General features: G+C 31.7%; 3 protein-coding genes across 4 annotated transcripts; all 3 read right to left on the reverse strand.

Moving 5' to 3' along the window:
- Positions 1 to 7,086: 7,086 nt before the first annotated feature.
- Positions 7,087 to 14,188, reverse strand: LOC111715308 (uncharacterized). Of its 2 annotated transcripts, XM_023490620.1 has the most exons (12): positions 14,060 to 14,188; positions 13,898 to 13,970; positions 13,727 to 13,817; positions 12,809 to 12,968; positions 11,988 to 12,112; positions 10,467 to 10,521; positions 10,071 to 10,141; positions 9,685 to 9,778; positions 8,703 to 8,774; positions 8,535 to 8,613; positions 7,685 to 7,751; positions 7,087 to 7,281 (listed from the first exon to the last, which is right to left on the reverse strand). In XM_023490620.1, the coding sequence occupies exons 1-12, from the start codon at positions 14,129 to 14,131 to the stop codon at positions 7,158 to 7,160; spliced, it is 1,083 nt and encodes a 360-aa protein (XP_023346388.1). In that variant the 5' UTR covers positions 14,132 to 14,188; the 3' UTR covers positions 7,087 to 7,157. The 2 variants fall into 2 exon arrangements, with proteins under 2 accessions (XP_023346388.1, XP_023346397.1); XM_023490629.1 differs by lacking the exon at positions 8,703 to 8,774.
- An 11,914-nt stretch (positions 14,189 to 26,102) lies between these two features.
- LOC111715165 (26S proteasome non-ATPase regulatory subunit 13) lies at positions 26,103 to 34,952 on the reverse strand. The gene is made up of 14 exons (XM_023490444.1): positions 34,850 to 34,952; positions 33,640 to 33,716; positions 33,457 to 33,512; positions 33,024 to 33,081; positions 32,179 to 32,286; positions 31,045 to 31,104; positions 30,161 to 30,249; positions 29,609 to 29,747; positions 29,148 to 29,233; positions 28,748 to 28,814; positions 28,260 to 28,340; positions 27,719 to 27,802; positions 27,092 to 27,154; positions 26,103 to 26,492 (listed from the first exon to the last, which is right to left on the reverse strand). The coding sequence occupies exons 1-14, from the start codon at positions 34,941 to 34,943 to the stop codon at positions 26,400 to 26,402; spliced, it is 1,155 nt and encodes a 384-aa protein (XP_023346212.1). The 5' UTR covers positions 34,944 to 34,952; the 3' UTR covers positions 26,103 to 26,399.
- Positions 34,953 to 35,439: 487 nt separating this feature from the next.
- LOC111715174 (thioredoxin-like protein 1) lies at positions 35,440 to 44,447 on the reverse strand. Its single transcript, XM_023490457.1, has 12 exons — positions 44,245 to 44,447; positions 43,443 to 43,521; positions 42,818 to 42,891; positions 41,717 to 41,774; positions 40,448 to 40,534; positions 40,044 to 40,104; positions 39,707 to 39,768; positions 38,722 to 38,778; positions 38,095 to 38,163; positions 37,205 to 37,300; positions 36,866 to 36,917; positions 35,440 to 35,894 (listed from the first exon to the last, which is right to left on the reverse strand). Exons 1-12 carry the CDS (start codon positions 44,337 to 44,339, stop codon positions 35,824 to 35,826), a joined length of 861 nt encoding a protein of 286 aa, XP_023346225.1. The 5' UTR covers positions 44,340 to 44,447; the 3' UTR covers positions 35,440 to 35,823.
- Positions 44,448 to 68,478: the final 24,031 nt, after the last annotated feature.

A 68,478-nucleotide genomic window follows, 5' to 3' on the forward strand; every position in this document is an offset into this window, starting at 1 on the left:
TATAAACTTTTCGGTTCAGAATATTTACTTAAAAGCCGTAGAATCTATAATTTTATAAATGTTACAATAACTATAATCCGAAAAGTCTCAAATATAAAAATTAAGAACTTGAACTATATATTGTCTCAAAAAACTGTTTTTTACCTTGTTTGCAAGAAATTATTTGTATTAATTTTGAATTGATTGATTTTACTAATTTAAATTATACATACAATTTAAACAATATTTTCTTTTAGATTAAATATTTAGATTGTTTGAAATAACAAAGATCTACACCATCAGGCTGAAAAGCGTTAGAATTTCAGAGTTTGAAGCAATTAATCAGTTTCTGAGACACAGTTTTTGCTTATGTACTTTATAAACCCTGAATTCATAAAGTGCTTTAAAACAAAATGATTTATTTTAAAATTTCTTCTTTCTTTTCAAATAGTTTTTAGAAAAGTCCAAAGTTTTCTCTCTCTAAAATTCTCTTGATGAATGTTTAATGTATTGCTGATGAACAATATACAATGCCCGTAATCCTTTAATGGAACTGTAATTGATATCCTTCCTTCAATTTAGACCCAATCAGACCATATTTACAGTTTATTTATTTATATGATATACTATGGTGTTTAGGGCGCTGCGTATCTTTGTTTCTTGAACCATTTTTTGCTTGTAACCGTTGATTTTAGTCGCGATTTTTTATCGTTAAAATGTTACCGGAATTTTTTATTGATTTTGTTGATTTGAAAAAATGTTACATTTTTTTCAGGCAAAATTTTTCATCAACATGCATTCAATAAGGTCTTAGAGTTGACACAAAATAATGTGGTCCCGATCCTTTCTGCCGTTTTGGCGTTAATTGTATACAAACACACAGACACCCCAGACAAACAAATTATAAATATAGATCACTATAGTTCAGCCCGTTCTGCGTCTGGTCCACCACATACTGGGTACACTCGACGGTTGGTTCGGTTCATGCAACTTTTGAACTTGGACAGAAGAAATAAGGTTTGTCTTACAATATCAGTATTTCCTATCTTTCTGTTCTAGAATTTGGATTTTCTATCAAAATTTAATTATATCCCATGAAAACGATATTTCTCTTGTTTATCTTTATTTTATTTTATCTTATTGTTTATTTTCTTGTGATTTTTAACATTTAAACATTTTTCTTATCGATTTTGATAATTATTATCGTTAGACCTGACGAGGGTCAACTCAGACCGAAATATATTTTCAATAAATGTAGAATTAACATCTACTTTTTTTACTCTACAGAGGTTTGGTCCATCACCATCACCGAATTTTAGATATTTCTCTTCTCAATCAGAGGGTAAATATATTTGTTCAATGTTCATATTTCTAGAATATGTTTTAGGCGTAATATATGTTAAAACCACTATTTGAAATTTAAAATATCATTATTTGCTAATTTTTAATAATAATAAATTTTCTGGTGTCTTTATATTTTTGGCAGAAGACAAGTTCTCAACTTTGGCAAACTCAAGAGGGAAGGGAACAGAAGTTTTAGTCAAACAAAATGTCGTCTTCAGCGATATTATCAGGTATCCTATACTCTCATTGACAAGTACCCCCCCCCCTCCCATGTAAGGGGAAATAGCCCAACATTCCATGAAGGAACCAAAGTCTGGTTTACTACAATAGGGTTATTCCATGGTAACATCCCCAGGTTGAATTCTATCTTCTAATGGTGGTGGTTACACTATAACAGATACAATTATGTTCTTCATAAAATCGTTAAAAATACATAATATTGCCTAAATTTCGTTTTCCTATTCCAAAATGTAAGACAATAAAAGGGTGAGTCAAAAAACGCAGATATATAGTTTTAAATCTATTTAAATGTCTATTGTCTGGCCCAGGAACTCAGCTTTGCCTGTAAAATAAACTTTCCTTGTAAACCATGTGCTTAGAATATTGGATCAAGTTCACCAAGTAAAGTTTGAGGCAAGTTGGTTCAAGGGTTCAGGAGTTATGATGGAACATACAAACACCTTAAACAGACAAACAGACATTACTTCTTTATATTGATCAATAGGTACCTATGGAACTATGTATAGACGATATTGATTCAACTGAAATGTTGAAATAAGAAACCCTGGAAAAGATTAGGTCCCAAGGTTAGAATTCGTTTCCCCGTGGACTTAGATAAGATAGGATTGTACAAAGAGTACCAATATATATATATTTTTTACATTTTATATTTTTTCATTTTGAACTTTATACATTGAATACAGTTGATACAGATTTCTTTCTTCTTCTTGTCATCGTGTTTAAATTTTTTCTTTCTTTTCGCCTGCTGTTAACTGTCCGTACCAACATATATATATATATACTAGCTAGAGTGCTCAGCATTGCCCAGGTTATTTATATAATTAATTATAGTCACAGTTTACCCGATTAAGTCATGATTTTATTTTAAGTGCTTGGCGTTGCACGTGAAATTTCAAAATAAATTTGAATATTCAAAGGATTAATTTGCAAAATACTATTCGATTTTTCAATGAGGTTTGCAGTGGGGGGCATATATCAATGAAAAGGGGATCCCACTTTTTAAAAATTTTTGACTCAATAAAATCAAAACAGTGCCAAAAATGGACGGACAAAAAGTAGACGGTTAATTAAGAACAGCTGTAGACGTGCAGGTGGAGAATGATGAAAAATAGAAACTTTGCCTCGTACCATACATTTTCTTAAAAATTATAAAAAGAAATTTTGAAAAAGAAATTGGACTGAATTTAACGCCAATTAATTTATGATCAACAGGGCTTTAATTTTTTTAAGCATCATCAAAGTAAATAGATCGTTTCCTAAAAAGCTGTTTAAATTTTTCTAAATTAAACTAAATTTCTTTAAGAAATTGAATGACTAATTATTAAAGTTAAGATTAGATGAAACTTTTCTTTTGAAATATTGTCGGAAAATAAGGAAAAAAATTTACATTTTACAGCAGGGACATTTTCTAGGATATTAGAATATTTCAAAATATGCTTTAAATCAAATCTCTCTCTCTCTCTCTCTCTCTCTCTCTCTCTCTCTCNCTCTCTCTCTCTCTCTCTCTCTCTCTCTCTCTCTCTCTCTCTCTCTCTCTCTCTCTCTCTCTCTCTCTCTCTCTCTCTCTCTCTCTCTCTCTTTCTCTTTTTTTGGTTAGTTCTTCTGAGGATAGCAATTTTTCATATTTTAATAAAAGCAACCTTCTAAAGAATACGTTTTAAAATGTTGGAGCCTTATTTTTATCATGTATTATAATACTCCTCTCTCAGATACCTAGCCAGTCACTCCCTTTAAGAGGTTGCAATTTTAATATGTTAACAAAGATTCATTACAAATTACAATTATAAGGTTGGAAAGTGAAGAAGTTTGACCGTTATAGTGCTATACTGTTATGGAGAAAAACTTATGACTTATGATGAAATCCCCCCCTCCCCCCTCCAATTAACTATGATTGGGTTAACTTATAACAACTTGTTTTTTTTCTAATTGCTAAAAGAGACTACTTCTATCGAATAAATTGAGAAATAAGCTATTTGATGTAAAAGACAATTTTCTTCTTGCGAAGTTGTTTGTTAGAAAAAGAAAGTTATTAAGTTGTATTTGTTCTCAATTAAAAACTATTTCTAAGTTTGAACAACTTCTAAAGCATAGATTAATAACAATGCAGATAGAACACTGGATGTCGTCTTTTAAAGATTCATGGGTTTCTAATTCAAAATAACTATGCGCATGCTCTCTCTGTCTTATCATTCAACGCGGCATGCGCGTAACTCCTTTGGAATTCCGACTCGGGGTTATTGTGAACGAAAAAACCCTAAATTTTGAAAAGACGGTATATACTGTTCTGTTATCTCTTAGTCTATGATCTAAAGTTAAAGCTAAAGAGAAACTCTATCCAACCGTTCCTTAGCATCTTACTTAGACACACAGAATGAAAGGGACTGTATATGATAATCAAAAAGAAAATATAGAATATTAAAACATTTTTTGTGATGACAAACGATCATTAGTTGTTAAGTTCACTGAAAACTTCAATTCAGTTGAAGTTTTAGGCAGCCTGAGGCCGAATTTAAAGAATTTGAGTCCCGGCTTAAATCCGCCAAAGCCCACTTAAAACTAAGCGCCAGCTTAAAGCTTGAAACATTTGATACAATTTTAAGTGAAACCAACCATAACTAAACCGCAGCTTAAATTTAAGCCACGGCTCGAATTCTTTAAATTCGGCCTCTGATCAACAACGGTGTTTGGTTGTTTCCCAAATACATATTCCCAAGGGTGACTTCCCTACCGACAATTTTACAAATGGCAACTTTCCAAATATGCAATATCCCACGCAGCAACTTCCCAACGGGTTATGTTAGGCCTTCTGAAACGCCACAGGCTGCAATGAGGAACGAGCGCTGCGGCTAGTATGGGTTAGGGGGCCGAGTGTTTTGGCTAGGACAGACAATTAGGAAGTTCCACTTGAGAAAATACCCTTGGGAAGTTGCCACTTGGGGAAAGCCTTTGGAAAAGTACCTTACATCATAATATACATTATACTCGCACTATAGTTTCAGTAGAAGTAAATATTTCCATTTACTTTTATCGCGCCGATATAAGAATTTATCTCTAATTGGATGATATAGATGTTACCGCCATGCAATTTCTATTGGTTCAGAATAGACACCAAACACATGGCTGAACCCTGATTGGATCAGGCGCTAATGGAATCGGCATACTAGAGTGCTCGGCAAAACGGCAGAGTACAGAAAATAAATCATCCACACGTGATAAGAATTTGGGTTTCAAAATATATTCATATTTCATGATTTTATAATACTCCCAAAAAGTTTGTAAAAATTCATTGGTTTTTATATTTCATTTTTAAATCCTGTTTATTTTTACTTTGTTTAGTGTTTTTTTGTTTTTATTTGGTTTCTGTTTTTTTTTTGCTGTTATTCTTATAATGTTCATCACGTATTTTAAACTAGATTTCTTGTTTTCTCTACAAAAGTAAATATTTTTTCGGAAGAAATTTAAATGCAAGGTTTGCAGCAAGAACAAATAAAAGTTTGCATTGTTTTTGCAGCTAAATAACGCTAAGGAGGTAAAGTATAAAGGAAACTAGATTTATAATATATCTTAAAATTAACCTTAAAGTTAATTTAAACTTTTTTTTAAAAACTTTTTTATTGATTTTTGTTTGTACAAGAGGTTTGTTTAATTAATCCTTTAAATATATATACTTGACATTAAAAGTTTTTTTTTTTATATTTTCACTGTTAAAAGTTCATAACATAGAACTGTAACGAAACAATTTTTAAATTAAAAAAGAAAAGGTTCGATATTTACAAATAGAATATGTTCGAAATTTAAAAAAATTATCGAGATTTTTTAAAAGTGTTTTTTCCTCTAAACTATGTTATTCTGAGGCTAAATTACTTCAGAAACTATAGTTCAGATTTTAGGACTGTATAATTTGTTTAATACTGCTTCTTAATATATCTGATACTAGCTGAAGAGCCCGCCGTTGCCCGTGGAAAAAAAATTTTAAAGTGTTATCAAAAATTTTTTTAAAAATGTTGAAATTTTTTTTTTATTTTTCAGCCTATAACACCCCCTGACCACCCATGAGTGTCCAGTGTCCACAAAAGTTTCAGCCCAATCGGTCCATCCGTTTGGCCGGCTAATCGCAACATAAATATATACGAATGTCTTGTTTTATTTTATAAATTATTCAATGTTAAAAAACTCTTCGGCAGCATATATGAAAATATGAGATGGATTAGAAGTGTCTGAGTGCAAGCTGTATACATCTTTCCTAAAAGTATAATTGCAAAGTTTCTAAGATACCATCTTGTGAAATATATTTGGTTCTTGTTGAAAAAAAATTGAAATAAAATCCAACCTGATAAACCTGAATCAGCTGTTTCTCCATTTTCAATCTAATATTTTCAGTAAATCAAACTGCAGTATAGATTGAAAGGAAGATTCTTTAGGGGAGTCGGATAAAAAGGTTTTTATTCATGTATTTTAAAGAATTTTCACATTTAGGGGGAAAAGAATTTTGTTCAATAATTTCCACTTCACAAATGATCGAGTAGAACTTTTGTTAATTTAAAATTGAAACTTAATTTGTTCAATGTTACTTTATGTCAACTTTTGTAATTATTCAATGAAAAGCTCAATTTCTTTGAAACCTCAAGGAAGGTTTATAAACAGTCAGAATTGAAATATTTAAGATTTATAAATGAAAACCAAAAAATCTACGAAATATATATTGAATTGTTATACCGTACATACGCCCTCCTATATTGTGGCTTTTTTTACCGGCCCCCTCCTAGAAATGTTTTTTTTCATTCTAGAAATCTGTTAGATATGTTTGATTAAAGGACTTGAGTCTTTGTCACAAACTCAAATTTTCTAATCCTTATATCTTAGCAACTTGATGGTGCAAACCTTTGATATTTCAAACTTAGATTATTTGATCTACCAGAATTCATAGTTTGAAATATCTAAGGTCTCCGGCATTGGGTTGCAAGGATATAGGAATTAGAAAATTTGAGTTTGTGGCAAAGACTCAAATCCTTTTAAGTTGTTCCTCAGTTTCAAAATGAGGATTTTCTTGGGGTGGGGGGGGGGGGCGGGGATGGTACGCCCCACAGAAGACTTGGTTTTGGACATTAACCCCCTTTCCCCCCTCCCTTTTATACACCCCTTAATTGTGGGCGTAAATCTGGATTCTGATATATTCTTTTCAATCTCTGATTTCAATAAAAGAGAAAAGATAAGATAAGAGTATCAGGAAATGAACGGAAATTGATTGGGCGCTTCATTCGTTTCAGTTTTATATAATAAATTCATTTTCTAGATATATAAATCTTACTTTTTATAAAACTTTAAAACAGGGTGTCTCTAAAAAAGTGTGTTTAAGCTTTTTGTTCTACTAAGAACCGTTTTTATGTACTAACAAATGTTCTCCTTGGTGGTATGAAGCTATGAATCAATAAAACATATTGTTCTAAAATGTAGTTTTAACCTTTAAAACAAGGCCTAATTTTAGATAATATGCTCTTTCTCTTTTACAGAGATTAAAAAAAATTCAAATATGAATTTATTTTTGTGTTTTTTACAACAGAAAAGTGGAAAATGCTTATATATATTTTTCTTAATTATTGTCTGATCTTGGTTATAACAGCAGGCCAGTATAGAATATTAAAAAGCAGAAATAGGAATAAATTGAGTAGTCCACAATAGAAGTTTACTCTTTTAGAGAGGATAGCATCAACTTTATACCTAGAATATAAACATATTAAATTATGAATAATATTAAGCAGATATGATATTAAACGGATATATTTCATCACACTGAAATATGTTTAACTCTTGTTTCTCATGATGAGGTCAGTGTTTTCTTTTCTATTAGAAGTATATTGCTTAGTTTCAGTTTTTCAAAACATGTACAATATTCAACTTGAATTTAATTTTGATAACAATTAGCCATGTGTTATGCACATTTATTGCAGTTCGTAAAAAAATATAAGAATAAAAACCTTTATCTTAATGCTTTGCCCCCTTTGCTTTCAAACTTTTCGCCCCCATTGCACCGGATATTTGGCTTTAGGGGGCTGCTATCACTCTACCCCCCCCCTCCCCTCCCCCTGTACACCCCGTTAATGCCGGATTAAAATGCTGTGACCTGAAAACTAAAACATTAAGACCCATACACAAACTGGAGTTTAATACACAGGCCATCAGGTAAACAGCTGAAAGTATTGATTAGCATTTAAAAATGTCAATATAATAATGGCTTGTATCTTTGTGCTTATCCTGTTAAAAGTCAAAATTATATACTTTCTCAATATATTTTTAAATCAATTTTTATTTTTTTCCATTTTCTGAATATTGTTACTACAAGGGATTAATTTAATGAAATCAAACTTATCAATTACAAATCTTGCATGTAATTATGATGATGATCTATTCTCAAGAAAAAAGCTCGTTCGTTCGGTTTTTTTCAGTTATTCAAAAAAAACAATTTATTTTTTCGTTTTCAGAATAATCGTCCATTTTCTTTCCATTTATTATATGAAAACTTTCGTTCAATTTAATCGTTCGTTCAGTAAGATTGTTCTTTCAATAAAATCGTTTTTTAAGTAAAAAACTATAGTTTTTTTTCAGAAATTCGATTGTTAAGTATAAAAAAGTTTTTTTCAAGTTCGTTCAAAAAACTTTTTGTTTATTAAAAATACGATAGTTTTTTCAAAAGTTTATCTAAATAATTTGTTCGTTCGAACGAACGATTTAGAAATTGTTCATTAACGGTCTGACTGATCATAAAATGGAAACGATCAATAATGATTTTAAATCGTTTATTTTTTTCGTTTGTTTAAAAATTCGTGGTTTTAAATCTCATTGAACGATCCAATTCATTCCTTCATCGTTCGTAAATTGTTCTGAAAGACCCCATTGTTGTAGACAAATTTTGTTTGTTTGCTTAAACGATGCGGCCATCTCTACCTTCTCCTACTCACAAAAAATATCCTCACCTGCAGCAGTTGGTCCTTTCCCTCCTTTAGGGGCAACTCTATTCAAACTGTTGAACTGGTTTAACAAACCAATTATGACCTTGAAAAAAACAAACCAATTATTACCTTGAAAATAACAAACCAATTATTACCTTGAAAATAACAGTACAGTTTAAGATGCATACTTACCAACATTACAAGAACAATCTTATAAGATGATCCTGACATAGGTATCACATAAGATAAGTAGCTTACAGAAACCTAAATTATTTTCCTGAATCATCTATCACGCAGAAATAACTCTTTATGTTTCTCCTATATATAATACTAGCTAAAGTGCCCGGCGTTGCCCGTGGAATTAAAAAAATAGAATTTTGAAGAAAAATATGAAAATGTTTTAGCTTCTGTTTCCCCAGGGTACAAATGGGTTCCCTTAAAAAAATCAGCCCATTTGGTCCAGCTGTTCGGACATCTACAGCTAAAATAAATAAATATATATATATATATATGTATATATATATATATACATGAGCGAAGAGCATTATTATATAGTCATACAACTAAAGAAAAATTCAACTTGAAAATTGGATATTAGCATTAATAAACCCTAAAAACTAAAACTGCTCTGAATAATTGCAATACAGTTAATAGTTATGTATCTTCTACTGTTGCACTGACCATGTTTGTCTCAAAAACTTTTTAATTGAAAAATCACAAAAATTACTAATTTCAATAATATTGGACGAGTCAGACCATACAGAAAACTTGTTCATCAAACATTAACAATAAGTGTCCATCCGACCTACAAAAAGTGTGTATCTGAAGGTCAAAAAGTGTGAATCTGACTTATTGTGCATGCGACCTACAAACTTTGAGGAACTGACCTACAAAAAGTGAGCATACGATCAACCTAAAAGGCCATTTGACACTTTGTAAAACTATATTTTATACAGGCTGCCCTTGATCTTAAAAATTAAGATGGAAGGCATACATTTAGCATGGTAGTCTTCAATAGTGGTCATTAACAGTACATTTACACATATCATGAAGAAAATACCGGATCAAGAGGTCACTGACCTCAACTTTGACATTAATTTCTTTCTTTTACTTTGTGTCCTAGAGGCTCTAGAACATACTCATGGACGGATAAAAGTTTATTTTAAAAAATTACCAAGAGAAAAGCTGGAAGATAATGAACTAGAAGAGCCTCTAGAGGACGATATTTAAGTCCAATTCTGAAACCAACCAGGGAATATGTTCTATCTCTAAATAAAACATGTTAATTATTGTTAATGTTAAGTGTTTAAACAACTAAAAAACATTTCATACAGTCTTCGTATGAAGACGACTTTAAATGTTGATTTATATAAAGCTGTTAAACAGCATGGATACACATAAACATACAAGTCAAGAGAAGCTGTCAATTAAAAAAGCGGTACTTTGATTACATGTAAACTAGAAACTCGTAAAAAGCTTGTTTAACAATATAACTTGAATAAAAAGTCGTCTTCATTGTATTGATATAACTGCCTACTAATGTATTTAATTAAGCCATACTTTAATAATAGCGAAGGAACCAGGTTATCTTTTAGTGTTGGGTAGAATGTCATGTCGTAATCACTATCAAACTAAAATATAAAATATAGAACACAACGCTTGAAAGGAATTGAGTCTTTGTCACAAATTCAGATTTCATCATTTATTCTTTTTGCAGCACAATGTACTATACCTTGGAAATTTCGAATTTTGAATTCTGTAAGATCAAATAATCTAAATTTGAAATATGAAAGGTTTACACCATCAGATTACAAAGATATATAGAGATTAATAAATTTGAGTTTAGGGCAAAGACTTATGATTCTTTTGACGCATTTTAAACTTTTCCCGTGAAAACGGATGAAATTGATATTTTTTTTAAAATATAAAATTGATAAAATTTGTTCTGTAGAATACCTGGAAAACAAACTGGTCTGTTACACGAATATCTTCACTCTGGAATACTAGTTCACTAGACAAGCCTTGAGTCTCAATAGTTTTCACAAAAAGAAAGATTTCATCGTTTTTTCTTCCTAGAATGTTACAAATCTGAAATACTTAAATGCATGTGCTTGCTGCGGTATTAGGAAAGTAACTTGTAGATTTTAAATTTTTCCAATGGTAACTAGGTGTATTATAGATTAATTAAAATAACAAATAGAACACTAGATGTCGTCTTAAACAAATTTATGTGTATTTCGTTCACAATAACCCTTAGGCAGAATCCAAAGAAGTTACGCATAGTTGGCGTAGAACAGGCTCAACTATAGTTTCAGTAGAAGTAAATATTTCCATTTATTGATAGCGCCGATTGAAGGATTTATAACTCTAATTGGATAATGAGATAGACCGAAAGATATATGTTACCGCCATACTATTTCTATTGGTTCAGAATAGGCAACAAACACATGACTAAACCCTGATTGGATCAGGCACTAATGGACTCGCCATGCAGGTGTGACTCTGCCTCTGTAGAATTACAAGACACAGAGAGAACCTGTTTTACGCCGACTACGCGTAACTTCTTTGGGTTCTGCCTCAGGGTTATTGTAAACGAATCTTTGAAAGGCGACATCTAGTTTCCTATCTGAAATTTTAATTAATCTATGTAAAGGTGTATTACAGTATTTAAAAGAAAAACTCTCACATTTTACTTCACTCTCCCTTTAACAATTGTTTTTGTTTGCGCTGCAATTATGTTTTTATAAAATAAAAATATTTAAAAGAATAATTCTCATAATCGATCTTGTGGTTTTTAAAAATGCGATTTTGGTCTGCATCTGCAGGCTGTGTTTGAGATAAGATGCTGAAATGTTGAAAGCAGGCTCATATTGTATAGTCATCTATAAAGATGAGAGAGAAAATGTTTAACTGCATAAAGCCAGAAAATAGGACAACACCATTTTTTCCTCATAATTAATATTTTGTCGTCATCACACATATGAGAAGAAGAATAATTGTAATTTGTTATGTTAACAATCAAATCATAAGTTTTTGGTGTTTTATTGGATTCCATCTAAAGTATACTTCTTCTGACCTCCAAATATTAATGACCTCCGGAGGTCAAAAATAAGAATCACTTAAAATGGATATATACGTAACAAAACGTTTGTGAATCAATATCGATAATATCATTTAGGTCATTGTTATTTAGAGGTCAAGGACTGTTGAAATACGCAGATTCTAAAAAGAATACCCATACTAGAATCAAAACACTGAAAAAACATGAGTTAATATAAAGCATGGCCCCGGCATGGTTCACTTAAATGATTTTATGTAATTTCTAAGTTATGTTTCAACGTTTTTTGGAGGCAAATTTTTTAACTTCTTACCGTTCATGTTCTGGGTTCATATGAGGTTCCACAAAACCAACCAAAAAGCATGAGACAAACAAAATATAAAGATATATATATCAGAAAATTGAAAACTAAGGCTAGCCTAGAGTCCCGTGTAGAGCTTGTAATTTTATAATTACAATTAATATTGTTGAATGGATACATATTAAAATCCATATCACAACCAAACTCAACTTCAGATTTGTAGCTGAAGGTTAGAACAGCTCCCTAAATGAGTTACAGGTAAGGATGGATCGTTTTCATTTTTTTGAAAACCGATCGTTTCGTTTTGTTAACGACGAAATGGTCGTTTTTCAAAAATATTGTTTTTTAAATTAAAAAACGAAGAAGTAGTTTTTTAATTAAGTTCGTCGTTTTTTTAACGCAGGTAAAAGTCGTTTTTAATTTTTGACGATCGTTAAAAAAAGTTTAAATTAATTGTCATAAAACTCAAATTTATAAGGGACATTTTTATGATACGTTTTTAAAAGTTGAAAACGAGTAGTTTCTTCGTTGTGGCCCACCGTTTTTTCAAAAGTAATATGATCGTTTTTAAAAACAAATTTAAAAACGAAACGTTAAACGATCGTTCTTTCGATCGTTTTTAAAAACGATTAACCCCTGCAGTTACAGGTTAGAAATACAATAGTAATATGTTGATTAGTACTACAGTGAATACCAGAAAACTCTGGAATAGGAATACGAGTTATAAGACTCAAGTTACGGCTGTAACTAGTCCAACGAACACGAAACACAGCAATTGTGCTGTGTAAGCAGACCCAGTTCACTTAATAACAGATTAACAAAGCTATTAGTAAAAATAATTGCTTTCTAACAGTATCATAAAAGCTTAATTATTACTTTAAGGTCGTCTTCCTATTCCACAGTTTTATGGTTCTCACTGTATATTAGAATTAAACTTACCTTGCCGTTAATTATCTTGCTAACGTAAATGTCGTGTTTGGTTCCCTGAACCATGTCAAGTTTATTTAAACTTCTAACATTAACAATTCTAGTTTCAGGAATTAAGAGATGTTTCTTCAAATCTGAGTCCACCTGTAGATTCGTTTCATTTGCTGTAATTCTACAAAATAAAACTTTTTTCACTTATCAAATAAAACCAAATCTGAAAGAAATCTGAAACAATGGTTATTGAATATTGTGTGATCATTAACTCTATGAACAATTTGTCTAAAATTAAGTTTACGAGCAAATGCTGCAAATTTTTTAAATTTCAAAAACGACCTTTAAGTCTTTGCTACTGTCATGATTCGTGTACAGGGTGTACAACGAAACATGACAGTTGGCGAATAGTTACAAATGTCTTCTTCCATAATTTGTTAAGTTGTTTGATACCAAAGATAATAATAACATATTGTATGGAAGTCATTTTAAAGCAAACATTTTTTCAAAGTAAATAAACTTGGCCTCCCTAAAATTAAGGGCAATGTGTTTATTCCTTTTTAAATAAACCATTTTTAAAATAAACTTAATTCTTTTATATTACACAATAAAACGTTAAATTTATCAAATTTATAGCACTGTGTTTTTTGAGCAGACATATATATGAAAACAAGGAAACTTTTTTGAACAACTCAGTGACTAGAGAGTCTATTAAACTGATCTTCGACATAGTAGATTTTTGGATATTTTTGATCGGAAATATTGACAGCACAAAAAAGGCAGGATTAGGAGTATTTTGTGAATGTTGTTTTATGAATCAAACATATAAACGTAGGTTTATCGACAAATGCCACAAATAATTTTAAAGATGAAAGACGACCTTTAAGACGTCTTTCTTCAGTCAAGTTTTGTAGTAAACCCTGTACCTCCCGGGCTTACCTTTCCTCAAACCAAGAAAATCTTGTAAACACTTCCACATTTACAGCTCTGCGTAGAATATTGATTTCGTGCAATTGAATTAGATATAATACTAAACAAAATAGGAATTATAAAAGATATTTATGATTAGTATAAAAATTCTTAATGATTAATACTAATTAATACTTTTACCAACTTTAACATAAAGAGGGCCCTCTGTAGATCTGTATGTTTTGTTTCTTAAACAAATTCCTCCAGAGCATGTCTAACAATTTAACATATTTTACATTTACATTAATTGTTGTTATTTCTAATTGAAATTGTTAATAGATTCGATGACAAAAGTGTTTTTACCTCCATTTTAAACTGCGCAGTGCAAGGCTTTATAAGGAAAAACAGAAGACAGAAGAAGGGTTTGAAATTCATTGTGTATAAATCTTAATTTTAGCAATTTAATCGAGGATTTCGGTGAAATAATTTCGCGCATTTCAAACTTTTAAACTCTTATTTTACAAACTCAAAAGAAGTGAGTTTGGGCTCAAGTGATAAGATTTTCAAATATTCTATTAGATTGTTAAATATTCTATTAGATTGTCAAATATTCTATTAAATTCAAATATTTTATTAGATTGTCAAATATGCTATAGATTCTAATTAGATTTGAAATATTCTATTTGATTGTGAAATATTCTATTAGATTGTGAAATATTCCATTAGATTGAGAAGTATTCTGTTAGATTGTCAAACATCCTATAAGATTGTAAAATATTCCATTAAACTGAGAAGTATTCTGTTAGATTGTCAAACATGCTATAAGATTGTAAAATATTCCATTAGATTGAGAAGTATTCTGTTAGATTGTCAAACATTCTATAAGATTGTAAAATATTCCATTAGATTGTGAAGTATTCTGTCAGATTGTCAAACATGCTATAAGATTGTAAAATATTCCATTAGATTGTGAAGTATTCTGTTAGATTGTCAAACATTCTATAAGATTGTAAAATATTCCATTAGATTGTGAAGTATTCTGTCAGATTGTCAAACATGCTATAAGATTGTAAAATATTCCATTAGATTGTGAAGTATTCTGTTAGATTGTCAAACATACTATAAGATTGCAAAATATTCCATTAGATTGTGAAGTATTCTGTTTGATTGTCAAATAGGCTATATGATTGTAATTAGATTTGAAATATTCTATTTGATTGTGAAATATTCTATTACATTGTGAAATTTTCTATTAGATTGTGAAATATTTTATTAGATTGTGAAATATTATATTAGATTGTGAAATATTCTACTACGATTTTCAAATATTCTATTGGATTGTCAACGATTCTATTGGATTGACAAATATTCTATTAATCCTATCTGGTGGNGATGAGATCGCTTATAACCGAATTCTCAATATCTGGCGGAGCAATGTCTCTCACATTATTTTGGGTTAGGGTAGAGGTTAAGACAATTTCTGGGCCGAGTGCTGTGGCTAGGATGGGCTAAGGGGCCGATTGCTGCTGTCTCTTAAATGCATGTTGAATAATGAGCTGTCTCTTACATTATTTAGGTTAGGTTAGGTTAAGACATCTTCTGGTGAAAGTGCTGTTGCTAAAACAGGCTATAATTACAGTTACAAAATTTAAAGAAAAATGCTAAATAAGAAGCGTGAAATAGTCAGCTAAAATCAGCATTCAAGGTTTAAGAGGCCACAGCGCTCGGCCCAGAAATTGTCTTAACCTCTACCCTAACCCAAAATAATGTGAGAGACATTGCTCCGCCAGATATTGAGAATTCGGTTATAAGCGATCTCATCAATTTTTTTGAAAAGTTGCTAATTTTTTATCTTCAACTTGCGCATTAATTGTTCATTGGAAAAAAAATAAAGACGAAATATTTAATATTTTACTACAAGGCGAAATTTACTAACGGTAAATTGAAAAAAACGAAAAATGCTGATAAAGGAACGAACGTTCCATTCTTACCTTTAGAATTAACGGCTAACTGAAATATTTGTTTTTTAACGGTTGGAACTAACCGTTAATGAAACGGCATTTTTAATCACTAAGAAACCTTCCCTGGGGTCACGCGAGGTCCCACAACAGACGAACAAAGTATATATATGTATATTTGTTATCTATAGCTGGCCAAACGGCTGGAAAAACCTGTCTGAAATTTTTCAGGAAACCCATGCATTACTTTGGTGGTAATTATGCAAAAACAAAACAAAAATTTGTTAAAATTCTATTCTTTTAAATTCCATGGGCAACGCCGTGCAGTTTAGCTAGTATATTAGAAATACCTATAGTTTCAACAAGGAAATGTTTAGCTACGCCTGAACCAAAGAATGAGCCAAAAATGTTACCAGAATTAGATACAGCTTCATCCATAAACTTTTTAAATTGTAAACTTGAATAAAAAGTTGAATAAAAATGAAAATGAACTATTTCATAACTATAAAAGCACCTATGTGAGGAGAATATTTAATCTTGATGTTCAATTTGGACACTTTTAGACTTGAGGAAATATTTTGATTCCTTAATCCAAGTGTTTCCATCCCGGGATATTTAAGAGGAATTTAATTGATCCCTATAGACCTGCATAAGATGGAGATCAATGCTTGATTTGAGATTTGCATGAAACACAAAAAATTCAACCTCTTTTAAAAGCTTGAGAATTGAGATCGGGTTAATCGATCAATTAATAAGATTAATTATAAAACCCTTATATTTAAAGGTAAGGGTTATATGGAATTTTTAAAAATTCAAAAAGTCTCTCGGAAAAATGTAAAAAATATTTTCTTGTTTGACAAGAACACAAGAACCCCTCCAACTTGTGATAGGGTTAAAGAACTGAATAGAAGAAAACTAAAGAGGAAAATGAGGACAAATTGCTTACACTAGCTCCTACTGTCCAAACTTTGTATCTTGTATTTTAAATCAAATCTTCGGAAGGAAAATCAGACAAAAATAAACTTCTAATCATGAAACAACACGAAATAAACTAAAATAAAGGACGATTATAAGTTATACAAACTTCGTCATTTTCCCATGAATATTTGAAATAGGAGAGTTATACTACAAGTTATACAATTATATTTTTTAATAATCAAACTTTTTTCAAGTCAATTTTACTAAAAAAGATATTAAAAACAAATTCTCGGGCTAGTTGATACAGTCTGAAGACTTTATAGTCTAGTCTGTAATTGTAAATTGTATATCAATGCTTTTATCCCAATACCATAATTTGTACATATATTGTTATTATTTAACGTTTAAACTAGTTTTAAATATATACCATTATTGTATTATTATTATCATTAATATAATAGAAAGAAGTTGTAATTGATTGACAAAATATCTCAGTTAAAGATTTAGTTCCAGGTCCTTAGCGAAGGGGTGGCATAGGAGCATGTGCTCTTTTTCTCAGAAGGGGGGGGGGGCAGTGGCACATTATCTCAGCCTTTTAAATACTTGTATACAATATCTGCATGTGTAGTTTAAAATTAAATTAAATTAAATGGTTTAGTGGAATAATGAAACTCCGTGAAATTGTATGGGTTCTATACTCTCTAGGTTATAAGGCGTTTTTTAGCCATTCTCTCCCTTTTTATACGCACTAGATAGAAGTAAAATTATTAGTGATCAAAGCCGATTTCATTCGAAATCCGCCCAGACCCCCTTTTTATATATACCAAACGCTCCCTTTTAAGAGCGATGCCAATGATAGTTAAATTGATTTTTTGAATAAAGTGTATAAGATAAATTTTGATGAGATCTAAAATTCAAAAATTAGAGTACTGGTGTATTTTAAAAGAGGTGAGTATAAATATGTCAGATTTTATCTGGCTTTTTAATTAAAAAGTTGAAAGATCGCAACCTCATCCCATTTATTTAAGTTTGCGGAGGAAAATCTCCAATAAAGTAAAATTGGTGTAATTTATCCTGGGTTATAGACTTTATTAGCTTCAGGTCATTAGTGAACATTTAATTAATAGGACTTGGCGCAACCAATAGATTAATTAAAATAACAGATAGGAAACTAGATGTCGTCCTTTCAAGATTTAGGGGTTTCCGTTCACAATAACACTGAGGCAGAAGGCCAAAGGAGTTACACGCAGTCGCTGTAGAGCAGGCTCTCTCTCTCTCTGTCTTGTATTTCAACGCAGCATGCGCGTAACTCCTTTGGGCGTCTGCCTCAGGGTTATTTTGAATAAAAACCTCCTAAATCTTGAAAAGTCGACATATCTGTTATTTTAATTGATCTATGGCGGAACCTATTACTATAGTCCTTCAATGTAATTAGTCAATTGATTGTATTTGCGGATTAATTCATTACAATAATTAATTATTTTGCTAAAGAATTAAATCAACTGTAGAATTTTTCAAATGACTCTCCCTTTCTAGTGGATAATTCTTGATCTTGATATCCACTGTGGTCACATTTCATTTGAGGAGTAATTAGAAGTAGAATTAAACTGGGGATATCGAATTATAGGATTATATTAATCTGCTGATTAATTGCAGATTGATTGCAATATCTAGAATGCAAGAGTTCCCATCTCCGAACATGTTCATAACAGTACCACATTTTTTGGTTATCACCGTAGTAAATAAAACTTTTCAATGAAAATAATTAGTATATTTATATTAAATATTCATTTAAGCGTATATACTGATAATTTTCTGTTTTTTTTCATTAAGTATTAAAGATCCATTCTGAAGGATTATTAATTCATAAAGTAATCTCATCTTGTACAGGGTTACCCACAAAGGATGAGACTGTAAAGACGACCTAAAGTTATTTAAATTTAACGATTTCGAAGTCAAATCAAGCCTTCTCCTTTATATATTATCTTTTTATAGATTATTTAATGATTAGGCAAAAAACGAAAAAAGGTTAAACTTCCAGGGAAAAATAAATAAAAGGAATCAGAGCTGGGAACTTTTGAATGGGATATCCTTAATCCCGATTGGTTGCTTAATTTGGGGATTAATAACAAGAGGAGAACAAGCATGATTTCACCTTAAGATTAAGAAAAAGAGGAGATCAAGCATTGATCTCAATATCCACCATTCTAAAGTTTTCAGCCCAGATAGTTTATATTCTGTACAATCGTCTCTGAAGTCTCATCCTTTGTTGGTAACCCTGTATATATAAATTATTAATTCATAACTTAATCTCATCTTGTATTCGGGGGTTTTCTCTGGGGAAAAATAAATATATTATTAGATCTTGCCAAATATGTGAAGTAAGCATTGTCTTTTAATAACCTGGGAGTCCATGTTTTGTTTATGTCCAAAAATAATATTGAAATGGCTTTCCGATAAGATCCCAAAATGTAGTGGATGGTTTTTGGTTCGACATTAATAATAAGAAAATTTAATTATAAACATTTTTTAATGAGACTGTTGACGTACTTTCGTCTCTACCTCTTTATTTATAGATAAGTATGTCCAATTCACAACGGTACCCTTAAAAGCTAAAAAAACGAAAATATCTTGAACATTATTTATCAGATAAAGGTTTCAAGGATACCAATGTGAATCGGATACGGCACTCTAAAAATGTAAGGTCATTTGACACAAAATATTTATATATCATTTTAATTTTGCGACCCACATAATTTTAATTTAGAATTATTGAGACGGCCAGAATGTACTATGTTACCTTTAAGCAAGTGTTTTCTGAATAGTAAAGTTTGAATATATTTGATGAAATATGACATATAAGAATTTGAATAAGTTACCAATCAAACTAAACGAACTCCATCTACACAGTTAATAGTTTTACATTAGAGAATAATCATCAACTGATGACACATTAGGAGGAGAGGAGAGGAGGGAGGAGGCATGGAAGGCTAAGCATGCAGAATGGGGGGGGGGGGAATGATGAGGGCATACTGCCTGGTTGCCTTGTTTTACCTTTACTGAACAAAATATCTGCTCTGACCTCTGGTTGTACACAAAAATGGTCATCTTTGTCATCCCCAACGAACTTGCAGACCCCCATGGTAAACTAGCTAGGGCATGGTTGAAAGTCCAGTGACTCTTAACTTAAGAATCAATTTTCACTCATTAAATATGTCCTAGATTTTAGTATAAGGTCTTACGTCACCAGAGCTTCAGCCAATGGCAGTGCAGTATCGTTGTCACGTGGTAAAGATGCAAAATAAAAAAAAATACAATTGGAGCAATCCTGAGATTCTCAGGGTCTTGTTGGATATCGTCTTTTTCAGATTGGCTGCGTATTAGTTGAATATGATTTGTTGAATGCTACAACTTTTATACAAAATTGCATATATATATATATATGAATTTTTGTATAAATTTGACACAGTTTTATATCAACATCAGATAGATGTCTTAAAGGTATCGGTCAACTCCTGAGATTCTCAGGCTTCAGCCTATACCATTACCCCCTTTCATTTTTCCTTTATGCTCCCTATAAGTATACCCGAGCTTTATTATAGGTAAGCTCATGACTAAAACGCCATTTTTTGACGTTATTTGTGGGTCGGAGGTTAAACGAGTGTGTTGTGCCTTCCTCCCCTGACCAATCCTCTAATATTACTAGAGATATGATGGATGGGACAATATATGTGGGTAGAGTAAACATTATACTAGGTTTAATAACACAAAGAAGAAAATTTATGTTGCATTCAAACTTTTCCAGAGATGAAAACTTTTAGTTGTGAACACTGGGATTGGAAGTACTCCTTTCTTGTACAGTCTAACGGGATTAATTAATCACATGGTTGATACTAAAAGTAAGCGATCAAGAACTTTTTTCTTAAAATTAATAGTGGAAATCGAAATCAAGTATTGTATAGATTTTCACACAAAAGTTTTGATCTCAACACTTTATCATAGATTAATTAAAGTAACAGACAGGACACTAGATGTCGTCTTTTCAAGATTCTTTTATCACAATAACCCAGAGGCAGCAGCTCAAAGGAGTTACGTGTAGTCGGAGTAGAAAAAATACAGAGAGAGCCTGTTCTACGCCGAGTACGTGTAACTCCTTTTGGCTGCTACCGGAGGGTTGTATTGTGAACGTAACACACAGGAATCTTGAAAAGACGACATCTAGTGTCCTATCGGTTATTTTAATTCATCTATGACTTTTATATACATTGGGATAAAGTAAATATATTTTTTATGACGAACTGGACAATTTTCAGTAAACTTTGATTTCGCAAATTGGCAGAAAGTTGTTTTCCAACAAATTCCAACCCTTTTCACATAACAGATTAGTTTTCAAAATTAATCATCCTTCTCTCACTCTCCCAATCCTTGAATATATTCGCAATGATTTCACAATTATCTCTCTAGTTATCCTTGAATATATTCTCATTGATTTCACACTTATCTCTCTGATTATCCTTGAATATATTCTCATTGATTTCACACTTCTCTCTAGTTATCCTTGAATATATTCTCATTTTTCTCACACTTATCTCTCAAGTTATCCTTGAATATAGTCTCATTGATTTCACGCTTATCTCTCTAGTTATCCTTGAATATAGTCTCATTGATTTCACATTTATCTCTCTAGTTATCCTTGCATATATTCTTATTGATTTCACACTTATCTCTCTGGTTATTCTTGAATATATTCTCATTAATTTCACACTTATTTCTCTGGTTATCCTTGAATATATTCTCATTGATTTCACATTTATCCTTCTAGTTATCCTTGAATATATTCTCATTGATTTTACACTTATCTGTCTGGTAAGTATTGTGGTAAAGATAAAATTGAAAGCAAAACATGTTAAAAGAAATTTATACATTTCTCAGTTCTGACAAATCTTTTAAATAGAATTGTTAAAAATGGCGGAAAAATTTGAAAAACTAAGCTGGGAAGTTGGCGGTAAAAATTCATACTTAATGAACAGAATGTGAGCAATATCTCACAAATGTTGATATGCCAGGCTAACATGCTTTTCCTCTCTTCTTAATATAAAGTAGTAATCTTTGTTTGTATGTCGGATCATAACTCGGGAACCACTTAACCGATTGGCTCAAATTTTGATTAGGGAACTCTGTAGAACCACGGGAAAGTTCTCAGCTGGGTTTAAAGAGTCTAAGTTTACTCTTATATAGAAAACTTTGTTTCCAGGCAAAGCTGGGTTCTCAAGCTAGTTTCCGAAAAAAGTTTTTGTTACATTAAAGCGTTAATAACGTTCTTTTAACAGTTCACTCGCAGTTCACTCATGAGTTTCAAACAAAATAAAGAATAAAAAAACATTTTCAAGATCGCAAAAGTTAGAAAAAAGTATTTACTTAAATTTGGATTTTGGTATTTTCAATTAAGAGTTTCACAGTTTGTAATTTTTAAAATTTATTTTAAAAAGTGAACAATCCTTTAATTTTGATTTTTCTAGTGCGAGCAGCTGGTGGAGGGGAGCTAGAGGATAAGGAACCTGGTAAAACATATTTATTCTTGATTGAGATTGGAACTTTTAAATGTAAACCGTGCTATAATCCACACTGGAAACTTTTGAAACTTTTGATTTAACGAGATTTAATCCGTAAAATAATCAGCTGCCTCTTAATTTCGCAATCTCGCATGTATGAGAAGAAATCAAATAAGCCAGTCAACTAAGTTTCCAACTAAAGGTATCATGATTTATTTAAAAAGTTGCCTTTACATTGCCTGGCATTGGTGCGTGACTCTTATTACTCAAAATAACAAAAATAAAAAAAAGAATATTCAACATTTATTAAAATTAAACGAAAATGATTTGCTTCCATGACAATAGATCATTAGTTAAAAGTTCAAGAATCGTAAAATATGTTTATATGAGAGCTATGTTTATGCCTTTTATTGATGATTTTCATATTTACACTGAACTCCTGTTTATAGGGACGTAGCCTCTACTAAAAAATTAAATAACTTCAGATTCAAATTCATTGTTTGAGGTATTTGGAAGTTACATTTTTTGCCCGTGTGTATTTTAAATCCAACTTGGTAGTTTCTTTAGTTACAGGGTTTTCCAAAAATAATAAGACTTCATTAGACGACACTTCAATTATTTACTTGTTGGTTTCTTTCTTTGCCAAATCATAGAATATTCTATCAAAGACTTAATTTTTCTGATCATTATTATTTAAGAGTTTCAGGTCTTTATTAAAGTCTTAAAACGTCTCAACTTTTTTTATAATAATCAAAAATATTTTTAAATTGTACTGTACAAATTTAAGTTATTTCAGGTGCTACTTTTATACGTCTTGAGATTGTCTCAAAATCCGAACTATCTCCCAAGGTAATTATCTACAAAAATATAGTTTCAAATAATATAAAAATATAATTTAAAATGTTATTATGTGGCTCATAAAACAGTGCAATAAGAAGATATTGATAGACTAAAGGCACGATTTTATATAGTCCAATAAACATGAAATACAGCTATACGGATAATAATAATTTCACTTAAAAAGTTTATTTTCAAGCTACTCGTAATTTACGTAACCTATTTGTTCTATTATTGAAAAAACTTGATTACTGGATGTCGTCTTCATGAGCTCCACTGTTTTTGTCGTCATTTCTCATTATCCGATATATTATTTCGATGAGTGTCAAAAACAAAGTGCATAGAGTTATCCGCAATTGCGAATCCATTTATTCCGCCAATTCCGAGCAATTTCGCGCAGTTTCGCACAAGTCCGCGTAACTGAATTCCGATTGGTAACCCTACATAAATATAAATGTGTATTTAAAATTTCCTTTAAACACTCGAGTTGTCTATCTATAATTTCTGACTAGAATGTGTTGAATCTAGAATTGTCCCCGGAACAATTTTTCATTGTTCTACATAAGCTGGAAAATGCCAGGTCAGGACTTTTCAGAAAATTGTTGAATTATTTTTTAGGGGGAGCGGACTTGCCCTTTCAGATGTTGCCAAACTCTTGGCTAACCTACCCCCCCCCCCTTCCAGACATAAGCCTTTGAACAATAATCCCAGGGGGGGGGGAAGAAGACTCTGTTAATGCTTAATCGAATAAAAAGAATATACCTTCATAATTTCGGCTTGTACCAAAGTTTTGAGTTTATTTTTCCAATTCTTACACAATAAATTGATCACTTGAAGTTATGTTGGTGTAGTCCAGTTGACTTATAATGTCCTTGTTGTTATACCCTAGACAAATAAGCTGTTTTCCATGTTTCTATTAAACCAGTGGCCGAATTTAAAGAATTTGAGCGGCGGTTTAAATTTAAGCCGCGGCTTAAATCTGGTTGGTTCCAATTAAAATTGTATCAAATGTTTCAAAATTTAAGCCGGCGCTTAATTTAAACCGGGTTTTGGTGGATTTAAACCGCGGCTCAAATTCTTTAAATTCCATCTCAGGTAAATTTATTTTACTAACCGAGTTATTTTTCAGAGACACTATTCAGAACCTAACAACTTAGAACATTCAAGATAATGATTATATACATAAATATGGCTTCAATAAATTTGTAATTTTATTGCTATTTTTCTTGTTACTAGTTGAAAAGTAATAATGTTAAAGACAAAGATTAATAAAAAACATTAGATGTCGTCTTTTCAAGAAATAGGGGTTTTTCGTTCACAAGAACACTGATGCAGATGCCACAAGGAGTTACGCGCACGCTGCGTTGAACTACAAGACAAGGCGACCCTATTCTACGACAATCCGGAAAAGACAACATATAGTTTTCTATCTGTGTTGTTAACATATGGTTTAAGTCTGTAGTTAGTTACCTTATTCATCGAAATAGACAACTATCCATGCACATTCATGCTTTTGAACCATATTCTATGGTCCCATGACACATGACACATGACGCATGACTTCACTTCTGTAAACGTGATTTTAAGCTACAATACCATAAACAAGTGGTATGTCCGATTCACAACGGTAACCTCTAAAAGGAGTGTTCGCGAAAAATGAAAGGGAGTAGAGGCTAACGGCGAAAAATAATCGCTAATGATCGCTACTATTCTTACTTCTGTCTGTTGCGTCTATAAGGAGAAAATTGTTAAAAACGCCTCATACCGAAGAACGTAGCGTCCATATAAATTGAGATAGTCGCAACATAGGACTCGGATCTTAAAATCTATTTAGTATTTAACAATCATTTAGATATTAAATCCTAGTAATCAATTATTTTTCGGATATAATTGATATTTCATTGTATTTTTGATTTTGTTTTTTAAAATAATATTTAGCTTACAACTTATTTCCGAAAATTCCTGAAAAATATGAAAATGTCGTCTTCATTATCAAGAATCCTCGGAACAGGAATAAATGTTTTCAAAAATAACTCTCAGATTATATTATGAAAAATCAATTATATCCGAATGCTTCGAAAAATAATCGATGACTATATAGGATTTAATATCTAATTGATTTGTTTGATATTAAATAGATTTTTTACGATCCGATTCTCAATTTGTATGCATGCTACGTTCTCCGATATGAAACGCTTAAACAATTTTCTCATTATAGACGCAACAGATAGAAGTCAGATTAGTAGTTATCAAAAGCGATTTTTTATAGCGTAAGCCTATACCACCTTTCATTTTTTGCGAACACTCTCTTAAAAGCTTTGTCTGATCAAGTTAAATTAATTATAATTTTGAAAATACTTTTAATCGAGATATCGCGAAAAAAGTGACTTGCGCATTTCTACTCCAGGAAAACTATACAAGAATTATCAGAATTAATCTCTTTCTTAGAGTTAAATAAAAGAAGTTCTGAAATATTAAGGGCACCATTGTGAGCAATATTAATTCTATGAAATGTGACCTTAGATCAAATTAGCTAAGACTGTATGCAAAATTATATCCATATTACGAATTTCTTACGGCTGAGCTCATTTTCAGCCTGGGCATAATTTGTTATAATAGTACTATCATTCTGTTCCCCATACTCACTAAAAATAAGTCATGAATGCATGTTAATGAGACACCCTTTCGCAATGAAAGTTATTGTTTATAATTACCTAAGTATATTTAAAAGTATGGAGTAACGGATTTCCAGTGGTGGTGTTAAGTTTGAAAATTATCACTTTTATGGCTACCGCCGACTGAAAATACATAAAAACAATTTTTCACTTTTGTTTTCCAAGGTTTGAATATTAACATTTTTATAGAAACCTCCAGTCAAATACGTTATAATGGTTTGGCACTTTAAATATCAATTTTGTCGAACAAATCAAAAAATAGACAAATTACATAAATCTAGTTTATCCAATAAAATTGTCACTCCACATACAATATCTTTTCAGACAAATATTTATTATTTACGTATTTTATTCAAAAATTACATAAATATCAGGTTGGGTTTTGTTTTTAAAATATACAAGGACCAGTAGGATTAATTTCAGCATCTATAAACATAATTAACTAATTTGGAATTCAAATATTCACAACGTTTTTCAGTATTTTAAAATATTTTCTCAGCATTTAAAAATATTTTCTAACAATAAGAAATGTTACTTAAATGTTACTTTATGAAACACAAATAGTTATTTGTACCAGATTTTACTAAATACAAAACTAATCCTTGCTCAAAATTTACATTTTCGAAATATTGGAAATCAACTTAGAAAACAAAATACTACTTAATTTTTGACATTGAAAAATCGAATTAACGGAAAAGTTTGTAAATTGTTTCTGAAAATATTATTACTGTATTGAAGTGAAATAAATTGGTATCAAGTATGTTTAATAGGTGAGGATCTCCCCGGCGTTCATTTCGATCTGTTTTTCCATCTTTGTAACAGAAGCAGACCAGATATCTATCTTATTCAGCATTATCTAAACACAAACATTAGAAATACAGGTAAAGTAAGGAACCAGGGGTGTATACTGTACATTTCATAAAAATTCATTAATTAGAAAACAATGTTCAATCCAGAAGTTTTTAGGGTGTTATTCCCTGATCATGACCAATTTTTCGTCTTTCCCAAAGTTCTTCAAAAAGCATCCCCCCCCCCCCCCAGGAGAGATGCTTGAAATTATTCAACCCTGTTAGAAAATTGACGAAGTCAGTCTCACTTTCTACATAAGTGTTCTGAGTTAAAATCTGTAGAATTGTGGATATCGAGATCCATTATTGATTTTATTAATCTGCAGAATAATCAAATCTGATCATTAATATCAAGGAAAGTTTCTAAATGCAAACCAATCAGCATCAGAATGTCGATTGCAGAAATTTACCAGCCAATCAGAAGCCGAGAAATTTTGTGCGAAATCAATAAAAAACTCTCATTGGTCGGAATCAAGATATATCCATGAGAGAGGAACAGGCAGAAAGTCAAAAGTGTCCTCAATGCATATTGATATTTAGCCACAAGAAATTAAGGGTTTACATTACAAGAGTTGACAGTTCATGAAATAAATAAATGACTACTGACCTTAACCTGGTCCTTATTAAGTACTCTAGGTTGAACCCAGGTGATGTGAACGGTAGCATTCACCTTAACAAATATCAATTGTTTTACATATAACAGAATCTTCATCGGCCATCAAGTATATCTATATTTAAAAAATCATAACTCATCACCCCTTGACCGATTTGCCTCAAATATTGATTTTGATTTGGGGGACTCGGGAGAGCCACGGGAATGTTCTAAGCTTGGTTTTTAGATTCTAAGTTGAGAAGGTCTTCTTTATAGGGAAAAATAGCTAAAATCGAAATTTACGACCAAGCGCAAGTAAACGGCGGGAGTAACTATGAGAACCCTGGGCAACTCTGGGTTCTCAAGCTAGTATATATATATAGAATGTTTTCTGGATAAGAAGTAATTAGGTGGGACTAATAAAAGTAAAGTAACATGTCCAATTCACAACAGTACCTTTATCCATTGATCAAGGATGACAGGAGTATTCTAAGAATAATTCTATGATATATTAATGTCGAAGATCAGATAACGATTTTGAGGACACCGTTGTGAATTGGGAAAACTCCTTTTTAAGTAAAAGGTCACTTTTAATAACAACCTCAGTCTTTTTAAATATTGAGATATTTAACCCTTGCTCACCTGATCAATCTTTCCCTTGACCAGGGACTGGGACAGCGCTTTCATAGTCAACAGTTCAACTTGATCAACTGGTAGAGTAGTCTCCTGATCAATTCAATAAATCATTAATCAATTTATTCATAGTCAACAGTTCTACTTGATCAATTAGTACAGTAATTTCCTGATCAATTCAACAATTCATTATTCAATTCATAGCCAACAGTTCTACTTAATCAACTGGTATAATAGTTTCCTGATCAATTCAACAATTCATTAATTAATTGTCAGTATATTTTTCAACCAATTTGTCAAAAAAAATTCAATCACTTTGTCAATTATTTTGTCAATTTATTTGTCCATCAATTTGGCAATCAAATTATTTATCATATCATTGATCTTATCATTGATCAAATCATTTGTCAAATCAATGGCCAATTCATCATTCAATTGATGAATTATGGGATTAAAAAAGATGGCAGCTTCTTATTTTACTAGGATTCGATCAATAATTCGATGAACCCTTTAAAATGACAAACATTCCGTTTGAAGACATTTTTATTACCTCGGCAATTTCCTTGAATGAGATAATTCTTTGGGTTGCTTCTCTTCTGAAACTCATCTCCATCAGACACAGCAGACAGACCTTCAAAATCAAATAAAATCGAATCGAATCGGATCGAAACAAATCAAATCAAATCAAATCAAATCAAATCAAATCAAATCAAATCAAATCAAATCAAATCAAATCAAATCAAATCAAATCAAATCAAATCAATCAAATCAAATCAAATCAAATCAAATCAAATCAAATCAAATCAAATCAAATCAAATCAAATCAAATCAAATCAAATCAAATCAAATCATATCAAGAAACTATAAAATGTCGAGAAGCTCCCTGGTTAAGCTGGGGTGCAGCCCTAATTAGCCCATCAGTACAAAAGCCTTTATTTGTTTTAGATAAAAGAAAATTTTAAATGAAACTTAGATCTTAGACATAAAAAATCAAATATTAAATCAAATTTTTTGTATTGATTTGTTAAACATATTCACCTTCTCAAAGAGCAATGTCTCATTGGCTGCGAGATCAGCCTGTGTGGCCCATTTTGGTTTCAATTGCCTAAAAACGAGATAATCAACTTCAGACACAATCTGAATATATATCTTTAAATGTAAAATCAGAATTATTGATCAATTTATTAATGTACAAAAACCATGCCATATTATTCGGTATTTTTGATAAAAGTGACTGTTTCAGAATCAAAAGCGTCAATCATGTTTTTGTGCTTAGTCAAGATAAACAACTTTGACATTTTATATTTAGAAATCATCACCAAACAAAAAATGGCAAAATTAACTCTATAACTAACAGCTAGGGGGGCAGTGGGCACTCTTTGTCCTAAATTGTCTTAATGAAATAAAAAAAAGAGTTCATAAAAAAGTTCTAATATACCTGAATTTGGCAACATCTCCTGAGTTGAAAGCAAAGAGGAGATCAATCAACCAATCATTCTCTGTTCCTTTCAGAGAACCCAGGATCTGATAAAAGTTCATGGTCAAATTTGAGTTCTGCAATTTCAAGTGACCCTTCATACAAAGATGCCAACGCCTGATTCACATAGGTATCCTTGAAACCTGTTCCTGATCAATGATGAAGTTTTTTTTGTACACTATTTGTCACAATTGAAAATAATAATTTTCCAAAATTACAAACGTTAATATCTAATTCAAACTTGATCTGACAAAGCTTGTAAGGGTATCGTTGTGAATCGGGAATTGACATCTTTGCATGGAGGATCACTTAAAATGAAGCTTACAGTTTCTTAAATACTAAAAGACCTAATAATACATGTTCAATGCTCTCCTAGAAGAGCTGGAAGGGAGTGGAAGAAAGCATGTTTATATATGGGATACCTTATGAGCTAGTAGTTCTCCGAAGTTGTAAACCCCCTCTCCTAGAAGAGCTGCAAGGGAAAGGAAGAAAGCATGTTTAGCCTGCTCTACACTACTCAGTTCCTCGTAGTCAGTACAACCCAAAAATCTCAGCGACGACCTAAATATTCATTAAATTAAAACTTAACCTCAGGTTTAATTAGTTTATCCAAACAAATTCATTAAGATTTTTCATTTTTGTTTTAAGTAAAAAAAACCACACCAAGACAATCATGCCCATTTCTACTCCTGTTTGATACTCAATTGATGAACCCTGAATAGAGCAGGGCAGATTCTAACTTTTCCGTTTGTTAATGAACAAACGATCGATCTCGTTCTTAAACAGTCAACAGTAGGATAACAAAATAATCGATGCCAATTCAAACAGAACACAATAGCAAATACTTGCCATTGTTTTAATAATACGATTCGTTATCTTTACTTCTTTTTTTTCGTTTACAATTTATTTAGTAAATATTCAAAATGCCGTTCGTTAACGGAACAATGCCCAGTCATAACTCTTCTAACTCTTACCTGTAGAAATCCGCATGTTTTCCTTCAATCCTATACAGGTCACTGGACAGGAGGTAGAAGTGGGAGTGCACCGGAGATACTCCGTCAAACTAAGTAAAATATTTCATCAGATTTCAGGAGATTTCTTTTTCAACAGCGAGTCCATCTTTTTCAACAGTGAGTTCAATAAATTGTTGCATTTTTTAAATTTTAAATAATAAGTTTAGGCCAGGAAGACGACCTTTAAGCTATCTCGCGGTATCTGATATTTTTACAGCAAATAGTTTTTCCAGTAGATAGAAAGTCCATCTATTAAATGTGTCTGTGTACACTGTACAGTGTACACTGTACATTGTACACTGTACACTGTGCATTTATCATTTTCATTTCTAATTATAAAACAAGGAAAAAAACTGTAACAAAAAAACTTATCTCTGGAAAACATATCGCAAAACAGTGGCCGAATTTAAAGAATTTGAGTGGCGGTTTAAATTTAAGCCGCGGTTTAAATATGGTTGGTTCCACTTAAAATTGTATCAAATGTTTCAAGATTTAAACCGGCGCCTAATTTAAACCGGGTTTTGGCAGATTTAAACCGCGGCTTAAATTCTTTAAATTCCATCTCTGGTTGAATGAATATTTAAGTAAAAGATGAATCATCATCTATATATATTATATGTAAAGTTGTAATTTCTGTTTGTTTCTCTGTTTGTCTGTTCATTTGTTTGCATCATAACTCAGGAATCCCTCGACTGATTTGCCTCAAATTTTGATTGGGGAACTCGAGGGAACCACTGATGACCTTATTCTGGTTTTGAGATTCTAAGTGGAATGGGTCGACTGCGGTATTAACTAAGAGTTACCTGGGCAGTGCCGGATACCCAAGCTAATAGTTAATAATTTACCTCTGCAAGCATTTTGTCAACCTCCTCTATAATATTCTGAGCTTCTCTTCGCAGATCATGCTACAACAAATTTAATAGACATTTCAGAAATTTAATAATAAAAGAGCTGAAACTTTCAAAAAAATATTAATGCTAATATTCTGTTATAGTAACCATACGCCGAATTTTGAGAATTTAAACCAAGTCCCTGAACCCCTAAATCCGGTTCCAATGGAGCGTCAGCACAAACTCTTTTAATTCGGCCTCGGGACTTAAATTTCCCTATTTAATTAAAAACAATATTTTTAATCCCCCCCCCCCCCTCCATCACATTAATCAATACATCCACTACTGACCGGCCAACCCATCTTCATTTACAAGAGGCCAAATTTAAAGTCTTTGAGACGGGGCTCAAATAAAATTGTTTCCGCTTAAAGTTATATTTAATGTTTCAAAGTTTAAGACGGCGCTCAATTAAAACCGGTTATTGGTTGATTTGAGACGCGGCTCCAATTCATAAAAATTCGGACTATGATGGTATTATATATGATTTGATTTTATTATTTAATATTCATACATTTAATATTTGTTCATTATGTTTATATGAATTTTTGTATAAATTTGACAGAGTTTTATATCAATTTCTCGAGACATCAGATATAACTTTCATGGGTCGCGATCAAGAGCTTTCAGCCTATACCCCCTTTCATTTTTCCTTAACAGTCCCTTTAAAACTGGTTTATCGGTCTGTTGACATTCATTTTAGGCTTATCTCGAAACAATAATTTACAGTTTCGACATGAGCGAAGGCGAGGGGTTTTGATATATATTTTAAAATAATGAATTTCTTTACCTCGCTCTATTTTATCTTACTAGGTGTAACATTATAACGCTGGACTGTGACTAAGTTTTGAATTCTGAGTTCAATTTTAAGTTTCGGTTCAAGTCCAGTTTCGGTTGCGTTTGTTTACTAACAACCAGCATACAATTGTAAAGCCACCGAAAATGAGTTCACTGTATATTACGGAAGTTGGTGTACTGTATTCTGAGAAAAAAATTCTCTATTGGCCTTACCTTACATTGATATTTATTATGTTCATTACTATCGCAATAACTAATACAAAAAATAGGTTGAAAAAATGGAATTAAATATACCTTGTGTAGCTTGATTTTCCCTACGAGGATTTTAGTGAGCGCAAATGCCTCGTTGTGTTGCTTCACCTTCTCTCCAATCCTCTCGATAAACTCCTGACCCTCATCAGCCTTCAATCAATCGTTTAATCATTCAACCAATAATCAATCAATTCAAACTGTGTTGATTCGCTTTTAACTTTTAACTATCAGTTTGGAGTCCTAAAGTTGGCTTCAAGTCCTAATGCTTGAGTAGCGTGGACATAGGTGTCTATAAATTAAATAGCCTATGATGGATCCTTCGCATATTTCAGGATAAACAAACATACTTTTGCTTGCTGTAAATGATTATTTCTCCTTTAAATAAGAAACACACACATATGGATTAAAAAAAGGCCAAGAATGCTAAATATTTTCAAATATTAAACTTTCAATTGAGTAAAAAAAAACTGTTTATCAAGTATAAATGTTAATTATAACTATGAAAAATTTTATAATGATTATAGTAATCAGTGCTTAGGACCCGTATCCGGATCCGTTGGATCCGGATCCGCAAAAATATGCGGATCCAAAGGGTAAAAATCAACCAAAAACTGCAAAAAAAACTTTTTTACTGAACTTTTGAAAAAAAAGAGAGATTATAAAAAATTTCCTCATGTCTGAATGGTTCATTAAGTTTAAGGATAAAAATAAGCGAAAAAATATTCTACAAAAAATTTGAAATTTTTTTTTGTTAAAAAAATTCAGTAAATCTTAAAGAAATGACTTGGATACGGATCTATTATTTTCCAGTGCGAATCCAGGATCCGGATCCGCATCAAAATTAAATGGATCCAAAGCACTGATAGTAATAATAACAATAATGATACCTTTTCAAATCTGTCTAGTACAACCATTGCCATCTGGACCAGAGTTAGTGGATTCAACCTAAACAACAATAAGTCATTAACCTCGAGTTCACAAAAATATCTAAAATAACATGAGATTCTTTTAAACCGCTTTGCTGAACCGCCCCATTTGAACACGGCTTAAATCTAGAAAAACTGAATAGAATTTTAAGTGAGACCAACCATATTTGAGCCGCGTCTCAAATGTGGGCTATATTTACGGCAATTTGAATTTGAACACCATTTTAGAGATCCACAAAAACACTAATGACGAAGTACACTCAGTCCAAGGTTTAAAGGCTACAGTAGTAAATTTGAGGGGAAATGGTCATTTATAACCCGTTAAATATTTTTTAGTTCTGACAAGAAAATAAATGAACATAAGGTTCGAAGTATTATTTTATAATGTTGTAACCTGCTCTCAAAATCTGAGATGAAATCATTGTAGAGAGATATCAGCTTGGTCCCTTCCTGCAAAATAATGGATAAAGAATTTATATTTTTAATTCTTTGTTTTTATGTCTAAAAATCACCAAAAATCATTTTTTTTCACCCCTTCCCTTGTAATTTTGAATTATATACACCCCTGCCTGCTTACCTGCATGGATGGTAGTTTCACTAAAGTACGAAGCTCAATAGTCAGCTGATGCCAGAGCTTCTTATTGTAATACTCCTCTAAAATTAAATAATTGAAAATTTGACATTTTATATCTGGAAAGAGATCTGAAAGCCCCCCCCCCCCCCCCCCTCCCAGTAGGAGAACCCAGACCGCCATCGGTAAACTGATTAACTGGTAAACAATATACATTATTAAAGACACTTAAATAAAAATAACAATAATAATGGCAGTTAATTAGTATCCTTGAGATTAGGATTGAGCTCCCGTCCGTTTAAGATGCAATAACAAAAAAAAGGCATACAACTGTGCTAATAAAAAGGTAGTAATTGTTCACTGGTTCAGACTAGAGATATAGAATAAAATCTAATAAACGACACTCTAGATCATCAAAGATTTCTAAAAACCCGGACGAGGGAAATTAGTATCTGGGACAAAAATGGAAAACTTGAATTCTTTTTATCTTTAAAATAAAGCTCTTCGCTCATCTTCTATACATTTATATGTTATCTATAGCTTGACAAACGGCTGAACCAAATTGGCTAATGGAAACCATAGGTGCTCTGGGGGTGACATGAACAAGACAAATGTTGACATTTTTTCTTTCAAAATTCCATTTTTTCTTTTTTTCCACGGGCAACCTCCGGCACTTTAGCTATTTGTAATTAAATAATAATTAGCGAATTGTTGACTAATAAGTTATCATTAAAACCTAATTATTGAATGGGTTAAAAAATTCTTCATACAAATAATATTTGGAAATTAAAAACCAAGCAAACAAAGAAGAAATATCTGAGCTGACCCGTATACATTATTTACAGTACGGATCCGGGATTTGTATCTTGAAGGGACTGCAAGCGTAAATTTGTGTGACCCTTCAAGTAAAGATGAGTATGCCCAATTCACAACGGTACCCATAAAGCTTTGTCTGATCACTTATGAAAAAATAGATCAATGTTTATATTTATTATTAGAACTGATTATTTTCAATTGTGGTTCTCTGCTTGCGCATTTCTACTGCAGGAAAACGGAAGAATTAGCAGTTCATTAAAACATTTTAACCTAGAAAAACGAAATATCTGAACACACATTTGATGAGATAAAGGAGGGCATTGCCATCTTTTTTGGAGGGTCACATGAAATTAATCAAAAAAAAGGAAATTCCGTGTTTTATAAAAAAAATCAAACTAACCAATTCTGCCCCAGATTTCCGCCACCTCAGGGGTTGAGGTTGCTTTCATCGTTGTGATAAACTTGGAGGCGTCCACCATCTTGTTTTCAGCCATCTTGGATTTCTGCAATAGGTCGAGTTTACATCAAAATTGTTTTCTTTTATATTCATACAATTAATAATTATTAATAATTGAACATTAAAAGTTAATAATTACCAACTTTTAAAAGCATATTTTATCCGAAGCGTTTAAAGCAGAAGATTAGAACATTTGTTTTTGCATTTTATGTCGAAGAACTTGATCAAATTATTCAATCCTAATGATCAATGAAAAAAAACTGATCGAATAATAACGATCTAGAACTGGGTTTAAATTAAACAGAAGTGATTATAAATGGATTAACATATAGAAAAATACAGCTATTTGACCAGTAAACAAGCGAGCCAAAATTGATTCGCAATTCATAAAAATAAAGTTTGATATGACCAGATTTAAATCAGCTCAATGTCAAGCATTAAAAAGGAAATTTCTGATTTGATATCAAGCATGATTGAATCTTAAATATGTAACTTTTAATTTCACTTTTCCAAAGCATAAAATAATAAACATGTATATTTTATTGTTGTATTGTAGGCAAAATCAATGTTGGAAATTGATGTAGTCGTAGAAATTTCCATGTGGCATATTTTATCATTAGCTGACAAAATTTTGACTTAAAATCTTTTAGTTAATCTTAAACAAAATAAATCTTGTTTTTTTATGGATGACTTGATCAAGAGTTAATTCAAAATCAACTGACTGAGTTGTGTAATGAATGATCAGATTTGATCATGAGAATCTTAATTTGAAGATATTCTGATCAAATATTGATGTTTTTAAACCAAATGAAGTATGATGGGATTGATCAGTGGAGGAGTAATTGATCAAATGATGGGATTGATCAGTGGAGGAGTAATTGATCAAATGATGGGATTGATCATGATTGTTATTGAGTTTACTCAGATTCTCCCTTCTTTCCAGCAACTCTCTTGAATTCTCCCATATTTGTTGTAGTAATCGGAGTTCCTGAAAAACATAAATACAATTATTGATGAGCCAGCTGTGAGCTATGAGACAGGAGCTATCGACCATAGCAGTGTAGATCTGGATGTATTGTTCAAACATTTCTGTATAATTTTAGGACTAAGTCCTTAAACTATTTACTTCTTGTAATAAACTTCATTTAAAAAAAAAAACATAAATACAATTTTAATTAACATTTCTAAAGGGGAGGGTACACTTTTCCCATTTGAATACATTTAGGACTCCTGTCTTCATTTTTTACGGAATCTGAATGAAATGCCCATATGCAAAATATCCTTCAGATTCTTAGAAAAATGAATCCATGAATCCAGAAAATCTGAAAACATTATCAAAGTGGGAAAATATGATAAAATAAGGGGAAAATAGAGGGAAAAGGATCTGAAAAACCTTAAACTTCGTTCTGATGTTAATAATGAGATTCTTGACTAACAAGCAGGTGTTTAAAGCACCTAGTTGGTATTTGACTCAGAGGTTTTGGTGAAAAAGGTTTAAAAAACATGGAAAAATGTGGAAAAAGAGGGAAATTTTTTTCCCCCATATTTTTTTTATTTTACTTAAAACAAACACAAATTATGCCCACATGCAAAATTTCAGATTCCTCAAAAAATGAAGACAGGAGTCCAAAATGTATTCAAATGGGAATAGTGTACCCTCCCCTTTCAGATTTTTTGAAACTTTGTTGCATGAGAGGTTCAAAAAAATTTAATAAAAATCTCTTTTTTCTAAGGGCCTCCATGCGTTGCATTTGTTGAAGATTTTCAACGAATCTTTATTACTTTTCCAATCATACATACTAGTATATAATAACTACAGATAAAAAACCGGATTGTGAACACTATATACTCGAGGTATCTAAAAACCGGATTGTGAACACTATATACTCGAGGTATCTAAAAGCCGGATTGTGAACACTATATACTCGAGGTATCTAAAAAAAATCTTAAAAATTTTACCAACGATAGACAAGTGATCGATTTGTGTGACTTCTCCTCCGCTCTGATTATCCTGAAAATAATATTAACATATAAAAAGAAATTTCAAAAGTTATTCTTTATAAACCAAATTTTGAAAATTTTAGAATGTCATTCTTAGTTTTTTGAAGTTTTGCACACAGATAAATCAAATCATGAGATAATGCCCTTACAGGGGGATATTAGTTCCAACGAGATTCAATCCTTTAATAGGTAATTTAAAGGCAAGCCTTTCACTGACCCACACCTCTTATGTCGAATTTGAGACGTGGCTCAAATTCATAAAACTCGGACTCTGATCTGATATATCTTTCTGCTAACCTTGATGAAGAACTGGACATTCTGCACGTTTTGGAACTTGACAAACTTGAGAGGAATCACAGATCCATCCAGCTGACCCGGGGTTAGTACTATATCCTGGAAATTAACACTCACTCACTCACTCAATCAATCAATCAATCAATCATTAATTCGCAGATCCATCCGGCTGACCCGGGGTTGATATTATATCCTAGAAATTAACAAGCAATCAATCATTGACCCATCCAGCTGACCCGGGGTTAATACAATATCCTAGAAATTATCAATCATTCACAGATCTATCCAGCTGACCCGGGGTTTATACTCTATTCTTGAATTTAACAGTCCATCAATCACAGATTCATCAAGCTGACCCGGGTTTAATACTTTATCCTAGAAATTATCAATCATTCACAGATCCATCCAGCTGACCCGGGTTTTATACTATATTCTAGAAATTAGCAATCAATCTACCCATTAATCACCAACCAAACCAAACCAAACCAAACCAAACCAAACCAAACCAAACCAAACCAACCAGCTTAAAGACAGAAATGTAGGGGAATATCCTAGGTTATTTTAATCATAATGATTAAACGAAGCATTAGAACCCTCTCAATAAAGATTTTTGGCTGTAAAAATTAATTCTTCAAGAAACCATTTTTTGGATAGAATCATATCTTAATTCTTAGATAACTTAAGGTTGATAATGATAAACCATATTGCAAAATAGTAATTAAGTAATTAGGTTAGTAAGTATGGAATTAAGTGAGAAATTTTATATTTCTAAAAAACATATAAAATTAAGCGTTTCAGGGGAAAATATTTATAAACCTTAAAACATAGAGGCTGTGGGAATATTTCCCCCACTTCTAAATACAACATACATACGCCCTTTTAAGCTTTTTTACCTGTGTTGACGTCATGGAGTCTGCTTTGTCGAAGTCCAGTGTGTTCGGTTGATTAATAAATAGTCTCAGCTAAACAATATTTAAAATGCCTTGTTAAATAAAAACTAAAAATGACGCCATTTTGGTTGGAAAACCATAGCTTTGAATTCGGAAGTGCCTTATACAATTCACAATTTTTTTACTTCAAAGCTTCATCTAAAAGCAATAGTGTCAGGATAAGATATTCCAGCAACGTTGCCTTGGATTTCACAAAAGGACCGCAACTATGATTTCAGGTCTCCCTCCCAGTACAGGGTAGAATGGAATGTTATTTTCACAATGGTAACATTTAAACAGTTTACAAATCTAGGATTGATGAAATATCTTTATTTTTCTAACTGGATATTGATAGTTTTTAATACTATTTTTCTATAAACTATAAGGATTTATGGTGCAAAGACAAAGAAGGATTTTGTCAGAATTCAACACATTATAAGATTAAAAACAGACGACAGCTTTAATATTTATACTCACAATAGAAAATCAGTAAATTGGACATGCTCAGGGACAGTTCAATTCACGTATACAGTCATTTTAGGTAATTTTAGTTTTAGTTCTGTATGTTGAGTGTTGATAGAAGTTTATTACCGTTTTAGGCCCTTTATCTGCTGGAGCCTTAATCTTGATACTGTGCAGTTTCACCGCCTTTAGAGATTTAACTCTTAACCAATACACAGAAATCAGAGCTTAGGATACATTTCATTTGTAATGCAGATTCGGATCCGCAAGGGGAAAAAATGGATCCGGTTCCAAGTCATAAAGATTTATTTAGGATTAACTGATTTTTTTTAAAGCAGATTTTTCTTTCCTTTTTCACTTATCTTTATGCAACAACTAGGAAAATCATAATAAAAGATAAGTTTTGAGAGCCAAAGATTTTTTCTCTCTCAGTTTTTGGTCGATATTTTGTCCCTTATCTGGATCCGAGAATCCGCATATTTTTGCGGATCCAGACCCATTAAGCCAAAATGCTGCAGATCCAACGGATCTGGATCCGAAGCACTGGTGTCGGAAATGTAAACCTTTCTTTTAAATCTATGTGTCAGTGCCTAGGATTTGCAAGATTTTGGCTTCATGGATCCGGATCCGGAAAATGTGGGAGGAAAATAACGAACATAACGAACAAAAAATCTGTAAATCTTGAATAACTATCATTCCCAAATAAGGATCCATTTTTTCAGTGCAGATCCAGGATCCGGATCCGCATCATAATGTTTAGATCCTAACACTGAGTTTTAGTTATGAAATTTTTAATGTTTCTAACACCTCTTGTTGATATAATGATAGCGGCGTACCTGACCAAATATTAAATATTTAAGGCATGAACTACAGTAATAAACTTGTTTCATGTAGGATAAGGGATTCTAAGTAAAGGAAGTAGGTTTTTAACAATTTTCCTACCAAACGCTCTTGTCACAGGTCTCTGATAAGAACCATAACATTAAATCCTTAGCGCATAAAAAAAATAAGGGCAGGTGACAATGAAATAGTATGTAAGAAAAAACTTCTAACAAACAACGAATCAATATGTTTCAGCTTAAGATGCAACTAGCATTGTTTAAGAGTTAAATCCCTGGTTGTAGGCTAGAGCCAGGATCAACTGTTCATCACAATCAGATTGCAGGAATCCCCCTCCTAATTATATATATATATATTGAGTTAAATCCCTGGTTGCTGTTGGGGAACTCGGGAGGCCTACAGGAATGTTATTAGCTTGGTTTTGAGATTTTAAGTTAAGTGAGTCGACTTTAAAAGGGAAAATTTAGTTTCACGGTGAAATCGTTCAAATGCGGATTAACGAGTTCCCAAACTAGTTTAAAATATTATCAATAGACTCTTCAAACAAAAATAAATCCAAAGTCAACATTTCAGGAAGATTATGAAGATTGAAGGCATTTTGGATTGTTTACCTGAAGTAAGACAATGTGTGTAGGGGTGCTCGTCGTCTTCGTTCAAACACTCACACTGGGCCTACGATAACAGGATGTATAACATACCAGCTCAAATGCCCCGCGTTACCCGAAGAAATAAAATTTTTTTTTTGAAAAATACAATTTCTGAATAAAAGACACCAAAATCGTTTCAACAGCAAAAGAAATCTGGTACTTCGTGCATCATCCCTCATGTTCGTCTATAAAATAACATTTTTTTGTGCACCCTTGCAATTTTCGAGTTTGCAAGTTCTAGCAATAATCAAGAGGCACGAGTTTCCTTTTGTTCTGAACTCCATATAATGTATTTCTGTAAGGTATAAAGAGTTTGATTTTTTAAAATGACAATCTGGTTAAATACAAATTCAAAATAAAAAGTCCACCTTCATCAAGAATGTGTTCAGATCCATAAACCCTTTAACCCCGGCATCCTCCTCTTCTGCACCTTCCTCTCCATAGTGCTGCTTCACCTACACAGATCATCCAGACTTATCAAACAGTTCATCAAGCCTAATCATCAGTTCATCCAGACTAATCAAACAATTCATCCTGACTAATCAACAGTTCATCCAGACTAATCAAACAGTTCATTCAGACTAATTGAACAGTTCATCAAGACTAATCAAACAGTTCATCCAGACTAATCAAACAGTTCATCCAGACTAATCAAACAGTTCATCAAGACTAATGATCAGATCATCCAGACTAATCAAACAGTTCATCCTGGCTTATCAACAGTTCATCCAGACTAATCAAACAGTTCATCAAGACTAATCAAACAGTTCATCAAGACTAATCAAACTGCAGTTCATCAAGACTAATCAAACAGCTCATCCAGACTAATAGTTCAAACAGTTCATCAAGACTAATCAAACAGTTCATCAAGACTAATCAAACAGTTCATCAAGACTAATCAAACAGCTCATCCAGACTAATCAAACAGTTCATCAAGACTAATCATCAGATCATCCAGACTAATCATCAGATCATCCAGACTAATCATCAGATCATCCAGACTAATCATTAGATCATCCAGACTAATCAAACAGTTTTTTCAGGCGAATCATCCAGATCATCAAGACTAGTCAAAAGATCATTCAGACCACACATAAGATTATCTGGACTAATGAACAGAAAATAAAGACTAATCAAACAGTTCATCAAGACTAATCATCAGATCATTCCAGAATGATCATAAGATTATCTAGACTAATCAACACACAATTAAGACTATTCAAAAGTTCATTTAGACTATTCAAAAAGTTCATTCAGAATAATCAACAGATCATCCAGACTAATCAATTCGATCTCATCCAAATTAATTATCAGAGCATTCAAACTTATCAAATTATCAACCATACTAATTAACAAATAATCCAGTTTAATAAAACAGATCATTTAGACTAATCTAACGGCTCATCCAGACTAACCTAAGTACCATCCAGACCAATCCAACAGAACATCCTAAGTCCAAACTATAAATCAGATCTTGGAAACTATTTAACAAATCATCAGAACTACTCATCAGTCAGATTCATCTAGACTAATTCAACAGATCATCCAGACTAATCCAACAAATCATTACAAAGTAATTTTGAAATCTAGTAATTCGGAAAACATGTAAACAAAGGAAATGAGAAGTGATTTCTTACCTTCTCTTCTAGTGCGTTAGTATCAGCTCCCTGAATTCTGTCAATCTTTGTCTTATTTCTACAAATATAAGAATATAGTTCGCATTAATCAGCTCATTGTATTCTGTCAATCTTAGTCTTATTTCAACAAATATAAGAATACAGTTCGCATTAATCAGCTCATTGTATTCAGTCAATCTTAGTCTTATTTCTACAAATATAAGAATATAGTTCGCATTAATCAGCTCATTGTATTCTGTCAATTTTTGTCTCATTTCTACAAAAATTAGAATATAGTTAGTATCAATCAGCTTACTGTCCTCTCTGTATAATTCAGCAATGATTAGGTCTTATACTAATCTATTTCACAGCAGGGATTAGATCGTTCACTTATCTCCTGTACTCTCTGTAGAGTTCAGCAATGAATGGGTCTTATACTAATCTAATGCAAAGCAAGGATTAGGTCGTAAACTAATTTCCTGCACTCTTTGTATAATACAGCACTGATTAGGTCTTATACTAATCTAATGCACAGCAGGGATTAGATCGTTAACTAATTTCCAGCACTCTTTGTATAATACAGCACTGATTAGGTCTTATACTAATCTAATGCACAGCAGGGATTAGATCGTTAACTAATTTCCTGCACTCTTTGTATAATACGGCACTGATTAGGTCTTATACTAATCTATTTCACAGCAGGGATTAGGTCGTTAACTAATTTCCTGTCCTCTCTGTATAATTCAGCACTGATTAGGTCTTAAACTAATCTATTTCACAGCAGGGATTAAATCGTTAACTAATCTCCTGTAAAGGATTATTGCTTTCTTATTCTACAAAACCAGCAGGGGTACCTAGTCCAGTAGTGGCATTTAACTACTCCCATAAAATCTCCCATAAACAGTAGCTTAGCTCATAAAATCTGCAACCAAATCTCTAGATAACCCCAGGGGTGTATATTATTAAGAATTAAAAATGAAAAGGCAACTTTTTTCATCCTTTTTCCTACTCTTTATTTAAATAAGTAAAAAATCATAAAACCTAACTTTCTTTTACCTTATGTGGGATAAGAAGTATTTTTCAGGAAAATAAATACACCCCTAGAGGAACCCTTGCCCTTACCTGAAGAATATGAAGGTTGGCATTGCAGATACACTGAGGGCGGCAGCAGTATCCTGGCACTCATCAACATCAACCTTAACAATCAATCAATCAATCAATAAATCAATCAATCAATTAATCAATCAAGCAAGTAAAATAGTTCTTTTATTTAATTCATCAGAAAATAAAACAGTTAAACAGTTAATTAATCAGCCAACAGGGTTATATATTTCCTTGACCCCCCTCCTCTCATTTGATTATCATTTTCAACTCCTTAATTTTTTTAAAACGTTTTTATTGGGTGAAAAGATTTAAAAATGATGAAATTTTTTTTTTATCTCAATTCAATCAGTTAATCAATTAATATAATTCTTGGTACATCAATAAATCAATCCATCTGTTTAACAATTAATTAATAATTTAATCAATAATCAAATAAATCAATCACTACACAAGTTGTCACACTTTTATTAATGGATCAATTATCAATTAACATGAACACTAAACAGAGCTATTGACTCCATTAACCAATAACAAACATCATTCATTTAATCATTTATTCTAACAATCATAAATTGATGAAAAGTAAAAAAACATTAATGCTGCATAATGAAGATTTTTAATGGAAGAAATAAGAAAAAGTTACCTTGAGAAATACTGCTCTAGGGTACTTTGCACAAAGCTCTTCGAAGAATGGTGAAATACGTTTACAGGGACCACACCAACTAAACAGGTTTAAAAATACAGGAACCACACCAACTAAACAGAATTAAAAAATTTGATATGATACCCCCCGTCCAACTATACTAGGACGGACCCATTTAACTTTTTGTACTGTGAAAAAAAACATAATGATAATAAAGATTTGAGATAAAATAAAATTGGAAGAAAAAAAATTCAATCTCAAATGTTAATAAGATTTTTTTGGGGGAATTTGAAAGACTCCTTATCCTGATTTGTTTTAGCCATGACCTGTTATCTTGTTACCCTTTTGACCAAGAATTAGACATGAACAAGGTGAATAAAAGTAATTTCCTAAAACGATTTTTGGCCCCCCCCCCTTAAATTTGGAAATGTATCTCATATTTAACACATGGATAAAGTTGGTCATGTGGCCGCAGCGCCCGACCCCCTAGCCAATCCTAGCCACGGCGCCCGCCACCCTGGCCTATCCTGTTCTTATCCTAACCCATAAATATATACTAATTTTGTTTATAATTTCGGTCCCCTAGTCTACCCACGCCGCAGCACTCGGCCCAGAAATTGTCCTAACCTAACCTAACCCCGAAATTATACAAGATATAAATTTTTTGTTTCAAATAGTTAGAATCTACGTAATGTACAACATTAACCGAACAAATTTGCTAAACTAATTACAAAAACAGGGAGAATATCACGATGTTTATAATTAAGATTACCCCGCCCCTTGGGCACCATAGACCCCTGACCTGGCCGTAAAGTCCACAACAACCAGTTTAGGTCCAGCGTTGGCCAACTCGGTCTGGAAGTGTCCCTCGTCTCTAATCACCACCACAGCGGACATTTTTATTCTTAGATAAAAGGAAGTTGAATTCACATTTGCAGAAATTCTTTCAAAATTAGAATTTGCTTGATCTGCAGAAGGATATATCTTGAATAAGGATTATAGTTACCAACAAAAATCTTCCGTGATTCAGCAAATAACCGGTTTAAAACAGGGTGCGGCATTTGCGCAGAATTTTAAAATAAACAAAGACGACTTCTATTGAAAATCGATAAATCAACAAATGACACTTTCTTTTAGAAACTTTGATGACAGATAATTAGGGACTTTCAATGAAATATTTTCCCCTGCCCTTGAAAGAATGTACAATTTGAGCCAGTTCCTTCTGGTTTGTTAAAACAAAATGGATACGGATGAACAGTTTTATTATTTTGTGGTTTATATTTAGGAATTTTAAATTCTCAGGATTATAATGATTAACAAACTTAGGTCTGCAATAAATGCAGTTTGGTAACGGTGAGACTTAGAGGAGGAGAGGAGTAAGGAATGCAATGGTGGAGGGGGGGGGGAAGGCTGTAATCACCGGAAATCGAACTACAGCAGCAGGATTATAAATTAAAATGCATTTTTATTTTATATTCTTATAATCATTGAACCGAATGAATGTTTCGATAAAAACAATATTGTTCCTTACAACGAATTATCAAACTGGCATAAATAAGTGTCCATTAAGAGGGGTCGATCTATAATAAATAAGTTTCCATTAAGAGGGGTCGATCTATAATAAATAAGTGTCCATTAAGAGGGGTCGATCTATAATAAATAAGTGTCCATTAAGAGGGGTGGATCTATAATAAATAAGTGTCCATTAAGAGGGATCGATCTATAATAAATAAGTGTCCATTAAGAGGGGTCGATCTATAATAAATAAGTGTCCATTAAGAGGGGTCGATCTATAATAAATAAGTGTCCATTAAGAGGGATCGATCTATAATAAATAAGTGTCCATTAAGAGGGATCGATCTATAATAAATAAGTGTCCATTAAGAGGGATCGATCTATAATTGCACTATTTTAGCAAACAATGTAGATAGCTCACTTCATAGGAATTGACTTGGATAACTGCAGATAATCTACATTACAACCAATATTTTATAGAAAGTGAATGTTTGCAATTTATCATTTTTCCATTTCATAATCTGAGTTCGTTTCCCTTATGTCCATTTGACAGCCCCAATTTTTTTTAATTGTCTTTTTGTTGAAATTTGATGGTTATTATATCGTTAGAACTGACGAGGGTCAACCCAGACCAAAATATATTTTCAATAAATGTGGAACCAACATCTACTTTACTCTACAGAGGTTTGGTCCATCACCATTACCGAATTTTAAATCAAAAATAAATGGACAGGCGGCTTAACTTACGCATTTCTGGTACTTACATCAACAATTTAAAAAAAAGTTTAATGTGACATTTTTGTCCACCCTCAAAGTCATTTTTGCATGGCAATTTTGACATGTTTTCTATAAGTTGCTCAGCTATTGACATTATCCGTATTTCAGATATTAAATCCGTGCAGTTAATTTCTCTATATATTTTAGCATGTATTTACAGAATCCAAAAAAATACTATAAAACAATTTACAAATACAATAAAAGGTCATTAAGATATTTATGTTTACAATTTGTTTGTTTCTTAACTGCATACGGTTGTACTTAGTGAAACAAAACAATTACAGTATACAAACAGATTAAACTTGTCCGTCTTCACTGTTCATCTTGTAGAGACATTATAGACACATCTTTACAGCCATTTACCGTTTTCATAAAATACATTCTAGCAGGCATAATAATATTGGCTTTTGAAATTAAATATTACAATGCTAATTCATAGCAAAGACGATATCGAATTCTTCACTAATTTCCCATGTTTATTGGGACACCCTGTATTAAAAAATCCAAAACATTTCTGTTCATCCTGCATTAGCTTTCCAATTAAACGAATAATGATTAAAAACGTATATGTATTCAATCTTAATTTATTTTGACGTTTAACTAAATGTTCATCAGTTATTAGTTAACGAGTTTAAACTGAGCCGTTTTTTCTGCAGTTAGTTACCAACATTTTCTATTCGTTTTCATAAACTTCCATTCATTATTTATTCATTATTTCAATTAATAATTAATATTATTATGTCTTGCCATATTTGGATTCAACTTAATCATACAGGGCGTTCCAGTAAACATAGGAATTCAGTGACGAATTCGATATTTCTTTTTAAATAATTCTTTGATTTAGTATAGTGATACATTCTGAGAAAGCTTAAATCTGTTAGAGTTTCGTCTGCAATGTTCACATTTTGTTTGTTTATGTTTTGATTGCATACGGTCGTACTTAGTAAAACATGAAAATTGCAGTATGCAAACAGAATAAACTTGTCTCCGTCTTCACTGTTCATCTTGCGGAGACGTTATAGTCCCATATTTACAGCCATTTACCCTTTTCATAAAATAAACTCTAGCAGACATAGTAATATTATGGCTTATGAAATTAGGTACAGTGAAACCCTTAATAACGAATACATTGAAAGTATTCATCAAATGTCGTATTCTTCACTTTCTGATAATGTAATGTTGCAAATATTTAGTTTTTTTATTAAATGATTATATGGAACTCTTTAAAACTGTTCCCGTATATTCATGGCTATTTATTTATTTTCGCAAATACTGAAATTTACGAAATATTTTATAAAACTCATTGAAAAATTGTCAAGACGACATTTGATAAATTCTTCCGATGTATTCCTTATTAAGGGTTTCACTGTATTACAATGCTGATTCATAACAAAGACGATATCGAATTCGTCACTTAATTCCCATGTATTTCGGGACACCCTGTATACAGTATTATAAATGTAGAAAGTGAAATATCATATTTCATGTTTTAAATTCAGTTGTAAAAATTCAATTAAATCAATTCATCATGTTTCTGTTAAAATGTTAAGATCTTTTTTGATATGTTAATCGTTGTGAATAGAAATGTTCTTTTACTTCTGATCGATTGCATTATTTTTGTGACAGCTAAAAAAGACTATTGGAGTGAAGACTATGATTCAGGTACATTTTAAAATTTTTTTATCTTTTAAATTTTTTCTTTGAAAAATACAGAAAAAAGTTTAAAGATTTTCTTTGAGATATTTTTTTTTTTCAAAATTAACTATATAGATACATTTTGTTTAATAATAACCATTACTTTTTATCTGTAAATTGGATTTTGCAAATACACCTACTATGGCTAAATTAAAATGTAAAAATTGTGCAATTTAGTAGTATATTTAGTAGTATATTTAGTAGTATATTTAGTAGTATATTTAGTAGTATATTTAGTAGTATATTTAGTAGTATATTTAGTCAAATATATATCTATATATACTTAGCTCATCTATTAAAAGTAAAACTGACATTATTATTTTTTAACATTTAGATAGTTTAAAAAATTCATGGTTTTCATGCGATTTGATAATGCAAATGCATACAAATTCTAGATTAGATAGAATGGTTAAAAAATTTCCACTAATTTTTTGACAAAATATTTTCTTAACCGAGAAAATTTTATTTTATTTTAAAATCAGACAGAACTCCAAACTAACAACTTTTTAATGTTAATGTTACCCAATCACGTCGTTCTAATGTAAATTCCATTTTGAAGTCAAATATGTTTGAATATTTTTTGAATTATTTTACTTTTACTTGCGAGTTAAATAAAACCTAGAAGAGAATTGAGGTCACAAACTCGTACCAAAGATTTCGAATAAATTTGACCTTCATCTTTTGACTCAGGCTGCAGTGCTGTTTTGATCAATTATATTTTCAGCAAAAAATTGCAAGGATGAAGATTTGATTGTGAAAATAGAGAACAAACAAGAAAGAGTAAGTAAAAAGTTCTCATTAAAGGTCTCTCACGGTGGACTATGGGTCATTTTTAATTCAAACTGGGCCAACCTCATGTACCAGCAATAGTACCAGCCCGACCTCATGTACCAGCAATAGTACCGGCCCGACCTCATGTACCAGCAATAGTACCAGCCCGACCTCATGTACCAGCAATAGTACCGACCCGACCTCATGTACCAGCAATAGTACCGGCACGACCTCATGTACCAGCAATAGTACCGACCTCATGTACCGGCAATAGTACCGGCCCGACCTCATGTACCAGCAATAGTACCGGCCCAACCATATATACCAGCAATAGTACCGGCCCGACCTCATGTACCAGCAATAGTACCGGCCCGCCCTCATGTACCAGCAATAGTACCGGCCCGACCTAGCCGGCTCGGTTTCAACTTTGATGGCGCGGCAAGACTTTTTAGTGTGTTCGATACATCAGCAATTTTGAGTTGTTGAAGGTTGCAGTGCAGCACAGTGGGGCCTATGAACATCATAAAATACACATAAGATTGCTTTAATATCGTCTTCCTATCCCACAGTTTTTTGGGTGGTACTGTATTTACACAAATTATTAATTTGCTTCGAGAACTATTTTTTAACCATGGTTTTTTTTTTATTTTTTCGCACAAGAGTTTGTGTTGCACAATTCCTAGAAGTGTATAACTAATTTGGTGTACTGTAGTGTCTGTGTGTATACTGTATACTGTAAACAACTGCTCTAGCTGCCGAATAGTCGTGTCAGTACTCCAAATGAACCAGAGATTTCACTGTAGCGATCTTTTTACAGGGAACCTGTGAACGGGCTGATGGAGATCTCAACGATAGACAGGTTTAGAATATAGGTTTAGATTAAACATATAGAAATGTATGTTTAGATTAAACCTGTAGAATTGTAGGTTTACATTAAACCTGTAGAATTGTAGGTTTAAATTGAACCTGTAGAATTGTATGGTTTAGATTGAACCTGTAGAATTGTAGGTTTAGATTAAACCTGTAGAATTGTAGGTTTAGATTGAACCTGTAGAATTGTAGGTTTAGATTAAACCTGTAGAATTGTAGGTCTACATTAAACCTGTAGAATTGTAGGTTTATATCAAACCTGTAGAATTGTAGGTTTAGATTAAACCTGTAGAATTGTAGGTTTAGATTAAACCATTAGAGTTGTAGGTTTAGATTAAACCTGTATAATTGTAGGTTTAGCTTTCCAAAAATGTACTATGTTAAACATTTGTATTACAATAAAGAAAAAGAGGGAGGGGGGTCTCTAGGACCCCCCTCCCTCTTTTTCTGGTAGAGAAGGCGGCATTATATGAATAAGGTTAAGAAATTTAATAGTCATACTCTGTCATGACTAAACTAATAAGTATTTAAATGTTAAGATTAATATCTGATCTAAAGCTAAAGACGACTTTTATTCGCTTTATAATGGTTTTAATCATATTATTAGTGATTAGTATTTTGACTTCTAAAAGGTACTAAAATGTGAACTTTCAATTTTTTAAAATTTATATTCTATAAACGTTTTATAGTTTTTACTAAACTAATAGAAAATATATAAGGGAAAAACGAAACAAAACAATCATTTTAAAACTATTTGCTTTACTTCGTTTTCTCTTAGCTTTTTTTCGTATTTAGTTTCTTTAAGGGTCAAAATTGGGCATATAGTGTAAAAAACCAAATATTTTTGAAATTTGATGGACTACTCAGATTTTGTGGTGTCTCTCTAAAAACCTTATGATTCTAGGTGTTTCAAAGCTGCAAGCTGAAACTAGCAAGAGCCTTAGGAGCAGCATGCAGTGCCACTACAGTTACACATGTAATATACCTTTTTATCTTTTTTTTATGGTTAAAAAAAGTGGCATTAATAATTGTTTAAAATGGAATTATAGAAATGCAGTGATCATATCGTACTGTAGCGGTTATATTATTTTCAGAACCATTTCAGTTTTTAAGCTGTACCGTTTTGCTGGAATTCCTATTTGTGCTGCAATTGTGATTGTTTCCATTAACTGTAGTTGTACTAAGCCTGTTGTTTCCACAATCATAAACTTGTACTAAAACTGTATGTTTAGTCAGGAGACCTATTGTACTGCAAAAACTAGAAATTTACTGTTTCATGTTTTCACATCCATACGTGTACTAAAACTGAACTGTTTAGTCAGGAGATCTATTGTACTGCAAAAACCAGAAACTTACTGTTTGTTGTTTCCACAACCATACTTGTATTAAAAACTGTACTGTTTAGTCAGGAGACCTATTGTACTGCAAAAACCAGAAAAGCACTGTTTTTGTTTCCACAACCATATGTGTACTAAAACTGTACTGTTTAATCAGGAGACCTTTTGTACTGCAAAAACAATTAACTTACTGTTTGTTGTTTCCACAACCATACTTGTACTAAAAACTGTACTGTTTAGTCAGGAGATCTATTGTACTGCAAAAACCAGAAAATTACTGTTTGTTGTTTCCACAACCATACTTGTACTAAAAACTCTACTGTTTAGTCAGGAGACCTATTGTACTGCAAAAACCACAAAAGCACTGTTTTTTATTTACACAACCATACGTTTACTAAAACTGCACTGTTTAATCAGGAGACCTATTGTACTGCAAAAACAATTAACTTACTGTTTGTTGTTTTAACAACCATAAACCTGTACTAAAAACTGTACTGTTTAGTCAGGAGATCTATTGTACTGCAAAAACCAGAAACTTACTGTTTGTTGTTTCCACAACCATATGTGTACTAAAATTGTACTGTTTAGTCAGGAGACCTATTGTACTGCAAAAACCAGAAACTTACTGTCTGTTGTTTCCACAACCATACGTGTACTAAAAACTGGAATTCTATAAATGATGATTACTTGAAACCAGCGATTGACTTCCTATCTGACAAGGTAAACAACCAGATGTTAAAGAGTCTGTAAACATAATTTCGAGTGACCTTAATTTTCAAATTTGTTTTCAACCTTAAAGGGAGTGTTCGCGAAAAATAAAAGGGGGTATAGGCTTAATGTGATAAAAAAGCACTTTTGATCGCTACTGATCTTACTTCTATCTGTTGCGTCTATAAGGAGAAAATTGTTTAAGACATCTCATACCGCAGATTTAGAAAAATGTGAGTGTTGCGCGGCATTTTTGGATAGTTGCGCAAGCGACAAGAGAAATAATCAAATTCAAAACCAATTAGTTAAAAATTATTATAAAATATAAACTATATACAAAATTATTATAAAATATAAACTAGATACAAAATTATTATAAAATATAAACTATATACAAAATTATTATAAAATATAAACTATATACAAATGTGGCGGAAGATAATCGATGACTAAAGGTTGTAATATCTGAATGATTTGTTTGTAATTAAATTGATTTTTTGACGGTCTAAGTCGTAAGTTGCAATTTTCTCAATTTGTTTGGGCGCTACGTTCTTCGGTATGAGACATCTTTAACAATTTTCCCCTTATAGACGCAACAGAAAGAAGTAAGATTTAGCAGCGATCAAAAGCGCTTTTTTATCGCACTAAGCCTATACCCCCTTTCATTTTTTCACGAACACTCCCTTTAAATGTATCCACTAAATTAATATTTACATAGAAAAAACAAATGAAAATTTAATTTTAAATTAAATGAAAATATATTTTTAAAGCAAAAACACAAGAATATCTTTGTCATTTGTCTTCAAACGAAGATTAAAAGGGTCGGTGATGTACATGAGGGGAAACGTATACATTTCCTTGAAGGAACTGTTTTTTTTTGTCACAAACTCTAATTTCTTAATCCCTATATCTTTGCAACCTAATACCGCAACTCTTCGATATTTCAAACTATGAATTCTGCTATTTCAAAAAGTCAAGGTTTGAAAATAAAATGTTTTTACAAAAGTTCAAAGAATATAGGTAATAATAGGATATAGGTAATACAATATTTGAGTTGTAACAAGAAAAACAAACAAATAATAATTATTGTATTTACTTTTTTTACGCATGTTATCAGCACTGTTTTGAAGGAATGTTTGTTAAAAACAAAAGAGAGAATTATGTTGACCGATAAAAATATGAATTCATTGACACTAATAGTATTAATTTTTCACATTTTTTATCGGTATTTAAACACCCTAAATTACGAAATGGAAAAAATGTTCATTTTCAACAAAATGTTGGAGCAAAAATAACAAATTTTGTTAAATTTTGATTTCGTAATTAAAAGTGTATATTTTCAGAAGAAATGGTTAGACAAAGAAAAATCGAAAGGATATGAATCATGCCACCCGTTAGACTCAAGTATTTCATTTTTTTTATTCAATTTTTTTTTTAAACATTAGGTACTGATCATGCAAAAAATATTTTGCTCCTTTATCATTGGACTCAAGTATGATTAAACAATTTAAGTTTAAAATTCTATGCTCCCAATTATAATTTTAAGCTTCATACTTTTTCATCTATTTCTCGCATTAATAATCAATGATAAAATAAAAGCCAACCATTGGACATAAGTAGAAATGAATAATATAAACTTAAAATTATACAATCAGTATAAACTTATAAAACTTAAAATTATACAATCAGTATAAACTTATAAAACTTAAAATTATACAATCAATATAAACTTATAAAACTTAAAATTATACAATCAATATAAACTTATAAAACTTAAAACTTAAGATTATACGCTAACATTTATAGTTTTATGCTTCATACTTATTTCATGTTTTTCTCACATTGAAAATCTATATAATAAAGCTCTTTGTTCATACATATATGTTAAATTATGGTATTTTCAACTTTTTTTCAGTTCAAATATATAATACATTTTATATGTTCGAATATATATACATATATTTTATATATGTTAGCTGGCCAAACGGCTTTACGAAATTGGCTGAATTTTTTGAGATAACCCATGGATTCCCCGGAGGACAAAGGTAACCCAAGGGTACCCCGGGGGTGACAAAGGTTACCCATGGGTACCATGGGGGTGACAAAGATAACCCATGGGTACCCCGGGGGTAACAAAGGTAACCATGGGTACCCCGGGGGGTGACAAAAGTGACCATGGGTATACCCCGGGGGGTGACAAAGGTAACCCCTCCCTCCTTCAGGTAGTCAATGATAAAAATAAGAATTGGAAATTTTCCTTTTCTTTTGTGAATATTTTTGAAATTCCCCCGACCGGACAATATTGTGGGATCAATGACGTTAATTGGGAACAACATATCAAATTACTAAACTGTTATATGTAAATACTAGCTGAAGTGCCCGGCGTTGCCCGTGGAATAAACGAACGAATTTTGAAAAAAATTTTTTTTCAGATTTCAGCCAATTCGGTCCAGCCGATTGGCCAGCTATAGCTAGGGCTGGGCAAAGTTTCGTTTTCTAAAATTAACGGAAGAGTCCGTTAACGAACGGCAAAAACCGTTAATTTTTAAACCGGTAACGAAAAAGATTATCCTTTTTTGAAAAAAATTAGTGGTTGAAAACGAAACGAATTTTTTAAAACGGAAAACTTTGTTTTTCTCCTAAAAATTTCATTAAACCTTAGAAAATTTTTTTTTATGTGTTTTGATGTAAATAAAAAAATCTAGGTCCTCCTCAGGAATAGGATAAATATAGTTGATTTGGATATCTAGACACTACTCAGTCCGCAGAAAAGGATCAATGTTCAACTGCAAGTTTGAAGTGTCGTTAATGATTTGACAAATCTTTGGGAATGTACCTAACATGAAATATACAAATATATATATGAGCGAAGAGCTTTTTATATAGATATATGAAAATAGTTCGATATTTTAAACTTAATGTTAAAACTAGTTTCACATCACCATTTAAACTATCTATTATTGCAGGTTTAGACGCAAGTATTTGTCAGAAAGATTGCGAAAATTATGCAAATTCTGAGTTTGCTAAACAGTGCAAAAAGGACAATGGATTCTTTAAATGCTGCGTCAGGAAAATATTTATTTTTAAGATTAATTTTTTTCAAATTTTTCTTTAAATTTTTCCTAGTTTTTTTTTCTAAACATTCAAAGGTCTCAAGCTCTCAAGCAAAAATCTATGAGAATTTTGCCAATTACCTCTTAAAAACCAAAGCGTACAAAGCTATAGTAGTGCTAAAAAGTACATGTAAAGGGCTACGGAAAAGCATAAGAAAGTTAGAGTGGTAAAATCAAATCCCAAGGCGTTACGACACTTCAAAGTCGATCCTGTCATAACAATGTATGAGACTTTTATGTAAGCAGTCTGAATCTTATTGAGTACAGGGGTTTCCACAAAGAATTAGACTTTAGAGACAAGTTTACATATCATTTAATGCATGATATTTACAGATTGTGCGTTCTCATAGTTTTCATATTACTCTGTGCGTAAATCAACGCTTGCGAAAGAGATAGATTTAGACAGATTAATATTATGTTCTATATGATGATCACATTGACCGTGCGATATTTTCACGTATTTTCAAAATCACATTTTACACGGAAATTTTATTTTCATATGAAGAAATAATTTGTGTCTTTTAATTTGTTTTTTTAAGTGTTTAAATCTAAAACTATGATTGCTTGCACAAACTCTAATGTTTCATTTCTTTTATCTTTGAAACCTGGCGGTGTAAACCTTTTGTATTTAAAATTTGATCTGTCAATTTTAATTTTACATTTCGTACAGTGAACCCCGTGAAACTGTTGAATAAGAAGACGACATTTTAGCAAAGATAAGAATTAGAAAATTCAGGTTTTGGCAAGTAATAAGTCCATTTTTTGTAAATTGTCGGAGATACATAAATTACAATATTTTTGAACTTTTGTAATTAAAAGTTAAAAACACAGCAAAATTATTCTGTAACTAAGTTAGACAGTTGAGAAACTCAAGTTTTGAAAAAAGCAATAAATTTCTAAACGATCAGAAAATATATGGTTCCAGACGAGATAAGGTTCACTGCCATGAGTGTAGATTTTGTTGTACACTCTTGATGTGTACGATCAAAACAGGGAAAGGTCAGTCACAGTTTTTTACAATGTTCAATTGTACAGTGGCCGAACTTAAAGAATTTGAGCGGCGGTTTAAATTTAAGCCGCGGCTTAAATATGGTTGGTTCACTTAAATTGTATCAATGTTTCAAGATTTAAGCCGGCGCTAAATTTAAACCGGGTTTTGGCGGATTTTGGCGGATTTAAACCGCGACTCAAATTCTTTAAATTCCATCTCTGGTTGAGTTCAGAAACTTAAGGCAGAATATCGTAATGAAACCAAGTATCGGAAACCCGGTTTCATTAATGGGGTCACTCATTTATGTAGATAAAAATACCTTAATAAAGAAATATAATTTGATGTGGTTCCTTCACATTTTCAATTCGTTTTCTGATTTTTTAAATTAAAATCTTTGCATTGAGGTCAGAAGACATTCAGGTTATTTGTCTCAATAAAAAAAACATTTAAGACAACATTCATAATCGTATCATCTTTAAATAAAATTAACATTAATTGTCATAAAACTCAGTTACGCCAGCGAAATTTTTTTAAAACCATCGTTTTTCGTTTTTATAAAACAATGGTTTTAAAAAACGATCATTTTTCGTGTGAAGGTTCAAACGAACGGTTCGTTTTCAAAAAAGATAGTTTATTTCTAAAATCAAAACAATCATTTTGGTTTTAAAAAAAAAGTAAAAACGAAACAAAAAACGATCGTTTTTGAAAACCATTAACAACCCTGCATGTGAATAGACCCCAATAAGGAAACTTGAAAGTTTCGTTCAACGATACTCTATTAAATTTCGGCTTGACGGCCATCTTTTTGTTGTTCATTTGAACATTACATTGTTAGACTTTCAAGAGAGCCCACAGAAATCTGTGATGTTTTTCATAATTTGAAATTGATATTTCTATTAATGATTTCATTATATATCTAAAGTCAGCGAAAAGATTTTACACATGGCAATAAAAGCAAACTTAAAAACAAAACAATTGTCTTTGCAGCCTTTAACTTCCTTTCCTTTACACTTATACAAGCATTTAAATTAATTTCCGTGACAGCTTCTTAAAAATAAAACAGCTTGCAAACACCGTTACCATTGAACAGTTAAAAGTCAACCGGTACTGTTGTGAACGAGCTATTTTTTAATTACGTCTATACTATCTATTTACATAAATTTAAATTACGTCTATACCATCCATTTACGTAACTTTAGATGACATCTATACAATCTATTTACGTAACTTTAAATTACGTCTATACCATCCTTTCACATAACTTTAAATTATGTCTATACCATCCATTTACATAACTTTAAGTTATGTCTACACCATCCATTTACATAACTTTAAATTACGCCTATACCACCCACTTACCTAACTTTAAATTACGCCTCTACCATCCATTTACATAACTTTAAATTATGCCTATACCACCCACTTACATAACTTTAAATTACGTCTATACCATCCATTTACATAAATTTAAATTACATCTATACCATCCATTTATGTAACTTTAAATAACGTCTATACCTTCCATTTACGTAACTTTAAATTACGTCTATGCCTTCCATTTACTTAACTTTAAATTACGTCTATACCATACATTTACATAACTTTAAATTACGTCTATACCATCCATTTACGTAACTTTAAATTACCTATATACCATCCTTTAATGTAACTTTAGATTACATCTATACCACCCATTTAGGTAACTTTAGTTTACGTCTATACCACTCATTTACATAACTTTAAATTACGCCTATACCATCCATTTACGTAACTTTAAATTACGTCTATGCCTTCAATTTACTAAACTTTAAATTACGTCTATACCATCCATTTACGTAACTTTAAATTACGCCTCTACCATCCATTTACATAACTTTAAATTATGCCTATACCACCCACTTACATAACTTTAAATTGCGTCTATACCATCCATTTACATAACTTTAAATTACGCCTCTACCATCCATTTACGTAACTTTAAATTACGCCTATACCATCCATTTACGTAACTTTAAATTACGTCTATACCATCCATTTATGTAACTTTAAATTACGTCCATACAGGGTGTCCCAAAAAACATGGGAATTCAGTGACGAATTCGATATCGTCTTTATAAATAATTCTTTGATTTAGTATAGTGATACCTACTGAGAAAGCTGTAATCTGTAAGAGTTTCGTCTGCTATGTTTACATTTTGTTTGTTTATGTTTTGACTGCAACCGGTTGTACTTAGTAAAACAAGAAAATTACAGTATACAAACAGAGTAAACTTGTCCGTATTCACTGTTCATCTTGCGGAGACATTATAGACACATCTTTTCAGTCTTTTACCCTTTTCATTAAATAAATTCTAGCAGACATAATAATATTAGGTCTTTTGAAATTAGGTATTACAATGCTAATTCATAACAAAGACGATATCGAATTCGTCACTGAATTCCCATGTTTTTTGGGACACCCTGTACCATCCATTTACGTAACTTTTGTAACTGTTCTAGGTGTTCACACAATATTCTCTACGTATGACAAATCTGACAACGGATCAGGGACCAAATTTAATGAATTTGAGATAGATAGCTGAACTACCTAGCGTCGAATCAAGTATTTATCTCTAGGCTAAGCTACCTACCGTTGAATCAAGTATTTATCTCTAGGCTGAACTACCTACCGTTGAATCAAGTATTTATCTCTAGGCTGAACTACCTACCGTCGAATCAAGTATTTATCTCTAGGCTGAACTACCTATCGTTGAATCAAGTATTTATCTCTAGGCTTACCTATCGTTGAATCAAGTATTTATCTCTAGGCTGGACTACCTACCGTTGAATCAAGTATTTATCTCTAGGCTGAACTACCTATCGTTGAATCAAGTATTTATCTCTAGGCTAAACTACCTATCGTTGAATCAAGTATTTATCTCTAGGCTGGACTACCTACCGTTGAATCAAGTATTTATCTATAGGCTGAACTACCTATCGTCGAATCAAGTATTTATCTCTAGGCTAAACTACCTATCGTTGAATCAAGTATTTATCTCTAGGCTAAACTACCTGTCGTTGAATCAAGTATTTATCTCTAGGCTGACTACCTACCGTTGAATCAAGTATTTATCTCTAGGCTGAACTACCTACCGTTGAATCAAGTATTTATCTCTAGGGTAAACTACCTATCGTCGAATCAACTATTTATCTCTTATAGGCTGAACTACCTACCATCGAATTAACTACTTATGTGTAGTTTTGCAATTTAGTTATCATCTATTATAGAACCATGGACAAATCTTGAATCACAGATTAAAAATACATGGTTGAACTGTCTCTAGACCTGGCTTAAATTCATTAAATCCGGTTCAAGTTATTATCACTAACACAACCGGGATCCAGGATGCTAAGGAGGTTTTCTACCTGACCAGCCACATGTACAAGTCCCCAGACTATAGGTGCAACAACATCAAGGAGAGGTCTTTAACCCTATTAATACTGGGTGGGGGGATTTCGGCCCCTTCCCCCTCCCGATCCTGAAGTTTTGTTTCTTTAACTCAAAAAAAGAATTCAGCAATATCCAGCCAGCGCATGGGCATAAATATTCTGGGTACACTAGACCGGCCGGTACTAGATGCGACTGGTGAAATACACTAACTTTAGGCCTAAACCTGGGCTTTTACACCAACTGCCTTAGTCCGAAGACAAGCTGCCTAATTTTTCAAAGCCAAATTAATCTCTGTTTTGATTCACTTTAAATTGTTGTATTTTAAATAGTTTTATATGGAACACCATTGGCAAAAGTTCTTACAAAAGCGTAATGATAGTTCGTCTCAGATTTCAACATTCTTTGAAGAAATGCAAGACGCGTGTGATAATGTTGTTGCATGCTCATGACGCAAGGTGCCTGAATACACAAAGTGACAAGGACCCAACTAAATGGGGCAGCTACAACCCACACCAATTTGCTAATGCAATGAACAAGGAACAAGAAGAAAATGTAGATTTTTATTTTCAAAAAAAAATTTTAAGAACAAAATTTTAAATCTATTTGCCTGAAAAAAGAAATGAAAGAGAAATTATGCTTTAAATATTTTGATGGAAACCCTTTTTTTGAAAAGATTATAAAATTGATAAGCGATGATATTAAAATTAAGATAACAATTAACTAAAAAAATTGCCTCAAAATATTATTTTTTTAATCCTTGCATCTTTCAAACCTGATAGTTAAAGTTTTCATATTTTAAATTTCAGTTTAATACTTCAAAATGAAAATTCTGTGCATGTACAGTACTGAAAATTCTGTACATGTACAGTGAGAACCAGAAAACTGTGGAATAGGAAAACGAATTTTCAACTCAATTAATAACTTTGAATAATCCAATAAATAAGAAAGCTATTGTGTAGTGTAAACAGACCCATTTTACTGAATAAGTGATTTCATAAGTTTTTTGTTTAACTATTTGCTTTGAAACAGCATGAAATGCACTTAACTATTACTTTAACGTCGTCTTCATTTTCAACAGTTTTCTGGTTCTCACTGCTAGCCTAATATTCAATGTTTAATAAATCTTAGCACAATTTGGTGGAACAGATGTAGGGATCAGAAAGTTCAGATTCTAGGAGATTTTCTTTTAGAATTAATTATTAATTAAAACTATTGTATTGAGATCAATTATCCGAAAATCCCGATTGATTAATCTCAGTTGTATTTAATTGCATTTAGTTTTAAATCTTAATTTAATTTAATTTGTAATTTGTAAACAAGAATAAAATAAAAATTTACAAAATTATTTATCAATTTTCTTTTTACATTAGGAAGAACTGGAAAAGGTAAGAATCTTTTATTTCAAAATTATGATTTTTTGAACATCTTTTCTCGTTATATAATTCAATTAAATAAAACTGTGCTGGTTAATGTTTTGAAATTCAAACTATTCATGAAACACTATAATTGAATTTTAGGAATACTGCAGGGTGTCCCTCGAAACATGACAATTGGTGAATGGTTTTGAATGACTTCTTCCATTACTGTATTAGATGTTAAATCCCTTTTGCAGTTTATTTCGTTAAACAAATCTTTTGCTCAAACATATTTTACTTTGAAATAAATTTTACTATGATATGACTGCCATACATAATATTTATAATTATTCTCTTTTGTGTCAAACAACTTAAAAAAATTGTGGAAGAAGACATTTAAAACTATTCACTAGTCACGTTCCGGAACCTTTTCCATAATGGAAATGGAAAATATTTTCGGCATTTCCGTACGTAAACCGTAACACGGAATTCCGGTGGAAACCCTATAAACTAATTTATGTATGTGTAAAGCCTAGTTTTTCAAAATATTTAGTTAATACAGTTATAAAAGTTAATTTATTTGTTAGGTGTAGACACAAAATTTAAATCATTTTTAAATTAATTCTTTTGAAAATTTAATTTATGTTGGATTAATTTCATTTCCTGATTGGATTAAACGTTTATTTCAGGTTTTAACAATTCCGTTTGACAAGAGGTTTTTAAATTTTGAAGATCCCGATGTTATGAAATTAATGATTGGGAAGGATCTGAAGAAACACTGGAAAGAAACGTACGGAGTTGATTTTGCCGGAGTTGCTGGGGATAATAGTGGGGTAAGATATTATACATATTTGTCAAACAGTTTTCAGAAAACAAAGAATTTTCTTTGGCATAAATGGAGTGTTCTCGGTATTTAAAAGAGGGGTAATCTTCATGTTTAAACAATGTTTTGTAGTTTTTTGAGAACATCCTTAAATTATTCAAAATTATTAGCAACAAAATTGAGCTTTTTAAAGGAATTGGGTCTTTAAAATTTTTGCCTCCCTATATCTTTGCAACTTAATGGTGTAAACCTTTGATATTTCAAACTTAGATATTTGATTGAACAGAATTCATAGATTGAAATATCTAAGATCTACGACATTAAGATATTTGTATTAGAAAATTAGAGTTTGTGGCAAAAACTCAATTCCTTTACGAAGTGCACGAAACCCCGAACCATTTAAATCCAATGCACATCCATTAAAGCCATGAAAAATAAATTTCAACAAAGTGCATATTTTTATAATTTTTCGTCCTAAACCCTTTCAATTAAATCAATTCATTTTTTTGGATATCATTATGTAGAAAATGCCTGAACTCCTCCTTAGTCTTTATCAGCTTAAATGTGCTGTGTCAATCTATCACAAACTCTATCCTCTCTACCTATACAGTTATATACGATCCGTAAATAAACTGTCTATATTTAGATATAAAAAGGTACAGGTAAATAAGTTGACCGTAACTAGGGTTAAGGAACTAAATAATGTATATATACGGGTTACAAAGATATAAAAGAAATAGGGTTTTATATTACAATTAAAAAATTAAGAAGTGGCCGACGTTGCCCGTGGAATCTCAAACATATTCCCAAACTCGACAGGAAAACGACCTCTGGTTTCAAATGGTAATCCTTTGGGATGTACTACGAATTCTATTTTAACCAGAGAGAAAACGTAAATATCATTTGTTTTGTTACAACTCTCTCTTTGGCGAGCTTTATGTAATATCTTTACAATTTAAGCACGCTTTGCTTTGTATTTAAAATAAAGATAAAAATGTTGTTTTATCTATGCTGGACTGTTATAAAGCTGAGACTGGAAAATATGTTAAACATATAAATATTGTTTAGTCTATGCTGGACTGTTATAAAGCTGAGACTGGAAAATATGTTAAACATATAAATATTGTTAAGTCTATGCTGGACTGTTATAAAGCTGAGACTGGAAAATATGTTAAACATATAAATATTGTTAAGTCTGTGCTGGACTGTTATAAAGCTGAGACTGGAAAATATGCTAAACATATAAATATTGTTAAGTCTATGCTGGACTGTTATAAAGCTGAGACTGGAAAATATGCTAAAGATTGTAAGAAACAAGGTGGCCTCTTCAAATGCTGCGCAAACACGTAAGTTTTTCAATAAAAGAATCGGTAAAAAAAATTTCAAAGTATTCTCCTGATGAAAGTTTTAAAGTTTCAAGTTATTTTAAAGAAAAATTGATTAAATAAAAGGAAAATCATAAAATAGAAAAAAAGATATTATAAACTTTACAAAAATTTAGACCAAATATGAAATCTTGAAATTATAAAATTAAATAGTTTTAGAATGTAATGGTACAAATTATGAAATGAAGAAAATTAATTTTATTTTTAGTTATATGAATAGTTCAGATTACAAAATTTTCTGAAAAACTTTAATTTTTAAATTATAAAATTAAAACGTTAATAACTATTTTAGCTGGGACCTGGATGTTTTCACGAAAGGAAGACCAGTGTTAAAAGAAAAAAAATTGATAAGGTTAAACTTTATTCTGAAATACCTGTTACGATTTCTAGGTTGCCATTACAATCTATCTTTACAGGAAAATTGTTAAAATTACAGATTGCTCGATGAGGGTGATATTTTATCCTCTTTTTTTTCTCTTTTTTTAGAATATTTTTGATAAATTTTAATTTGACTTTTTCCTGGATTTTTTTTTCTGAGTTTATTCATAAATATAAAAATTCAAGACATTCACATTTCAAAACTATTTTCAATTTAAAAGTTTGCTTTTATTAAACTTTGCAATATACATATGTATTATGTATCCCAAAAATATGGAAACGGAACCAAAAAACAATTATTATTTTTGGTTCGTTTATTGTTCGTTTTTTGCATATATTTTCTCTCCGGCTCAAAATATATATAGAAAGTATAGAAAAGCAGATGTTTTATTTTAACAATTAAAAAACATTTCTTGTTCTTACTTTGTGCCAAATATTGACCCAGAGAATTTATATGCAAGAACGAAGAAACCGAAATTATTGTAAACACTACACATAGATAGATAAATAGATAGAATAACCGATGATTCGCTGCTGAAAAAAAGAGGGGCCTTCCCAAAAATTACATATTTTGTTCTTCTAAAAAATCTGCAATATTTTTGTTTAGTTCTGATGCAACCAACCTATGTCCTGATGCAGAGAAGTGTAGAATAAACACAAATGTGCACATGTGCTCAATTAATGTAGTTAGAATAAACACAAATGTGCACATGTGCTCAATTAATGTAGATTTGGAATAAACACAAATGTGCACATGTGCTCAATTAATGTAGGTTTAGAATAAACACAAATGTGCACATGTGCTCAATTAATGTAGGTTTAGAATAAACACAAATGTGCACATGTGCTCAATTAATGTAGGTTTGGAATAAACACAAATGTGCGCATGTGCTCGATTAATGTAGGTTGGCATGTACAACAGCACTTTAATTGTAGGAAAACATGATTTTTCTACTGGTCCTTTTTGTTAAACATGCATTGAACAATTTTCTATAACGATAACCTTTGTTTAACGGGAAAGGTAGATCACCATGAGCCGTGACTAGGGTTTCCAAGGAACAAAAAGTTCGCAAAAATTTTCTTTCATATTTCGCTGCAAGTGTTATTCCCGAAATTTCGCATTTTTCGCGAATATGAATCTTGCGAAAGGAAGCAAAAAACATTCGGAATTTCGTGAAGACAAAAAACATGTGAGATAATTTCGCCATTTTAATATTTTTTTTTCTCGCTTTTTTGCGACATTTCGAATTAATCTGTTTTGCAAATAGAATTTTGCTGATTTTCTCATTTATCTTCTATTAAGAATTGAAAAAAATGAAATTTTTGGCGAACATTTTTCCGAAACGATTTCGATTGAAATCTTAGTCTCATTCAAGGGCCTTGATTGAGACAATTTTAGGTCATTTTTGTTTTTATCGGTGATTGAAAAAAAACCATAACTTTATACTTAAAATATTTAATAATATTAATAATAAAAACAACAAAAATAAAACTAATGATAATTTTATCTAAAAAACTTTTTTATTTCAAGGATCAGTTCACTGGACTTGTTAGGCTAGAGTTCAATACAAAATCAGGAAGATAATACATTTAAATTAAAACATTACAGAGTATAATATGATTGGTTCGCCGGAAATTGGAATTAGTAAATTTATCGTGAGTTTTTATTATAAACTATTTGCTTTTATGGCTAATTTTGGTGAAGTATAGTAAAACTGCAACATAACTAGTTCAACCATACTTTTCATTTTTTTTTAATTATCATGAAAATTGATAATAAAGAAATCGCGTCGGTTCTCTAAACAAATCAATCCCTATATCTTTGCAGCTGATTGTTAAAGATCTTAGATATTTTAAATTATGAATTCTGTTAGATCAAAAAAATCTAAGCTGTAAACACTAAAAATACATGGATTAAAAAGGTTGAGTTTGTGGCAAAGACTCAATCACGCACTTCTGACCCTTCCGTAAAAGTAAATTCAACCTAAAGTCTGACCGCGTCAACCTTGCTGCACTGGCGCGGTTAGTCATATTGAGTGTCTGCTTTGTTTACCCGATGGTCGGGCGATACAGTACTTTGGCTGCCCGTTCAATGCCTTTACCAAGTACAGTTAAATACGTTAATTATAAAAAAAACAATTATGACTATTAAAAAACGTAAGAAATTTGAAAATAATGTAAATAAATGTATTTTTTAATTACAGTAACCCCCTTTGGTGGGAAAACAATCGTGAACGCTATGGAGAATCATAAAATCCAATCCAACCAAACAGATATGGTAAAACAAATACATAATTATATATTGTATAAATGAGTATCTTTTATGATTTTGTATAAATGAATGTACATATATGTCACACTTGGAAAGGAACGATTAAAAGCAAAAAAACCTAAATCCTGAGAAAAACACACAAACAAACAAAATCTTTGAGAAAATGGACAATATCATTTTTTTATTGCGGTTTCTTCTCCAAGAACTATAGTATTTAGTAAAACCCGCGAGTATCGACAACGAAGAAATAAGGGATGTCACGTGGGGGGGGGGGGGTGATAAAAAAGAAAATATTTAATATTATGCGAAAACTTTATTTTTTAGATGTTGGAATTGAGAAACTCTTTCTGCTTTGCATTGGACACGTGTCTGGTTAGTTAAATTTTATTTGTTCTGAGCCTAGCGAATAATCTAGATTTTGGAAACCAATCATTAACGTAATTTTAAGTGACCCATCCAGACTTCAAAGTTCAAAGTGTAATTTTCGGAGAAACTATTGCGAATATACAGTTGATACGCAATTGCATGGAAGAAATCTCAATGTTTCAAAATTCAAAATGTTTGCAAGTCGTTTTTACAGAAACTCTCCGATGATTTTTTAAGTATAATTAATTCCAAGGACACTCTGATGAAAGAACCTTTTTAAATAAAGTTGATAGGATTTGCAATTTATGGTTTCTAGCCAAAGAAAGCTTTCGTGAAAAAAATGCGAAATTGTTGTCTTAACATTTTGTATATAGACGTAATTTCAAAAGATCCTTTATTCAAAAAAGTGGCATGTCCGACGCACAACGGTATCCTTTACACCTCTGTCTGAGAAACAATGAGAAAAATATCGTCTTTTTCCTATCTTAAAAATATTGAAATCTGGTAATATTCTTCATTGTCAAAGTCGAAAATAAACAATTTTTCAGTTAAACAAAGAATTGGATATCTCAACTATTCTTGATGATTAGAGGGTACTGTTGTGAATAGGATATGCCAGAGGGTACTGTTGTGAATAGGATATGCCAGAGGGTACTGTTGTGAATAGGATATGCCAGAGGGTACTGTTGTGAATAGGATATGCCAGAGGGTCGCTTAAAATTACGTTGATAGTTCCTTAATAAGACAGGAGAGGAATACTACACGACAATAGAGGATTTTATGCGGGCTGCCAGCAGGGAGGAATTCTGCAGTCTTGGTAATTTGTTTATTATTTACATAGCACAAATAAAATCCAGCCCGAGACAGCACCATTTTCTAGGCAGAAGCCCATAGGAGTTACACGCATGGCGTGTTGAATTACAAGACAGAGGAGAGCCTGTTCTTGCCGCGACTCTCGGCCCAGTAGCCTGTCCTAACCACAGCGCTTGGCCACTTGTCTGTCGCTCGGCCCATTAAGTGTCTTAACCAATCCTAACTCTAAAATATAAACTATATACTTCTCTCTCTTGCTTGTAATTCAACGCGTCAAGCGCGCATAACTCATTGGGCAACTGCCCGTTTGCTATGGTCGGGTCGGTACAACTACAAACAATCTGTGACGTAGGAACTTCTGAAAATCAGACCTGTACGTTAAATGAACCGGGGTTGATAGTGAAGAGAGTGTTCACCTATTTAAAAATGATCATGATTCCAAAATTTTTGGAATTAGGAACATATGAAGTAAAATACCACTCAAAAATTTTCCTAAAAGTCTTATAAAATTTTCAAAACTCAAACTTTATATAAAACTCAATCTAAAACTCTATTTAGAACTCTATATAAACTCAAAATAATTATGTTATTCCAAATTCTTTTGAAATAAGGAACACTAAACTACAAATGTTGTCCCTAATGGTCGTTTAATTAAATTTTTCATTTATTTAAATTTTAAATTTAGATGTAACAGATATTATCTCTGGAGACAATAATGCGATAAAGGTATTTGCATTATCATCATTATCACAACTTTTATAATCAAATTATAAATTTTAAAAGTCCAATGAGCATGAGACTCAAAAACTGTGCAGTGTTGACAGAACAATTAATGACTAAAAAAGGGATTTAATATCCAATAAAACTATTTGCTTTGTAACAACATCATTCATCGTCTTCAGTGTTTTCTGGTTATCACTGTACTGGTAAAATTGTTTGGTTTTTATCAACATCAGAAATACACATTGATTGTTTTAGAGTGCAGAGAGAAATAAGAAGACTTGCCTCAAGGATAAATCTACAAATATCAGGTTAAGCTGAATCCCACCAAATATTAGTTTAAACTGAATCCTAGAAATATCAAGTTAAGCTGAATCCCACCAAATATTAGGCTAAACTGAATCCTAGAAATATCAAGTTAAGCTGAATCCCACCAAATATTAGGCTAAACTGAATCCTAGAAATATCAAGTTAAGCTGAATCCCACCAAATATTAGGCTAAACTGAATCCTAGAAATATCAAGTTAAGCTGAATCCCACCAAATATTAGGTTAAACTGAATCTTAGAAATATCAGGTTAAGCTGAATCCCACCAAATATTAGGTTAAACTGAATCCTAAAAATATCAAGTTAAGCTGAATACCACCAAATATCAGGTTAAGCTAAATCCAAGAAATTGAATAAGAATTGAAGAAGGACATGAGAAGGACTAAACTAACTTAAATTTCTTTTTACAGAACTCATGTACACCACAAGTACTCAATGACATAAGAACAGCAAATGTTCACAACCGACCTAGTTAATCTATATAATAGGAACACGGATATATAATAAAATGGATGGATCATAGACGAGTTTCGATGTAATTTTCTGGGTGGGGTGTTATGCAGTACATTGGAGTTCTAGCAGACAATGGACCCTGGACCAGCTCTTGCATAATTTCTTTCTTATATAGCCAAACAGTTATATTCCACTGAATTTTAGAAGGTGCGGGGGATGGTTTGATTAAGTCCCTTGTGTAGTTTTCAATGTTTAAACTTTATTTCAAAGATAGCTTAATTATCGTTGCCCCCCGACCTTTTTAAAGGCTTTAACTTAATTAATACTGAGGATTCAAAATAATAAATATATTATTGACTAAGAGTAAGAAGGTGGGGGGGGGGGCGAAGCCCGTTCTTCTAAGAATAACACTATAAATGCCACCCACCCTTGAAAGTTACGCAGGACTATACAGTATACAGTGGGAATGATTCATATTTTTTTCTTCAGCTTAATCCTATAAAGGCTGGGGGGGGGGGCTGAATCTATGTATTGCCTTAGAGTTCAGTTATAGGGTTGCAATGAGAGGTTATGGGGTGGCGTTAACCCCCCCCCCTTTCCAGTCTATGGTGAACATTATAGCCATATTCGGGTGTCCCAATAAACATGTGAATCAAGTCTAAACTTCTTGATTGTCTTTGTTCCACAAGGCATTATTCAGTAAACACAAATTAGTATATTTCCAGTATTAACTTCTGACACATAAACACTAGTCTCAGGATTTCTAAAATTCAAATCTGCAAAATCAATAACATTTTAAAGGATTAAATATCTCCGTCAATTTTGAAGAAAAAAACGAAGACCGCATTTTGGAAAGCCCAGTTTTTGTTACACTCCAACTTAGTCATTCATCAATATTGGAAATTCAAAATCAATTTTCCCAATCTGACAAGTGTAC

Source organism: Eurytemora carolleeae, unplaced genomic scaffold (assembly GCF_000591075.1).
Source record: "Eurytemora carolleeae unplaced genomic scaffold, Eaff_2.0 scaffold98, whole genome shotgun sequence".
NCBI classification, from domain to species: Eukaryota; Metazoa; Arthropoda; class Copepoda; order Calanoida; family Temoridae; genus Eurytemora; species Eurytemora carolleeae.

What these genes read in the sequence shown, in the direction of transcription:
- LOC111715165 (XM_023490444.1), bottom strand. Translation starts at nt 34,943, where the DNA reads ATGGCTGAAAACAAGATGGTGGACGCCTCCAAGTTTATCACAACGATG. An exon ending in GGAGATGTTGCCAAATTCAG is followed by an intron (nt 28,815 to 29,147) that starts GTATATTAGAAC and finishes TCTCGTTTTTAG; the next exon opens with GCAATTGAAACCAAAATGGG. An exon ending in TCAAGGGAAAGATTGATCAG is followed by an intron (nt 27,155 to 27,718) that starts GTGAGCAAGGGT and finishes ATATTTGTTAAG; the next exon opens with GTGAATGCTACCGTTCACAT.
- LOC111715308 (XM_023490620.1), bottom strand. Translation starts at nt 14,131, where the DNA reads ATGAATTTCAAACCCTTCTTCTGTCTTCTGTTTTTCCTTATAAAGCCT. An exon ending in CTGCGCAGTTTAAAATGGAG is followed by an intron (nt 13,971 to 14,059) that starts GTAAAAACACTT and finishes TTAAATTGTTAG; the next exon opens with ACATGCTCTGGAGGAATTTG. An exon ending in GTTCCTTCGCTATTATTAAA is followed by an intron (nt 9,779 to 10,070) that starts GTATGGCTTAAT and finishes TGTTTTATTTAG; the next exon opens with AGATAGAACATATTCCCTGG.
- LOC111715174 (XM_023490457.1), bottom strand. Translation starts at nt 44,339, where the DNA reads ATGTCCGCTGTGGTGGTGATTAGAGACGAGGGACACTTCCAGACCGAG. An exon ending in CCAACCTTCATATTCTTCAG is followed by an intron (nt 41,775 to 42,817) that starts GTAAGGGCAAGG and finishes TTATATTTGTAG; the next exon opens with AAATAAGACAAAGATTGACA. An exon ending in ACTCCATGACGTCAACACAG is followed by an intron (nt 37,301 to 38,094) that starts GTAAAAAAGCTT and finishes GTTAATTTCCAG; the next exon opens with GATATAGTACTAACCCCGGG.